The sequence below is a fragment of the Aplidium turbinatum genome, chromosome 2 (assembly GCF_918807975.1).
Source record: "Aplidium turbinatum chromosome 2, kaAplTurb1.1, whole genome shotgun sequence".
NCBI lineage: Eukaryota > Metazoa > Chordata > Ascidiacea > Aplousobranchia > Polyclinidae > Aplidium > Aplidium turbinatum.
In genome coordinates, this window is record NC_137473.1 from 9,743,676 (window position 1) to 9,815,764 (window position 72,089).

The following is a 72,089-nucleotide window of genomic DNA, read 5'->3' on the forward strand; positions in this document are numbered from 1 at the left end:
ATGTTTTATTCTGCAACATCTACTTTTTTGTCCTATTTAGGCTTACGCCTGATACTTGAAGATATAGATTAAGTGGACAGGAAGGCAATCTTCATGTCCCAGTTCAGTGATGCGTTTTTATGTCTTGCCAAAGACACAACCACCTGTTTTTGTGTTGAACTAGGGCTCTTGCCATTCAGCTATGCAGCTAGCTTACGCACCTAACAACACACTTTGAGTTGTTTTGTTATTTTGTACTAAAATGTTTATTTGTTACTAATAGGCTATATGTTGGTGTATGCAAATTTTTGTGTTTGTAATAATATTGATAATAATTGAACAAGTGTAGCCTAGATAAATGAATGTGTGAAGATTTTGAAAACTTTAACTAGGCCTACTTGATTTTAGAAATATTTTACACAGTTTTATTAATTTAATTTGTGGTTGCAACTTGGACTTCATTAAATACAACAATCTAAAATTAAGTTCACATTCTGTAGTGTTTGTTAAGAAGTTGTTATAGGCTACACTTCAACATGGCCAATGAAGTTGAAGATGGACCATTCTATCTTGAACGTATCCTTTGTTTTCTTTAGTATTTATTGAATCAAACAATTTTTTTATAACTAATCCAATTCGATTGATCACATTGTGTTTTTACATATATCATAGGTCTAATGATTGGCAAACAGAAGCGTTAACTATTGTTTATATAGGCTACTATTTGGTCACAACGGTAAACCATAATCTCTTTGTGGGAAAATTATAACATAAAGTTCCCGAATCCGTTCGTCTGTATATAATGACCGAAGAAACACACACTTGAACTTCTTTTCAAACAGTGTATTTCTGTAAAATTAGCCCGCGGCTATCGAAATGGGGTGCAACGCGATACACCTCTAAAACTGTCACTACGATACAGATTACTTGGATAAAAGACGGAGAATTTGTCCAGCTAGCAAGCACCAAATAAACCAGTTAAATGTGCGACCGACTTCCAACAAACAACTTCGAGAATGAATCAGAAAAATTTGTGATAACTCAAAGGCACGCCAGCAGTAGCGCGACGCAACATTTCATGTTTAAACCGGTTTCAACAGGTTTGACACAGGTCTTACGGACGATGGTGCAATTTTGGCTCATGTTTTAGGAATTTCCATGACGTAATATTCAGTAGACCCGAACGGTTTCTACATGACGTTTGACCAGGCGAACAACGGTCTGGAACACTATTATAGATTAGTTTGGTTGAATTTTTCACAGTCCATCATATTATAGTGGTGCATTACTTTTTTATTCAATAATTCTTTTATTTATTTATTTTTAAATTGTTAGCAATTTCAAGTAAACCCTTGATGAACGTATGACATTGCAGATTTTCTTGGCAAATAATTAAATTGAAAGATTAAAAGTGTTTTCTTATAAACTTTAGCCAGAAAGTGGTAATAAAAAATGATAGTTTGTTTATTTTGACATTTAGTCAATCAGACTTAACTGATTTTTTTCAGATTAGGTAACAACTACCTGGCCAGTATATGCACACCACAAATCATTTTTTGACTATTAAATTACTGTTTAGAAAGCTTTTAACATTATAATCTAATCACTTCAAGTTTAAGCATTTTAGCATTTCTGTACAATATTACATGATCTGAAGCTATGAAATATGGTATATATTTAGGTAGGGTAGATTGTTTCTTTGGACAAGTGGGGTTTGAAATGCTGTTGTTCATCATTTGAAGGTTTAAAATCTTGTTTAGCTTAGATGATATGAACTCAGTTACAATCATCACAAAAGATTGCATGTATACCTAAATCTGCTACTTTGTTTACTTTTGTAGGATATTTCAGACATGATATGAATTTACTCGTAACAGGGATTATAATGATTTTGATACCAATTTCACTTAACATACGTCAAATTTATTTAAAATTCCCTTTTACATAAGCAAAAGAGCAAAATATTTATACCGGGTATATGAAGCATTTAAACTGTTAGGTTCACCATTTACTGCATGTTGTTGTGATAGCTTCTTGTGTTATACCAAGGTGGCATACTATACATTTGAATTTTATATTCATATAATTATGTAAAACTATAATATGTTGATTTCCTTAAAGTTTTTATTACAGATGTAACTGTCACAGTAGATTCTGGAGATGAGTATGAATATGAAGAGGTACCATATTTATGCATACATGTTGTATGATATTCATATTTTGATTGAATGCAGTTATGTTGTATTGCTAAATAAAGAAATATTATTGTGCATGTTTTAGAATTTTCAATTTTCATTTCAGTGTAAGTGAAATCATCAGAAATATCTTTTCTAATTGGTTTAGCATCAACATTGTTACAAATTAATAGGAATTTTTAGTAAATTTCATTATTGTGGTATCAACTAAGATAGGCTATGTTAAAGTTATGATTGACTTAGTTAGTGTTTGATATATTAATTTAGTCTAGTCGTTGTATGAACAATTGAACATGGTTATTAACAACTGATAATTTTCTTGATTTCAACTTTTGGAAAGCCATTATAAAATATATATATGAAAATGTGGCACTGACTTTAAAATAAAATACTCTACTGTTTTTTATGTGAAGCATAGCACATGGTGAAATTTTGTTGTTTACCCACTTGTATTTCTTGGATCTATATGCACAAAGGTTAAAAATTGGTAGACCTAAAGATTGTAATATAATGTTGCAGACATGCGTCCATACTATCATGTAAAATGGTCATTGGTCAGGCCATGTCAAAATGTTTGCTGGGTTACACAATTAGAACGTCAAAAAGGCACAATAGTTTACTGATTAATTAATTTACTGCCTTTTTACATCAGGTACCAGTTGATGATGATGTCAGTGTATTGACCGGTGACATCACCGAGGATCTAGACAGAACAGTCAATGTGATTGAAGAAGCAAGAAAGGATGCCAATGCTGCTATTGTGAGTTTATTGGCCCGTACCATTGCTATAAATCAGTGCTCTTCTACAGGGGCTCCGCAGAACATGTAGGCCTACTGGGGTTATGTGAGATCAAATGGTTCCTCGTTTTTTAGTTTTCTTGCTTCATTATATTGATACAACGTACTGAATTTTTAGATCATCATGCCCCTTTCACACTCCAAGTATAGGCTAGTTTTGTGTGCAGTCAATAGCCAAAAAAATATTGATAGTTGTTGTGTCACTTGTTTATTCTTATGCCACTTCGTTCTACCCACAGCAATCTAATGGTGATGAGCATTGTTGTAATCCAGGTGTTACCACTATGTCATTGGTTTGTGACTTTTCAGTTAAAATCGGAAGGAGTGACGTCAGGATCGGTCATCCAGCATCCTGAAGTCGTGGACGACTTTGTTCGAAACTTTTTGCTGAAGATGCACTTGACAAAAACTCTTGATTGCTTTCAAACTGAGTGGTAGGCAACATTGAAATATAAAGTAAATGCATTTGACTGGCTTTTTCCTGTATGAGTATTGAGTAATGAAGTGATGCGAATGTCTTTAAGTTTCTATTCTGACTTCTCGATGTTAGGAGAATTGGAAGCCATAGATTATACTAGGCTTCATGTATTGTAGGAAGCAACCAAACGCATAATTAATGATCAAATTGATTCTATCAGAATAACATTACTGACGAAGCTGCTTCTACGGCGGTAAAATCTCTCTTAATTAATTTTACTAGTTGTAGGCTACTTCTTTGATTTGCTATCAATATTATTTTAAACAAGGTATGAACTCCAGCAAAAAGGCTTGCTAAGTGATGAAGATGTTGGAGTGGTACCTGACGCTTACAGCAGGTAATATCCACTTTAATCCAGTTTCAACTTAATTGAGTTCGTTACTACCTTTGGGTTTTATTTTTAGTCTAGTCCCACAAGCTAATATATTTTGTCCAGACGAAAAAAATCAAACCCCAGATGTAGGCTACTGCTTATCATTCGAAGGCACCGGGGTACTATTTCAATTTTGCATCTTTCTCCGAATTCAACGAACAAATCATATTTTTACATTAATTCAATGTCTACAGACGTGAAGTTAATATGAAAAAAGATTTGCTGGTTGTGTTTGAGGCCATGTCGTTTTCTCTTCCTGATAAGATTGTGAACAGGGCGAGTTAACACTTTTTAATTGGGTGTTCAGAGTAGGCCTAAAGTTTCACTCTCTTCTGACTGACCTGTCCAGCAAATATGTCCTTTTTTACAATGGTCCGATTTCTGCATACGTTGAATCGATGTAAAAATGACTGACTTTCTGTCTGAAAGTATATGATCATGACACTTGACGTTACTTGCAACAATATTTGAGTGATTTGTAGCATTTTTATTGTTGGGAACACAGAAATGAAGCCTTGAACGACGAAGTGAAGCGACTTAAAGGGGAAGTGGAAAAATTTCGAAAAGCTGCCAGGTACGACCATGCTACCATCATCACCATCACAACTATCATTTACTATTCTCAGTATGACCGGGAGTTGAGCAACTACGAAGTATTCAATGCATACAATGAGTAACTGAATTGATGACAGTTTTCGAAAAACTTCTAGCGGCTAGATACAACTGGAAAGAAATGTTACAAATTCGGAACAGGATTTTAATGACCATATCTCTCCTCCGGTTTTCAATTGCGATTGAATTCTACAAACTTGATGTACGTTTTGAGTTGATTTTCCGTTAATAAAAGTAAGTTTGTATCTACTTCAGCAACGCCAAAGACACTTACATTAAACTCCGAAAAGAACGAGATTTCCACCGCATCCACCACAAAAGAGTTGTACAAGAGAAAAACAGATTAATCACAGACATTAAAAGGTGAGTTTTTGTCATGTTTGAAGCACTGCAGACCTCTAATATTTAAAAGCCTATTCAAGCCACCATATTTTTTGGTTGCAAAATTTTTTTCAAGAATAGATCACTTAAAAAGTCACGTTACCCGGTTTTCGCTTGTCATCATTATGTTTCGTGTTCCTGACGAAAGACGGTTTTGCGCTTGATTGCTGGTACGTAAGGTATTACGTAATAACGTAGTTACGTGGAAATGTCACGCATTGATTACCATCAAAGCCTGCAAAGTATTTTTAAGATAATTGTTTGAAACAAATTGTTTTGTCATAGCCGAAGTTGGCGTATTACCGATTGCTTGTTTAATGACTTTGATAAACAAATTGACTTGAATTGTGTGCTTTTTAGGCTTAAAAATCACTACAGCTCATACGAACCAACATTAAGACAACTAAAAACTAAGTACGAATTAGCCATCAAAGAAAAGATGTTGACGAAATTGGAACGAGACAGAGCTGTGGGGCAGGTAATGGTTCCACTCATCTTACCATAGCAATAAAGTTACAAACGTTTATTAAAGTTACGTTTAAAGTTAACATGGTTACGTTTTTGTGTTTGAAAGTTAAGTTTGAAATTTCAAATGGATTTGTTTAGGACTTTGTTGAAAATTTACTGAAATTCAGTTTCATTTTGCTTATATTTGCCCGATAGCTCTGTCCAAAAATACCCTGCTCTCAAATCTCAGAGTTCAAGCAAGTTCAACAATCTATACAGTAGAAGCAAATGTCGTGAGAGCCTAGTTCTGCAATAAGCTACGGTGTGAATACGGCTCTCACACACTGTTCACTTAAGTGATGCCCATTACTGATTTTTCTAACTGAACTCAGTGTTGAAAAGTGTCTGAGAGACTTAGAAAACTGCAAATGCAATAGATTTCCACGCGGTGTAACTTAAGGTCACTAATAGTTGTTTGCTGGGAGATTCAAGTTCAGTAGGTTACTTGAGGTCAATCTCTCATTTACAGCAATTGTGTGTTACTTTAGGTCACTGGCCTTCAAGCAACCTTGCGTAACATAGAAACAGGAAAAGATGAAAAGATTCCTCCTCTGACTGGATACAGAGTGGAGCGTATCCTCCTTAGCGATGGACCCACCCAGTCCGCTCTCAAAGAGGCGAGAAAGGAAGCCGAAATTGAAGCTAAGAAGCACGTGGAAGAAATTGAAAAGCCGTCAACGGCCCGTTCAAGAAGAGAAAAAAGAGAATTTGTAAGTGCACGTTCCGAACTGTTTCAATTGTGTTTATATTATAAGCGACGTAATTATAACGTAAACTCATGTTTAAATGGTTGTCACTAAAATATTTACATAAATTTAACTTTATTGTAACAAAAGAGATCATCTTGAGCATCTTATGCAATCGCTTCATCACCTGACACTTAGTCACGACACTTAGTTCTCCATATGACAAAAGAAGTCTACATCGATACTTTATTGAACTTCATATGCATCATGTCAATACAAACTTTGAGATAAACAAAAGTGAGTAAATAAAACAATCAGATTTGGCAACCAAATAAAATTTATAAATAAATAACTAAATAAATTTTATCTAGTTGCCAAACAACCTGCTTGTTTTATTTTCTGACATTATTTGTTTGGCTACATCCTTGAACATGGATCCTAATAAACTTTACATCTGCGATTCTCCCAACAACGAGAAGCCAGAACGGAGGTTTAAGAGACGCCAGAAGCATTTTATTGCAAATAAAAGTGACATGGCAATTTTTCTAGAGTTATTCTGTCTAGTAATTAAATTTAACCTATTATTTGACAAATTTGTTGCATAATACATATCTTTTGACATTACTTTGACTGACATGTGTGGACTTTGCTTAGTTGTCATCTTGAATTGCAGGATAGCGTTTTCCCCGTGGATTCCCGAGTTAATCCTTATCTTAATCTGGTCAAAGGACCACCTGCTCACCTTACAAGAACAGGAGGATTCAGGAGCACAGGAACCATTCGAGCTCACGAACTTGCAATCAGCAAGTAATTACAACTAACGTATTTGTGTACCAGAAAATATGAAATTATTCATTATCTCCATCTCCTACTAGCTATACGATTTAACGTTCCCTGCATTGCAAGGGTTGGACGCCAACAAATGTCTGCTTCGTCTGATGGCATTTCTCCATGTCACCATTTTGTATGTTGATATATTTGAGTTTCGCTTTTAGAAGCATGATTGTAACTTTGTTAAGATTATAAGTTAAGATTTTCTTTGCAAGTGTGGATTGAACCTTTTTTGCAATTGATTGAGTTTCGCTTTTAGCAGCATGATCGTTGCTTACTTTACAGTGTAGGTTCTAACGATCTGTTTTAGCCTGATGCTGCGAGTCCGTTGTGGCAATATCGAATTGCACCAATTGCAAGCTGTGCAATTCTATATTGCCACAACGAACTCGCAGCATCAGGCTGAAACAAATCGTTAGAATCTACACTGTGAAGTGGACCTTCTTTGTTAGCCTCATGTTGCGGGTTCGCTGTAGTAATAGCGGGGTTTCAAGAGCTTTCGTAACACAGTTCCCTAGTCATGTGCTAATAACTACTCGTCATTTGCGTATGACTGGGAACTGTGTTCCGAAAGCTTGTGAAAAACCGCTATTGAAGCGAGATTTCTTTCAGTTAAAACTTTTATAAGATATTTCATTGGTTGTTTTATCTTCAGCATTGCTCTTCATCCACGAAAACAGATCGCTGTGACCACTTCCGATGATCACTTGTGGAAGATGTGGGCGATCCCCAGTGGGGATATCATCATGACCGGAGAAGGACACACAGACTGGATCTCTGACTGCGATTTTCATCCCAAGTGGGTACTTTTGCTGCCAATATCTTTTTTTACTTCTATGCCATGCAGTAGGGTAGTGGTTAGTGCCTTTTCTTTCTTTTTGGGAGTCCTGGGTTCGAAACTCGAGCACCACTTTGTCAGCCGTTTTTCAGCGACAGTAAAGGGGACGTGAAGAGAAGCCAACCACCTTAATAAAACTGAAGAATTCTTATTTTTGGATCATATCGAAGGAGACATCGCTTTCTTTAAAGCAACAATGCTTTAGCGTTAAAACACGTTATTGTAATATCAAGTGTTTGGCTTGAGTGTTGCAATTTAAAAAATTCATTGATTGTCGAATTAGTGATTGTCGAATTAGTGATTGTCAAGTGATTGTCGAATCAAGTGATTGTCGAATTAGGCGTCAAGTGATTGTCGAATCAAGTGATTGTCGAATTAGGACTTCTTTTTTTCAGGTTTTCAACATTTCATTCAGAAATTAAATATTTGAGAAATTATTCGAAGTAATTACGGTATAAATGTTGGTCCAACAGCGTAATCTTTTTGTTGTTAAAACGTTATTGTTGCGTTTTTCAGCGGAGCACAGCTTGCCACCTCGGCTGGGGATTCCACGGTCAAAGTTTGGGATTTTGCAAAAGCAAGTTGTGTTTTAACTTTGAGTGACCACACCCAGGTCGTGTGGGGGGTGTCATGGCATTCATGTGGTGATTTCCTAGCCTCCTGTTCCATGGACAACTCCTCCAAGATATGGGATATCCACAGGTTTGCAAGAGCTGTAGGGTTTGTGAGAAGTTGTGTGAGAACGAGCAGGGTCTTAACCCTCTAGTACAAACGAAATTTTTATGCGAAAGTACCAGGAATAACCTATCAAGGTTTTGTCAGTCCAAGGATACATCAAAAAACCAACCAGACCAGAGCACTATGCCAAACCACGGCGAGCTATAATAGAGGCCAGCGCATCGTGCACGCACGAGATCTGACTGACGGCCGATATGCTTTATGTAAAAAAACACAATTTTGTCACTTTCCTGAAACGTTATTAATAGTTAGGTGATGTTTCGTCAAAATTTATTGATTATTGTAATTAATATACAAACAATATCACATGGATATAACTTGATCATCATATGTTTTACTGTATTACAAATAGCATTTAGTAATAACAGCAGTTTTAGTAGTTTAGGTAAGCAAATGACAGTGGAATCGCTGCATAATGTTGATAGACCACAATTTCTACGAATCAGTTTTCTGCATTTCCCCTATTGACTTTAAACAGTACGTACTGTAATTCAAAAAATTCAAGTAGCCTACTGGATGCATAAAATATAAAACCATTAACAGTTTAAAAGCACAGAAAAACTTAAACATGGTAGAAATAAAGTACTGAGCATCATACATATCTGCAACTAATTTCCATGCAACATTAATAGCAATTTAAACAAAATCGTGCTGATCAATAGTTTTCAATTGAATCATGCCTTCACAGTATAATGCAGGTGAGCCGGACGTTGCTCAAACTATATCGTTCGTTAGATCGCGCTGCAAAAGATCTTATGTGTTGGCCTTCTAGACAGATATTACATCCAACTTTCCTATACAATCAGAAAATACAGTGAGATTAGAGCAGTAGAAACTAGTAAACAAAAATATGCCTGCTGGTAATTTTATCCAAGAATAGTTTTGAGTTTAGACAATAGACATATACACAAAACAATAAGCATGTAAGCAGTTCTGGCCACATCAAAATGAGTCAGTGTTCACCCTCTGAATCTGATATTGTATGGTTATCTCTGAGTCATCAGTTGATGGAGGGAGAGGCACCTGGTGTTGGTTGATCAGGATCAGCGTTGGTCTCTGTAGTTCATACCATTGATAGTGCGATGTTCTTCTGCCATATAGTCACTTATAAATGGTGAAATTCTGTTTTCATATTCATCTGACAGACAGAGCTATACTTCAAAACTTTAAGCTCAACTCTTCAAATATCAACAGTCAATAAATTAATCAATGAAGCCAGTCTGCCTAGCCCTAGAGTGACTGCCTAAAATGCAAAAACAATAAGGTTAAACAAAATATAAAGCTGTAATTTTACAAAATGAACGAGTAGAAGAGAAAGTCAAATGAGTCAAAATTATATTGTGATTTACTACAATAGAACTATAGAAGTGGTTAATTGTAGATGGTGAATGATTACTACTGATAAATGCAGCCATATAACGAAGTAGAAAATACTTACTAAATAAATACAGTAGAAATGTTGTTTAAAAACATTAAAAGTTGCATGGAAAGTAAAAGCTTACCTGGAAAAATATACAAATAAACTACCAAGCATTTTTATAACATCAGATCAGCTAAATAAAGATTCAAAGAAAGATTATGCCTTTAGCTATCAGCATGTATAGACTATATTCTACGAAAGTTTTAGCACTTTCAATGCACTTTCTTTTGAGCATCTGGGAGACTGCAACAGGGCATAGTTCTTTAAAAATACATTAGCCAATGTGCGACAATGAGACAATGTCATGAAAAAGCAATGTCGTTCAGATATGGATAGAAAGTTACAGGAAATAAATTTTCGACACATTTCGCCAACAACACTTGTAAAAAAGATGTAACAAAATACACACCACTGTACAACACTATCCTTAGGACGTGTCAGACCACCTCGATTTAATTTATCAACATATGAACCAAATCTTTCATAATAGAAGTATGTGTCTTCTGCAATAGCACATCCATTCTTCAACTCAACATACCCAGCAATATAAACCATTGCAATTAAAACCTCTTCTGAAACTTTCCCTTCCAAAGCACATAAGCTATGCAAAATTTCAAGCTCACTTTCTACAAGATCACGATTACAAGCGACACAAGCATGACCTTCGGCAACATCAAACTTTAAATCTAATTGCAGTGAGAGCTTCGCATGTTGAATTCTTACCTTTTCCAAAACTGACTGAGCAGTAATGAAATAGGTACCTCCAGACCCTTGTCGAAGTTTACTGAAGCACTTTTCTAATGGGTCTGTTGTAAACCAGCCAAAGATTACAAAATCATTTCCACATGAAAGTAAATAATTTGCTAGATCTACAAAACCATGGCATATATGATACAAGAAGTTGGCAGTATATGCCGTTAACTGACGAATTCTGACTGAGCCAGTTTTCTTCATTTTTTCTGCCATGCTTGCAACATCTAGCAAAAACTGTAGCCTTGGGTCATCGGGTGACCGAATCACTGCCCTAGTTGGATCGTTAAATCTCACATCAGTACCAAGTCTTCTGACATTAAGAATCTTCCATAATTTAATGAAAATTTTGATAAAATTTGCTGTACCTGCAACAGGAAGATGTTTCAGTTTCGGATGAGTTTGTAAAGCGGCGACAGTTTCATCACAAAACACCTTCAGACAGGTTGACACCTTTTGCCTCTCAATTGGTTTTGGAGAAACAGCCACATTTGTTAACTTCGAAAGCTTCAGTAGATGATTTGTTTCCATTTCATGTAACCGCTTTAGATCACTCCACTTTGCAACCTGACGCTTACCATCAAATTCAAATTCCAGCTCGCCACACTTTTCAGTGAGCCAGTTATTTCGAATACATTTCATAACATGAACATAATCATACAGCAAAAATGTTCCTTCATCTTTGAGCCATGGTTTCCCCTTAACCGTGTTAAGTTTCCTAAAACATTTTTGGTTGGTTTGATGCCCATCTGCAATAATTGCTAAAACGTTTCCACCAGACTGATTGATACATTGCAAAATAGGTTCACTTTGACTGATTAAAAAATCTGATGTCAAATTACTCACTGGTAGAACTTTTGCCAGGAACTCCGGACCACCAAACAAGCACTTTACCATCATCCCCAAAACAGATTTTGCTAAGCATTCTGGATGATCTGCAGCTTTGCCGAATAGTGTGCCACCATGGTATGTGATCATAGATTTAATATATACTTCATCCCACAACAAAACACAGTTACGTTGACGCGCAGGTAAACCATCTAAAACATTTTTTAAGAAAGCCAAATCAGTTATGTTATCCACTTTCGAAGTAATACCTTTCAGTGTACTAACACTCGGGAGCTTGTAATCTTCACGAAATCGGTTGTATAATGATCTTGACAATGCGAAATATTCAAATGCTCTAGTGACTGAATCTGGTGAATAAATAGCTTCCCCAACTTTCTCTTTTCCCATGGCACTCAGTTGCTCAAAAATGATTTGGGTTTTGTGGTTTTGCTCTTTATGTTTTAAAGATCGAATAATTTCATGAAGAGTAGACCAACGATTGCAATAAGTGACTCTGTTTGCTGAAAGTGTGTTAACTGTACATGAGGATCCACAGTGAAATGATTCATAGGTTAAATCACTTTTTATTTTGATTATGAAATGTGGTACACCTTGCGTCATTTTTTTTGACTGAATAATTTTACTTTCATCATCACTGTACACAAATAATTCTGAATCATGTAACTTCTTTTCAACCTCATTCAATGTAAGCATATCAGCCTTTTCAAACTCTGCGATCTCATCTGGCAAAACACTTCGAACACTGACAGAAGATTGTATTGTTTTTCTGCATTTGGGAGGAGGTGAGGACAAACAGCTTCTTGGAATATTGGGAAAGACACTTGGGGGTTCACTGGGGCGCAGTTTTCCACGACAAGCAACCATCTTGCAATCATCTGGCCAATGTTTACGACAAATCGCTGTGTGTTTCGTTACTACCAAATTTGAACGCGGTATCATGGCTATCCATTTCTTTCTGTCTTCCTCATCCTGTGGTAACTTATATATGGACACAACAATCCCATTAGACTTATAATTTGAATTGCAGTTTGGTACGCAACACTTTAAAGGCATTTTTTAAAACAGAGGAATTATCTTTCATGCAAATTAATCAGATTAGTAAATCTAAATAATATTAAACCATGCATGTTAACTACTTTCTACTGACATGCAGATCATGAATTCTCAAGATGTATGTATTGCAAAAATCAAAACATCTCGAGAAATAAATGAAAGCATAACAAATAAAGATCCCCCATCATGCATGTATTAAATGAAGATGCTACAAAACTAAACAGTTGTTGAAACTGGGCAGTCCATCTATTAAAAATTGTTGTACTACCAGTATAGCCTATTGAAAGTTACTATTTAAGTTAGTTAAGATTTGTTAGAACTCTATACAGTAAGTACGGTAATCCACACAAATTAATAACATTACATTCTACAAAGATTAGCTTTGGTACTGGTATTTAAGAAAATAAATGTAATATCAGTGAAATACTTTTTTGTGAATATTGATATGTTATCTATAAGAAAATGGTGAGTGGACAGAAGACATGTTGCTGGCAAGCAAAAAAATACGGTACATGAAGATTTGTAATATAAAGTACAGGTAAACATTTAGTATCAACATTCAAAATTGACTGAAGCTGTTAAACTAACTTACCAGTAGTGAGTAACATTGCATACAACTGAACATATAAATGGAGATTTATTAAATAGGCCTACTCTATTTGCTAACTTAAATAAACCTGGAAGAAATACAATTTTCTGCCTACTTTACCCACAACATGCTACAAGGAAACTGGGCAGAAACTTATTATTAAAGAAAACATAGATTGGTAATGGCAGTTTGTTGTGAATTTTCTGTGTAACCAATGACTTCATGAACAGATAAAAGCTCCTTGAAACAAAAACATTGTAGCTTATACCTAATTTTGTTAAACTAAGCTGCATAACTGTAACTGCTTCAGCTTTTCATAAAGTTTGTAACTAAACTTCTACTTTCTGGCAAAGATGCATAGTTAGTGAACAAGTTAAGGAAAGTATAAAAAATAAGTTCAGTAAAACTAGAACCTTAGCATAAAGTATAGACTATAGATGAAACATCTTCCTCACAACTGATTAAGTTAAGAATAGGCCGTCAGTCACGTTTGAAGTACGCGCGATGACCTGGCCTCTACTAGAGGGCGCCATGTGCCAAACATATAACACTATATTGCCAAAGTAAAAAGGGTTATAGGTTTAAATTGACGTCAAAAATCCTATTATTCTACATTAAATAACTGCAATTTAGGACACTTTAAAAAAAAATACACTATCTTGAACGAATACTAAGTGTTTTTTTTAGTTTCGGGGCCATTTAGAAAGGTACGGGCCCCTAAAATCATCCCGGGTCAAAACGTACCTCCTGTCAACCCTTCTGCTCATGTGGAATAACTTCGACTGCACAAAAACTATTATTTTTCAAACCTTTTATTTTGTCGTTGATAAAGGGCTATACTTGACGGTTACAAAATTAATTCGAGGCAAGTTTTCGAATTCAAATTTGGCTTTGAAGCAAAGCAGTTGATGAAAAGTTGCCTTTCACAGTCAAAGATGCCGGAACACACTACGTGGCCACGCCGACTCCGTCAACAGCATCCAGTTTCTTCCTTTTGGAAACACGTTGCTTACGTCATCAGCTGACAAGACGCTGTCACTATGGGACGCACGAACTGTGAGCTACATACCGTCATACACATTATTACTTCAACTTTAAACGAATTTAAACTACGTTTCAAATTCTAGCAATTTTGTTTACATGTGTAGACGAGAGTATTTAGACTACGCATGGCTACCTAAAGATGCGGCCTGATTTGTCACATTTTTCAGAAATTTCCAGATTTTGCCAATTTTGGGCGAATATTTAAATGAATTTTTCTAAAAATTATATTTTTACGCTTTCTTTGCTGTTTTCCCCAGATGACGCATTAGGTTTCAACATCTTCATATGTTGAAAAACAAAGACAATTTGATTTCGAAGATTTTAGTCAGACTGTTAATTTTTCAATAACAGTCTGATTGAGCGTTTTTTAACTTACTTTTTCTCATTTACTACTGCTTCCCAAGGCAACAAAAAGCTTTTATATCACTAGGAGACAGCAAAAAGTAAAAAAAATTCAAAACTTGTCAGTCAAGCACTAGCAGTAGCTGCAATCAAAATCTGCAAATTGTGACAAATCAGGCCGCATCTCCAGGTGGTCATGGACGACGTAAGAATATAGTTGGGATCTTTATGACGCAGAAAGTGTAAAAAATATTCAGCTTTTAACTGGCACAGACTTATAGTTGCTTTTTACTAAATGGTAGGTCTAAAATAGTCTACTCTTTTGCTGTTTAACCATAGTCTTAGATGGATAGCCCAAGTTTGCGAGAACTTTTGTCAATTTATTTTGCATGTTTTCCCAAATTTTTTTCAGGGCCTGTGCGCGCAAACCTTTTACGGGCACATGCATTCCGTCAACCACGCTATGTTTAACTTGAGGGTAAGTGAACTTTGCACAACAGTTATTTTTACTTGTTAGTAGCCTACTTAGAAAAAAAGTAGCCTGGACTGAACAAAAGTGACTTTTACTAGTGTGCTTTTAATATCAGGCTGGGCATGTTTTGGAAATTTCACTTATCACCAACTGATGCAATGTTGAAGCTACTATCGCATTAATTCTTTCCTAATTTTATAGCAGTCTACATGGCAGCGAATATCTAGTTTTCGGTGAAAGGGCCTGCGGTAAAGTAAGACCAAACATTAGGCCTACTTTTTTCAGTAGGCCTATTGTCGATTTGAAGCCTGGTGTTCATCCCGAAACATCAAGATCGACCAGTTGTCTGCAGGGACTCCTCTATTTCTCTTTGTCGTTGGCATCTCAACTTTCAAGTTCTTTTTTGTTTCAGCATGTCTTTTTTTTCTCACCATTGAACTATTCTAAACTCGCTTTATTAAATTATTCTTGTTCAAGATAAAAAATAATCACCTGAACTTGAATAATATTTAGCCTAACGTAATTTTATCATTACTTCAACCAACTGCATTCTTGCAGGGAAACACAATAGCCTCTTGTGACAGTTACGGGACTGTGAAGTTCTGGGACGTGCGGACGGTCAATCCCATGATGGATGTGGACGTGGGTCCTCACCCAGCCAATAGGGTTGCATTTGATCCCTCAGGTCGGTCCCAGTTATACCCTGTTGAAGGTTTTGCGACCGTACCAAATGTTTTAACTTTTGATCTCAAGCACGTCTTAATTTGTGCGTTTTGTCGCTTCTACCGTTTTCTAGAATTTTGGTATGTTGACATGTAGCTATTGATGATGTGATCGTCACAAACTAAAACAACTGAACTGAACATGTTGAAAAGATTTCAAAACGTTTATTAGTTCAATGTGTTCTTTGTGTAGAAAATAGTTTGGCTAAGAATAGTATAATCATAGAAAAAGGTAATAGTAATAATAGTAATATAGAAAAAGTAATAATAGTAAAAATAAAAAAGTAATAGAAAAAAAGTAATAAAAAAAATAAAAGTAATAAGTAATAATAAAGTAAAAGTAATAAAAAAAATAATAGAAAAAGTAATAATAGTAATAATAGAAAAAGGTAATAATAATAGAAAATAGTATAGCTTTGGCTATCGAGTAAAAAAAGATTTAAAGAAGGATTTCTAGATGTACAATATTAAGGACGTCGCTGCCCGACACTGTATTATCACGGTGAGGCTTCATAAAAAAGTTAATAACCAGATTTTTTCCACCAGGTCATCTTTTAGCTGTGGCCAGTAACGACAGCACGGTGAAGATGGTAGAGATATCAACCAATGACTTGACTTTGTTGGCCGGACACCAGGACGCAGTACAAGCTGTAGACTTTGACTTATGTGGGCAATACATGCTCTCTGGTGGTTCAGATGGCGCCCTATGCATTTGGTCGTAGGGTTATTTCTATATGTTTTTCTTGTTTCAACGTAAATAGATGATTTATAGCGATGTTTTATTCAACGTTTTTGTATAATTCGTGCTACCTTTTTGATGTTTTTCTTTGCTAAAGCAAGGAGCTACAGATTCAGATTAAATCGAGCGAAATAAAATCTCAATTTCACTTCTCTGAGCTGTAGCTTTCAGGCATACTTTCAACTTGTAGATAGACTTCTTAAGACTAACCTGCAACTTAGTCAGACCCAACAAGGTATAAATGAATCCGGAATCCGACATTGTATTTACCATGGAAATACATTTTTGAATCAGATAACAACACAATTTATAAGCAAACAACCTTAATTCTTCAAGTCTGTAGCCTACGCAATATTGAAGGCAAAAATACAATGAAAAACAGGTTAAGCCACGGAAGTGTAGCAAAAATTAAAGATTTGCTTATTTGTTGCGTGAAAACAGCCTAAGATTCCAGATATACAATAAACATTAATCATTCGGTGAAATATCTTTATGGTGTTTATTAGAAACACAACCATGTTGTTCTTTAAGACTAAATTAGCCTAACTCGCAGACGTCTCAGTGCGAGAAAATCAAATTTATTCCTTAAAGTCCTTTTAGGCTTTAAGGAAAACATTGAAAAATAAAACGTAATCACAAAATGCGTTGAGCATCAATAGACAACAGTATAAGTCTACTACAATATCACCACAGTTAGGGAACGTTTAAATATTACGTAACGCTTTTTTTCCGAATTTTTGACCCCCCCCTCTCCCATGTAACGCCAACGTAACGCTTTTTTCAATCCCTCCTCCCCCATGTAACGCTTTTTCACTACGAATTCAGCACAAAAAACTACCTTTCCGTACTCGAAAGCGTTACGTAACGTTTTGCTTGAACCCCCTCCCCCCAATGTGACGCTAACGTAACGCTTTGCATAAACCCCCCTCCCCCTCGAAGGCGTTACGTAATATTTGAACGTTCCCTTAGTGTAATCACCAACTGTGTATTTTAGTATTTCATTAGGCGATGGTTACCGACGCCTGGCAACACTTTTTATATCGTGGCATTTTGTTATGGTAGCCACTTTAACAAGTCGAAACTCTGCCACTGAAATTGACTACAATGCAACCGCCAACCAATCAGAACGTGTTATAAGAGGCTACTGTCCAATTGTGACCCTTCTAGCACTCATCCAGAGAGTTAATGCTTGTTTTGAAGTTTATTTGGTAATTACAGAAGAAAAAGAGCAATAGCAGTGGTGAGAATCGAACCCGCGTTAATGAAATGACTACTTTCTAACCCTAACCCCTAAGCCAACCAGCTGACAAAAAATCCATCACTTAATTTGCTTTCTATGATCTTCTTTGCGCCATTTTTTACGTCACTTAAACCGTAGCTTATGTTTGGTTGGCGGTTTCATTCTAGTCAATTTCAGTGGCAGAATTTCGACTTGTTAAAGTGGCTACCTTTTGTTATAAGTTAAGGCCTACTCTAAACTTAAGAAATCAAAATCTTTATCACCGGTATGAAAACATACATTACCAAGTTCAAAGAAATAATTCGGTAACAATCACAAAATTTATTTTTCATTAATTAAAAATAACCATAAGACAGTTCAAAATAGTCTTCATTTGCGCTAAAGGGCTGCTTAAATACCAAATTACGCTATTATCTTGCTATTCACCACCTCCTATTATCTATATCACCAACTCATGTAACGATCCCAAAAGTCCATCCGCCTTCACCCCAACTATATGATATAGCCCTCGCCCCCCAATATTGTCGTCTCTACACAAAACTGGGCTATATGTAGCCTGCTCATGTAGCCTATTTTTTTTATTGATTTGCACCCATGGTCTTGGGCTAACCTTTTTGAAACTACTTCACAATTTATAAATCAACAGACATCACAATTTATAAACATTCAAATGACATTGAAGAATAGCAACGATTCGATTCAAAGAAAACCATAAGCAACGCGCATATGAAAGTCGTAAGATTGTACCGGGTCCAATTCACAAGCCTGTAAAACAACAAGAACAGTTAGGATATTATTTATTTGCGCCAGACAAAGCTATCCATATTCAAAACAACGAAATAATACACAAACTGCAAATGCACAAAGGTCACAGAGAGCCACTGTTTGTGGTTGGGGTTTTGTTTGTTGGAACTTCTCTTGAGTTAACTGCAAACGGTTAGCTCCTTCAAGATTAAGGTATTAATCCGGACTTTTGGCAAAGGGAACAAATTCACTTTTAAGCCTCTCACGACAATCGATTCGTCATAACTGTTTATGTCAGATAAGCTAATGTCTTGATGAATTTACGTTTAACAGAAATAATGCACAAAACAGGCATTCGGAAGGGATTACAGAAAATGGCAAAACGGTGTTTTTTATACCAAAAACATACCCGAAGAAAATATTTTTTTGCTTCAGCTTCATCTTTTCTTAGACCATTGCCAACAGCCAAACAGCGCGACAAATAGAAGCAGGCGTAAGCAATGCCTTTGATTATGTAAGTCTCGATGCAACCTGTGTCTTTCGCAAGTTCGTGGGTGTCTGTGTAAGAAACAACTCTGCAAGAAATAAATGTAAATTCTCAGAGTTCACGGAGAGTTTTCTTGAAATAATTTTACTCTGCTGCCCAGGGGCGCCGGAACGGTTTTTGACTGGGGGGGCAGGATTATGAAAAAAGGGCATTTTTGTTGCTGAAAGGCCAATTTTTTTTTTAAATTTTAAGATAAGTTATAGCAATAATGCTCATCCATCAGCTCATCATCGAGTAATGATACAAGTGTCCGGTATAAAAGAACAATGGCACGGGACGGCATCATGCTATGTTACAATGATACACGCTAATTAGTAGGGCGATTTTTTGTCACTAAAGTTACTTTTTTTAGTTGTAGCCTACCAATTAACAAACGAAATGTAGAACCAAAATTTAATGGTTGTGGGATCAATATTTAAGAAGTTATAAAGTTACCAAAAGTCACTTTTTGTGCTTTTAGGTTACTTTTCATTTGTTAGGTCACTTAATCTTGCATACTTTTTTGCCTAATTCCCCTATTTATTTATCTTTCATTGCTACTGGAGAGATGAATTTACATTCTATGTAATGCCAAGACTTTTAATATATCTTCTACTATGGAACGGATTTTTGGTTTGCACGAGCCCACGTTTGTTGGTATTGCGTGTATTCCCAAAAACTCGTAAACGTGAAGTAATTTTTTTCGAAACAAATTGTGTTAACTACTGTATATTTAACCACTTGTTTTCCCTGCAACAGCTAAAGTGTTTGATTGACAGAAACTTCCTGCCAGAGAATGTAAAGCATTAAGGTGCGTCTACACGAGAAAGTGTTCTTGCTTAGAAATTCTTGCTTAAGCTAGTGATTAAGCTCGTTTCGTCTACACTGGCAACCTCGACGAAGATTTTGCTCGCTTGAGTCGCGGTCACGTGAGCAGGGCCTCCAAGAGCCCTGCCGGGCCCCGGTGCAGATGTTGCTGCCGGGCCCCCCAGCGCGACATGTCGCATGATATCTCACAAATCACAAGCAAAATTTGCGGTGCGCGTTAATCCACAAGGCCAATGCATAGGCCTACATGGTGTTTCGCACAGTGTTTTTATTTTAAAACCAGACCTGTTTAAAAAATAATACAAAGAATACATTAGGTTAAAGTATAAACACTCCACCATTTCACAAAGAATGCAGTATATATACATTGTACTGGTGTTTATGACTTTAAATTCAGAGATACACACTAGTTATACACAAAGATAAAAGGCTGTGGCTATAGTTACACTATGTAGTGTAAATATAGCCTCAATAGTGTTGCAAGATAAGGAATTCTGCCCAAATTTGAGAAAAAGTTTATAGCTGTTGAAAACAAAAAATTGTACAGTATCATATTTTGGAAATTTTTTTTGTCCCTGGCAAAGATCAAAACCCTAACCTTATTCCTAACTCTAGCCCTTACCCCTTCCTAACTTTAATCCTAACTCTGGCAACACCTGATTGTAACCATGGCAAAAAGTGGGTAAAAATATCCACTTTGAAGATAAAAATGGCAACACTATCCGGCATAGGTGACATACATATGTAGCATTGCATATGTGTGCATACAGCTTTACATTAACATACCGTACAATATCATTTCTGACCTTAAAATCAGCAGAGACTAGGAGACCAAACTTGGATGAATGCATTGCTATTGTTCATGACATTAAGAAATATATATATGATATATACCAACTTCATTTTAGGATCAATAGGATGCTTCTTATTTTTACTCCTTTAGTTTTCTTTGCTTGTTTAAGTGAAACTGCATTCAAGCAGGATTGAGGGTCACTTTCTCTTCATTTCTACAGCAAGCGGTCAGTAGAAAACAAAGTTGAATATATTTCTATTTTCAAGTCCTATCAATATAAATGTACCTACATCTATCGCTATACTATGTATCGATACCTTTACAAATACCCTGCATAACTACAGAATGCCTGTGTTGAGTCAATATTGACACTGTTCCTGAAATTCAAGAGTATGATTGGATTGGCCTGGCTGGAGAAGACTGCTAAGAAATACTTAGTGAAAACAAATAAAAAGGAAAACTTAAAATATATAAAAAAATATTTGTTTATATATTATACTAAGCATATTTTTGAAAATCAACACCTTTCTGCAGCGCTGGAAAAAGTAAGCTGCATTGCAATTATTAGGACACTTCTGATTCTGTCTAGAGTTAAAAAAACTGTACTTCAACAGAAGTAAAGATCTATGATTTTTTACTCAAAAAATTACACTTTCACTAATCTTCTAACTTTTTTTCGATTTTTGTTAAGACTGCTATAACATTTGGCCCTGCTACAAGGACAAAATTATTTTCCAGCACTGCCTCCACGAAACTTGATTGCATTCCAATATAGCAAAATCATTCAAGTCCTAAAAACTCAAAAATACTGTACTGTCTCAGGCTATATTAGAGAAGTTCCATGATTTCAGTATATATAATTAGTATCCAAAAAAAACACTTGAGCATTTTTGTACTGAAAAAGTGACAGTTAAAGACTTCTTGCTAAGCAATTCTAACAATATTTCAATACTGGTATTTTTTGCTATTTTCTGAACTCTTAAAATATCACACTAAACAAGATTATCTACAACTAAAATTGTACCAGTTCAACATGATTACACATAACTGTCACTGCTTGCTTGTGTCATAAATTGACAAGATGTTGGAAAAATGCATGGAATACTTTCTGTGTAAATGTGTAATGACTGTAACCTAACCTGATCAATCAATTGCTTATTAAAACATACCATACACACCCAAATATTCACATTAAAACAGCACTGAACTTAAAACACTAACACTGAAATTAAAACATTGAAATAAACTGAAATATTCATTCACACTGCAATATGTGTTTTCTGGAGTTTTTTAAAAAAGAATGCCCATGATGGGCCCAATCGAAATACGAAACTAACATAAAAAATAATATTTCATGCAAAATCGACCTTGGCACGCAAATTTAAACATTTTTTCAGGCCCCCCTGAAAGTAAAAAATTGAAAATTCTGTAGTCATAAAAAGAGCATACCCATGAGGGGGCCCAATCAAAATACGAAACTAATATAATACGAAGTAAAAAACAACATTTTATGCAAAATCGACCTGAGCACGCAAATTTAAACATTTTCTCGGGCCCCTTGAACTCAACAAATTGAAAATTCTGTAGTTTTGAAAAAGGGCATACCCATGAGGGGGGCCCAATTGAAATATGAAACTACCGTTAATTAATATAAAAAAAAATATTTTATGCAAAATCGACCTGAGCACGCAAATTCAAACATTTTGTCGGGCCCTTTGAATTTAAAAAATTGAAAACTCTGTAATTTTGAAAAAGGGCATACCCATGAGGGGGCGCAATTGAAACACAAAACTAATATAAAAAACAATATTTTATGCAAAATCGATTGAGCACGCAAATTTAAACATTTTGTCGGGCCCCATGAACTCAAAAAATTGAAAATTCTGTAGTTTTGAAAAAAGGCATCTTGGCTACCCATGAGGGGGCCCAATCGAAATACAAAACTAATATAAAAAACAATATTTTATGCAAAATCGACCTGAGCACGTAAATTTAAACATTTTGTCGGACCCCTTGAACTCAAAAAATTGAAAATTCTGTATTATAGTTTTAAAAAAGGGCATACCCATGAGGGGGTCCAATCGACATACGGAACTAATATAAAAAACAACATTTTATACAAATTCGTTGAAATCAACTTTAACGCGTGAATTTAGACATTTTGTCGGGCCCCCTTCAACTCACCGGGCCCCGGTGCAATGCACCGGTTGTCCCCCCCTCTTGTGGGCCCTGCACGTGAGTATCTAATCCCCAATGACGTCACGTTTTAAAAAGTTCGCGCCAAAGCATAGCAGTTCGCGCTAAAGTACAGCAGAGTAGACCAAGCAACTGACTGTTCTTTAACCATTTGAAGTTGTTGCAGTCTTTCAGTCATGGCTTCCCAGAAGTTGTGTAAAGAATGCTGCAAAAAGCGGAGGATGCAAACATGCAAACCCGCAATTTACTGCTTATTGAAGCATTCAGACACCTCAGTGAGGTTGAAATGTTGGAAACAGAATTTCGTGTCAGCGTGGGTGACTAGTAACAACCAGCAAGATCATTCCTCCGCTATTTTTATTACCCAGTGTACAATGGCAATGGTTTTCTGCTGAGATCCTGTTTTGGATTTGAAATTGGAAAATATTGTGCTTTCTATGGGCTATTTCGAGTACGGTCACCACCAGTTCAGCCCGCAACATTAATAAGAACTGGTTGGGATCAAAACTTAACGAAATCTTTTAACGATACCGCCCTGCCCTGTCTGGATACTGAGCTGAGAGGAGACCTGAGATTTTGGCGGGAAAAACATTTCTAAGCAAGAGAACTCACTTAAGCGCCCAGTTTTTCGCTCTGGAGCGTATTTTTTCTCGACGGCTCGCTTACTCGCCCATTTTCTTAAAAGTAAGCGGCACAAACTGCGATTAACTTAAAGAAACAAGAAGTTTGGCTAGCTTAAGCAAGAAAACAGTCGTCGTGTAGACGCACCTTTAGGCTGCATATGTGTAATTTGAATGTGTAATTATGATTTGAGTACAAATTGAAACTAATTGAGATGCTTTTTTATGTTGAATTGCTGCCATTTTTTCGCTTGCTTATTTGTTGTATAAAGTTACTTTTTGGTTACTTATTTGCAAAATAAAAGTCACTTTTTGAGTTTTTTAGGTCACAAAAAAATCGCCCTACTAATTAGTAAGCTAAAACCTCAATTGCTAAGGTAACAGGGATCAGTAGTCAGTAGATGTAACAGAAAATATATTTCGCACTAGCTAGTGCATCGTCAGTTCTGATCTCAGATCTAATGCATCGTCAGATCAGAACTGACGATGCACTAGCAAGTGCGAAATATATTTTCTGTTACATCTACTGACCACTGATCCCTGTTACCTTAGCAATTAAGGTTTTAGCTTTCGAGATATGGAACAGGGATCGTGTCAGAACAAGACTAGGTCAGAAAGCGAGGCAGACTCCGAGTCAGCTCAGCAGCAGCCTAGAGCAGTTAGCTACTAATTAGTAATTAGCCTACCTACTGTGATACAGATTTTTGTGTCGTGAATATTATTTTGAGGCGCAAATGAAAGATTATAATTAGGCTAAAAGCTAATAGCTGAAATTATTATATCGTATTGCAAAATGTGCAGTAGCTTACATGACCTTAAAAGGGCACCATTGCCCCCCCTGCCCCCCCATCCACAGAAAAATTGAGGGCAGGGGGGGCATCCGCCCCTGCCCCTCCGCCTGGGCCATCCGCCCCTGCCCCCTCCGCTTTCGGCGTCCCTGCTGCTGCCTTGCAGTGAAAGTTTGCATTAGAGTTTGCATACGCAAGTTGGAGAGAAGAGAAGATTTCTTGAAATTCGCTTTCAAGCCGATTTCCGCGACCTCCTTTAAGAATGTGATTAAGGATTTCAAAACATCATGTGACAAGCTGGTAAGAAGAAAGCGAGGAAGGCCAAAAGAAGATAGAGAGATTGTATGACAGAAGATATGGAAATAGTGGAAGTGAAGGAGGAAGATGCTGCTGATAGGACGATGTGGATTGCAGAGGACTGCAATCTGCACCAGCAACTTTACTTGAAGTGAGAATAAAGTCTGAAGATGTGACGATTATGTTGCTTTTTGACTTTCCCTATGATACCAAGTAAGCTATATGTTTTTATAATTAATTTTATACAGTGTTTCTACTTTTTCATGCATTTGACGTGTTTTTATTTAATTTTAATATATGTACCGGTAACATGTTTGTATATTATCTTTCATTATTTATATTAGCTTTTATTGTAGGCTACTTTGTATTGTTCTGGTTGTTGGCTAAGTTATTGTTTACCTTTGATTGTGACCACCCCTGACGATGGTAATTATAAACTGACAGAAAGTGAGATTTTCACGGTTTATCTAGCAAGAATGTAGCTTTAATTTCACATAAGCATACCTTCTAGCAAGATCACTTGCTTTCGTATATAATTTTTTATTATAATAAAGCTCAACCAATCTCCCTTGAGCATAAACGTTTCCTCTCTCTGCAGCCTCTTTCAAACATTCATAGGCATCTGCTTCATTCTTATGAATGCCCTTTCCTTCAAAATACATTACGCCAAGGATACCTGCAACAGCAGTAGACTACTTGTGAGTTTCAGAAAGTAAAACTTCAAGATAAAAAGATGCGGCCAAAGAGCATATTAAATCAGTACCTCCACATTTGGAAATGAGTACAAGGCCATATTACGTTTATTAAAAATTGAGTTCAAGATCGTTTTTATTTTATTTTCTATTCAACAGCACTGAAGATGAAAACAGTCTAGTTTTTGAAACGTTTCCTGAACATCAGTTTAATAGCTACATTTTAGACTCTTTATTTTTTGGTCATTTTATGATTTTTGACAAATTACAATTGAATTAACCTAACACAAAGCAGGTGATTACTGTCAATGGTAAATAAAAAAGAAAAGAGGAGCAAGCCTACCTTGTGATTCCAGACTTCCATTCCCGCACGCTTCTGAATGCCAAAAGAAGGCTCGTTTTAAGTTAAGAAAATCCGGACGAGAGTAGAGCATACCCAGCATTGTCTGAGCAAGTACGCTAGCTTTAGGGTTTCCATCGTTAGCTGCTAACAACCACCACCTGCAAGTCATCATGTGGAAGTATTGCAAGTTGTAACAATATCCAGCGATCTTTGTAGGCTGATTGACATGCAGTAGCCTATTTAGCTCTACTATGAATAGGTTTAGAGTAAATGTATGTAAAATTCCATATAAAAAATAACCATGTGGAAAATATATCGCATCCTTATGTTTGAGAGAGGGATATGTTCCTGGTGGATAATTTCCGAATAGGTATTTTCCAGTGTAGTAGGGATATTTTCCGTATGAATGTTTTCTGCATGGATTTTTACCCATTACAGTTTAGAGAGGCACTGGATAATAAACTAGGCTACAAGCCACAATTGCAGCTTATCATGACTGAAATGGACTAGTTACCTGTATGTATAAACAAAGCAATCAATTTAGCTAAACTGATATTAGCTGAAACGCTTGTTCTATATAATAATAAATAGTTTACAGTGCTTAAAACTTTGCATGATGACTGCATGCACAAAATTGAAAAAAATGTAAGGCTACCTTAAGTTACCAAAAGTTGTTGAACACTAAAAGACCAGAATGTTTCCGTGAGCCCGTTTCGGTGAGTCCGATCCCTATTCGGTGATTTTTTCAATTTTTTTCTTTTAAATTATCGGGTACCGTAGCCTAATTATCATTGCCGTTTTAGGGTTAGGGGTTAAAGTTAGAGGTTAGGAACTCACCGAATTGGACTCACCGAATAGTAGCAGACCCCTAAAAGACATACCCGATCTTATAATGTCTTATCATTTGATCAAATATTCTTAAGTTGTTTTTCTGTAAAATTGTTTCTTCAACAATATTGTGTTTCATTAATAAACCTGCTTAATGTTAACCAACACATATATACTCTACATACAACTCTTACCATAGTTTATTTTGTTTAAAAAGCTAAAAAACCTTATTAGCTAACAAGGAGAAAATAGATTAGTAACCTACTATGCCACTAACAATGAATGAATGATGGGAGTGTTGTTTTTGTAATCGTAACAATAGTTAATCTCTAGGAGAAACAATCTATCAAACTCGATAATTAATTAATTAAACATGAGTGATAATGTTTTTACTTCTCAGCTTCTTCATTGCTTTGCTTGGTGCCAAACCCTTCAAAATAAGCTCTTCCGATATTGTATTGCGCATGGTGCTTCAAATGAAGGGCACGCTTTGATGGAGACTGAGCAACTTCCATCATGAGATCAAAACCTTTTTTCTGCAGAAAAGTAAATACGAGTGTAATAGTAAAATAATTTAACAATTTATTTTCAGCATTCTTCCTTTCAATGGTACAAGACACCAATGCTACTGTGATATTTTTTAATTTAATAAATAGAAATATATTTTTTACAACGTACATAACCAAACTAACCTGAGATGCCCCGGTTGTTGCAATGCCAAAATAAACACAGAACATTGCTTACAGCATTTTTGACTGTTTACCTTGACATGTCAAAAAACTTTATCATGCTTTAAATGAGATGTTTGGTCAAAAATCTTATATAAATGTGAACAATGTTCTTATGCCCTCCCCATTTTTCGTTTATATAATATGTGGAATCTAATAGATGGAATAGTTCCGCGGCAACAAGGCTTCAACAATCGGAAACTTCACTCTGCCAATCTCGGTAACCGGGCCTATGTCAGTGATTCAAAGCCTCTACAAGTATGCGAAACTGCCAGGATTAAGCTCTGCAAGAAGCTTTCCCAGTCCGAGGATAAAGATTCAATCAATCAATCATATATATACAAATAGCAATAACCATGCTTTCTTTTTGCTTACCGTATATTAAATAATTATGAGACCATTTTAATAGTTTTACTTCAATCGTTTTTTTGACTTGACCATGTTCAAGTATTTTGTGACAACTGATACAGTAACCAAAAATAAGTCTAATTCTAAGAATTACAATGGTAATGAAGACGTAGCCCGCAGAGTTACAAGCAGAAAAGCAAGTTATTTTTATGACATTAGTCATGTCATCTGTAAGGTTTATCTAACCTTATCCATTGCAGTGCCAATGCCATCATAATACATTGTACCGAGTTGATATTTGGCTTGGTAATCCCAGTCTTTGATTCTTTCAAATTGAACTACAGCTTTCTCTAAAAAACCCTGAAGTATGTAAAATATATTTTAATAAAACTAAAAATATCAAAAAAAGCATGTCGCAGTCAAGACAATTTAATACCAGATTAATATTCATTTTAAGCTTCAAACTTAAAAATGCAGACAATGCAATATAAAATTAAAAATGTAACGATAATATACCGGTAATGTTGCGACAAGTTACCTCTTCGTAGTAAAACTGTCCCATCAAGAAAGGTGCAGTTTTATCACCAGCTTGGATCTTTTCTGCGAGATGACTTTCAATTTTTTCAAATAACTGATCATCTGTTACTCCACTCATTGTAAGTGTTTTGGTGTTGTCATCTGCAACTTCATCTTGTAAGGTGCTGATCACACTTCCAGCTCCTCCTCCTGCAGTTGAAGCAGGCTCTTGGAGTAATTTTTCCATTTTTTAATTTGTTGTATGTTGAGAGTTCTTACTTGCAATCCTAGTTCATACTTTTTTTTATTTTTATCCTATAAGTTTATATGAGCACATCAAATTATGGTAACATACTAAAGAGAGTTGACTGAAAAAACAAATTTGGTAATGGAAATTCAACGTTAAAATATGCCTCGATATTGACTGAGCAAGCTGGTGATTAAAAACTAAACTCTGAACTAATTTGTAGAAAAGATTTATTGTCATTGGCATACAAAGCCTTCTATGCTGGTGAAAACATCGTCAATCCAGCTAAAGTTCATATTGCACAGTACCGAATGCGAAAGAGTTGGCAAACAACTCCATAACATACAATTGCTGCAATGAATGGGTTCACAATAGATAGACAGGAATTAACCAAAACCTGGTAAAAATAAAAGACTTTGAATTCAAGGGAAGGTAAACGAAAGACATGAAGAGACAGTCACTTTACACGAAGATAAGCTGGAAGTGATTGAAATGTTTCGCTACCTAGGAGATATTCTGAGTAAGGACGAAAAAATGCAAGATTCTATAATATCAAGAATAAGAGCTGGTTGAAAAAAATTTATGGAAGTATCGGGGATTCTGTGTGGAAGAGTACTTTCCTAGAAATTGAAAGGCATTGCTTATAAAGCATGCGTGAGAAATAGAATGTGCTATGAGCTGAAGGATGGGCCATGAAGATTTAAACAGGTTAGAAACAACAGAAATGAGAATGCTTCAAATGATGTGTAAAAAAAACCTTGGGATAAAATTAAAATATTTGAGAGATTACAGAAGTAAAAAACATCAGTGAGTTTCTTAGAAACCACCATTTGCGATGGTATGGGCATGTGGAACGTATGTCTGATGACAAAGGGCGAGTGATGGCAAAGAAGATTTTTGTCCAGGGAAAGAAAGTGGGAAGACCAAAAAAGGGTGGCTAGAGTTGGTGAGAGACAACATCAGTGCAAGAAACCTGGACAGAATCAACCCTAACAACAGGGAAGAATGAAAAAAGGGCTGAAATATCTTTTATGCCTCACAAGTCAAAAAGAATGAGGATGATTATACGCCTCACAAGTCTTTAAAGAAGCAAAAGTGATGATGGAAAGCATTACGAAATTTGCTAGAAGTGTTTATGGTTAGTTAATTTTGGATACGAACTATCAAACACATGATCAAGAAGCCTAATCTAAATTCTGCCATAAGTTGCCCAGTATGTAAAACAGCATCATGTCAGAAAAAATAGCGCGGTTTCTTGTCTCTATAACAACTTTGTCAAGTAGCGCCACTTAGTGGTAACTTTAAACAACACAGTTGAAAATTTAATTAAACTGTGTCAAGTCATTCATATTTTTAGGAGGTGTGCGTATGTAGCCTAAAGGCTTTTATTTTTAGACAAAGTGCAAACTTTCAAAAGTTTAAAACGAATTTGTATTTTTTACGATGGGCCACTTTTAACTTCATATGTTAGATATAGTTCTTGCAAGAACTTAAAGAAGGGTCCATAAGTAAAACATGTTGGAAACTGCTGGAGGCCTACTGCTTCAGATTGAAATTTGACTGGCCATCAGTTGGAAAGAATGGTCCACGACAAGATTTATCAATTGAAACTCTATCCGTTGTTAGTGTTTGTCAATTTGAACAACATAATCTGTAGTTTAATCTTATTTTGTAGTTCAGGAAAACGGAAAAGTCAATGCATAACAGTGGTTTTTAAACTTTTAGTCGGCCTACCACAATTATTCAATCAATTGAAAACTAACACCTAAATGTGTTTATATGTCACAATATTTACTTTTATAAAGTACCGTAAACTAAGACTGGTTACTCCAGGGGTCTTATGCTTTCTGAAATATTTTTGTACACTATATTATAAAGATCATACTTTTTGTACCGTACGCTATATGCAACCGACTTAGGCTATAAGCTATTGAAAAGCTGTAGGAAAGTTTATTGAAAGAAGATGTATTTATTTCATCAAATTTAGCCACTTTCGCTACTTACAGTGTCTCTATAGTCAGAGATATCCTGCCTATGGGATTTGTTGTTAATTAGGCTAACGCTGCGGAACCCCTGTGGAAGAGCGGCTATAAGTGCCTTGTCTGGTGATTTAAAGATTTCTGCTTATATCGCGATAAAAACAAAAGATGAGTTCTGATGCGTAGCCCATGTCAAACGGACGTTGAAGTTTTAGATCAGCGGTAGGCCTACTCACCGGGGGTTTCCAGGGGCTCCTTAAAAACTTCAAGACTTTTCGGAATGATTGATAAATAACAGTTAAATATTGGTTGTGCGTTATTTGTGTAGGCTATTACGTACAAAAATTCTCAAATTGTGTGTCGTTTGAAATTTTAAGGGATATCGCACAAACAGTTGGTTTCCTAACTAAAAAATTCATACAAGAGTTAAATCTTTTTACAAGGCTATGTAATAGGCTACTGTCGGCTTTGCTCAACTTAATTATGAGAAAACAGATTGTTGATCAATGCTTAACTTAGAAATGCAAACGTTAATCAGTAGTCTATCAGGACTTAGGCCTACAGTTTTGCCTTGGCAGTGATTACAACGAGATATTGATTACGGTATATGAAAAAAGTGATAAATTGTTTGTAAAGGTTGCAAATAACTTATTTTATTAATTTTTGATAAAATAAGTAGAAAAACATTAAATCAGCATATAAATTATATTATAAATCATTGGTTTTTGATCTAGTGTGCCAACATATACCTGGTAGCATAGCCTACTGTAACTTCGTCAATGTCATTGATCGTCATAAGTGCGTCACGAGTTTCGCAACTTCTTCTCCGTGTATCGCTTCGAAATTATGAAACATTTGTTTCCGTTACGAGACGCGATATGCTAAAATTTCAGAAAAAACTTTTTTTGGGGATCTTCGACTGCTTTAATGGAACCAAAAAGGATCCGGTCAAGACAAAATGGTTGAGAACTACTGCTTTAGATTGCAGCCCGTCTAAACGACGAGAAGATGAGAAACTAGAATCAATTTGACAAAATCTTTTAAGCACTGCATAAAGAGTTCTTGGATTCAATACCTAAAGTAATAATCTTCTGAACGAATTTTCATCATCTGTCTGTTTTTGTATGGAAAATCCTCTGTGGGGTGTTACAAAGGTTTCTTATTTGGTCAAAGATTTTATTGTATAAAAAGCAGTGCAAAATGAAACAAATTCCTTCACTAAATGTGAAAAATAAAACGGGATCAAGACGAAGGAGATATGCGTCGAAACGAAGTTGCTTTTACTTCTTCCATTGTGTTTCAAGCATGAAATAGGTAATTCGTCAAACAAATACATTGTCGAATTTATGCGGTTTTCAGCTTCAGCAAATCTTTTGTGGTTCGTAATTGTTTCGAACCTATAACAACTAGCGAGACGAAATATTTGTCTATAGTTTTTAGTCAGTATTGCAATAAATATACACTCCTAGGCTAGATCACGAGTAAAGATTGTTCATTTTGCTGATCCAAGAATTAACTTGAATTAACTAAATCTTCACTTTAACACAACGCTGCTGTGACGTGTCCGGTCGGTGCGTTGAGAAGCCATAAGTAGCATTGATGATGCAAAATCACATAGGAGGAGAGATGAAGATGGAGGAGAGAAAATCACATAGGAGGAGAGACACAGTCCTTAAAAATCAAAAGTGATTCTGCAACCTGCTCTGAATAGTGACCAAAGCCGCCACCGTGAAGCAGATAAAAAGCATCAAAAACTCAGATATTGCGCTGCCTTCTTGGCGGTCTACCAGCATGTCTCAAATTACACAAACCATAAGCTTAAAAGTTAATCTCCTAACATAGTCTGTTGACTAAAGAGATTGACTGAAATGGCGCTTAGAAACATAGGAATGCTATTTTGATGATGCAAGTGCAAAGATATGAGCTCCTGTAGTGATCTAGAATATTCCGTCTCTAACAACTGCATTTCACCATCTGGTGTCATCTGAAAGAAAAAGTACAATACAATCAATTGAATGTACAATGTACATATAGTAGATACAACGAAATTGCAACCATATTAAGTAAATTAATAACCGACACTTTCTACTAAATAAAAAGGAGGCAGCAAATTCGTCTATCAAAAGTTTCAACGCTCTTTTCAGCGACAACTAGTGTATGGAATGGTTCGCAGACAACAACACTTCAACAAGCGCAAACTTCACTCTGTCAATCTCAGTAACCGAGCCTGCGTCAGTGGTTAAAATATCCAAAAGTATGCGAAGCTGCCAGAATTAAGCTTGCAAAAAGCTTTCTCAGTCCAAAAATAAAACATTTTTACAATCAATCATGGTTTTCATCAAATAACAATGTTGTTTGAGAGGATAGACTACATTTTATACTAATTACCTCGAATAAGAGATAATCCGACTGGCTATCTGCGTACATTGATACAAGCTTGAATTTTGAATCAGAGGATGCATCAATGCGAAAACCAGTCAAGGAATAACAAGCCTGGAAATTGTAAATGGTTAGCAGCAACAGATAATATGTTGTTAAACTTATGACAGTTCTATGTGGGTTTTTGTGTTTTTGCCATATGTGCCCAATATGGGCTTTCTTGCAGAATGTGTTGCTAAATGACAAGGTGGAATATAAAACTTCCAATCTTCAAATGCGTGATCATATAAAGGCATTTTAATAAATTTAGCCACATAAAATTATTGATCATGGGCTAAGCATGAAATATTGATGGGCTTCCCACTTTGTTTATGGGCAGACCATGGGCTGCCCACTTTGTTTATGGGCAGACCATGGGCTGCCCACATTTTTTATGGGCAGAACATGGGCTGCTCACATTTTTTATGGGCAGACCATGGGCTGCCCACATTTTTTATGGGCAGACCATGGGCTACCCACATTTTTCATGGGCAGACCATGGGCTGCACACATTTTTTATGGGCAGACCATGGGCTGCCCACATTTTTTATGGGCTACCCACATTTTTCATGGGCAGACCATGGGCTGCCCACATTTTTAATGGGCAGACCATGGACTGCCCACATTTTTTATGGGCAGACCATGGGCTACCCACATTTTTTATCGGCAGACCATGGGCTACCCACACAGTGATTCAAAGGTTTGTGGGCAACCCATACTAATATGATAAACACCTCGATCAGCATTTGTCTAGACTTTGAGATTTTTTAGTTGTCTCAAACGACTTTTATTGATCTTTTAAACAAACACAAAATGAAATTGAACAAGCAAAATTACTGGGGGCACCTTGCTATGCATTGCGCAAAGCTCACTGCTTGCAGTTGGAGCACTTTGGCAAGGTTGGCAGTAGTACTATTTTTGGTGCTTACGTACCACAAATAGGAAAATGTCACATGGAGGTATATACCTTCATGGCCATTCCACTGTATAACTAAACGGTGTGCACTGTCTGCAGTTGTTGACGCTCTTGGCTTACGCCGATTGAGCACTTTACTGGGGGCACCTTGCTATGCATTGCGCAAAGTTCACTGCTTGCAGTTTGAGCACTTTGGCATCTGTCTACAGTTATATATATACCTGATATACATATGGGCAGCCTGTATTAGATTTATGGGTTACATATGGGCAGCCCATATTAGATTTGTGGGTTGAGTGTGAGCAACCCACATGAAACCCATCAATGAATATGGGCAGCCTATATGGGGGCAATGTGATGCCCGCGGACACAATGTGTATGGGTCCCATATGGGCAGCTCACACGGGGCCCGTACATCAGCCCATATGGGTCCCCATGTGGGGCCCATATGGGCTTGCTGGCTGGGATATTACATGTCCAGTAGAATTCGTCAGTTCGCTTTATTTGTCAAATTTTTGTCGATTTCGGCAGAAATCGTTTTAGTTTTGATCTGTTTGCATAATTCGTCAGTTCGCCTAATTTGTCACTTCTTTAATTAGGCGAATTTTACTGTGGATCTATACTCTAAGGTTCTGGAGGGGTAGTACTCTTCAGCAGGTTATGCGCAAGTCTGTTCATTGGCCTCCCAATCCTAGGTTGTCTAACAACAAGATCGTCTCAGAGCCTACTCGTGGCAAGCCTAGATACAAACAAGTGGGCGCTCCAAGCAGTCTTTAGTCGGAAGAGTGTCTACAATTTCCAATGGCATGCTTGGTTGGCGCCAGGAAGGGCATCCGGCTATAAACTACTTGCACCTTAACCTTAAAGTTTTTTTGTCCACGCACGCCCGAGTGGATGAAGATGAAACCTCAAATACAGTGACTAAAGTCGAAAGACAAAAGTAGAGAAATAGCTGCACACAGTCCTTGATGTTTTTGAATGAGGAACAGTTTTTTTTTAACTAGAGTGAGAAAGAGGAAAAAGATCTTTACCTGGCGAAACTCTTGAATTTTTTTGCTGAAGATTTCCTTCAGCCTTTGGTTACGTAATTCCGCCATGGACAGCTGATCTTTAATGTTTTGTGGGACTTCAACTGAAAATAAACTTTTCATTAGCTTCCACATAAAGAAGGCATGAGATCGAACTAAAAAATGCTCTGGATATGTTCAAACTATATTTGCACTAAACACAAAGTTTTCAAATTGTCAAAGTAAAAAGGGACGGTTCATCCAGACTCCAAAGTAAACGAAAACGGAATTGTGTTCACAATTTTTTGAAAGTTTATGCTTTAATAACGTACTAAAGAAATGTTATAATCAGTGGTGGAAATCAATGTAGTTAGCAACCGGTTAGCTTTAACTAAAATTAGCCTATGTGGCAATCTTCGATAAGGTGATAAAATTAGGTCCACTACAAAAAGTTGGCCAGGAACCGCTTTTGTGAACTTCTTAGAAAGAGGTTTGAGCGAAATGATTAAATCCCACCACTGGTTATAATTATTGCAAGGAATTTTACTTTCTGAAATCGACACTTCGTGGCCTTCTTGTAATTCCACTATTTTTTTCTTCAACTTGGCATTTTCTTCTTTCAAATTATCCAAATCTTGCTTGGACTTCTGATGTGCTAAATCAGCTGGATTCATCGCAAAGTGGATTACCTGGCGAGTTTAAGATAGCAAAACAATAACAAAAACATCACTGTTGACGTATAGCTAGTAGCTACACAAAGATATTGTTAATCTATCAGCAAATGGCTATTGGTCTTTCTATAAACGTAGTTTGTTCATTCACACAAGTCAGAGTTCTTGTAGCAAAATACTGCGTTTGAATGCGATTGCTGTTGATTATTGAGCAGGGATGCCAGGTTGGCATTTTTTTACGTTTCTTTTTTCTGAAGAATACGGTACTCTCAAGAATGAAGATAGCTAGGTTGTGCAATAGCAGCAAGTGTAGGCTGAGCTTTGTTGCAGTTTTTCCATTTTTTACCGAATCCATTGCTTATTAATGAAGAAACCTTCCATTTTGCAGCGTTTTGCCTACTTGGCATTTTTTGACCAGTGGTTTGGCATTTTTCCATAAATGGACCTGGCAACCCTGCTATTGAGTGCAGAAACAAGTGGGTGATACAATATTCACCTTTGTATTCTCCGGGTTATAATCTCCTTTGATTTTTCTTTGCTCAATCCAGGCTTCTAAGTTGCCAATCTTATCAAGCAGTTCTGTTCGCTCTTTTTCATAGCTTGCGACCTGCGACATGAAAGTAAAACAACTTTTGGAAAAGAAAAGCTTTGCAATAAAAATATGGAGTAACGTGAAAAAGCAAGTGGCTGATATGGCAGACAAGGTCGAACTGAAGGAGGAAGTTGTGATAGGCAGAATGAGATGGAGAAAAGTGGCAAAAGACAATCGCTGTAAGGAAAGAACCAGCCCCCTCTAATAGATAAAAGCTGCACTTAGATGATGATAAAATAGAGCTGGCAAAGATGCGCTGCTTTGCGTAAAAACGTCATTTCTTCGTATAAACGTCAAACGTCATTTCTTTGTATAAACGTAAAACGTCATTTCGTTCTAAAACTTATTGCGTTTGACAAAATTAACAATAAGACAAAAAAGTGATAATACATGAAACATTATCGAGACTCAATTTGAAATTATAAAACTGTTTTACCTTATCTTTCAAGTTGTTGACCTCTGTCGAAGCAGGAACAGTCAATGACTGATAGAAAGAGCCAGTAGTTTCACCTCTGACCTTGCCTTCCAGTTGCTTGGCAACCAGTCGTAGACGCATGCATTCCTCGGTGTTCTTCTGCAAATGAAGTTTGGTCAGCAGAGCCAAACAACAGCACACAACATTCACAATTTTGAGATGACTGGCAAAAAACCTTCAAAAACAGGACCTCCGCACTGAATAAAGCACTGATGATTTTAATTGATAATTTTAGTTCTTCAATCATTCGACGGTATCCTAGTTTATGTGTTCTTATAATGATTCAAACCAACCAACTTATAATTCTCCGCAACACCGGGAAGCTGAAACAAGTAAGAAATTAGCTTCAATCGTATTCTACCATTAAATGTCCATGCGAACCTGAAGTTCGTTTTCGAGTTGCTCGATGCGGTTGTGAAGTTTCGCGTTCGCTTCTTCCTCGTTCGCCAATCTCTTGCTGAGCTGGGTCGTGTGTGACGTCATCGTTAGTTCGGCGTCATATGACTGAAAGAATAACGCGCAAGGTGAGTTATGTTTTTATTTATCAAAGTTTTTTTCTTTATTATTTTGAAGCAACCACACCGTGAAAGCGGATTGCATTTGATTAATACTTTGTGGATGAGTCAACTATTGTTAAGCCTTGTGCTGTCACCTAGTTTTATATAGTCTACTTGTGATACATAAAAAAACTCTTCTTAAAACAAGAAGTTGTAATTGGCTCACTTGTAAAATTTCCCGGATGGAGTCGCGTTCACGAGACAATAGGGAAGCTCGCTTTTTCAAGCGCAATAACTGAGCGTTCGCAAACGCAGCGATTTCTTGCTGCTTTGCTATCTGTTAAATAAAAAGAAGTTACAGTGTGAAACTGCGGTGTAAAAGTAATGTATATAAACAACTACGCATCAAATAAAGTTACTGTCTCTAAATAGGGGATCATCAGAAGGTCCTTATTCAAATAGAATTTGATAGATTTTTAATTCTATTTGAATAAGGACCTTCTGATGATCCCCCTTTTAGGGTGAAACAGGCTGTAGAGGTTTTTAGAGAGTAGTAACTATATTTGATTTAATTCGCTCTGCTTGTTTTTTTGCTTGGCATTGAGCACTTTTTGTAGTATTAAAAGTATTTATTCTTTCAACCACTACGCATAGAGTATATGATAAGGTAATTACTGTTTTTATGTTTGTCCTAAACTCAAAACTACTGCAAAAAAAACAGAGTATCAAAAAGTGTTAGCAAGAGAGAAAAAAATGATATACCATCAGCTTGATTCAACAAGTCCGGATTAGGACCGACCGTTCAAACACAAATTTTCAAAAAAAAGAGAAGTAAAAGTGTATAAATTTACACTGTGCAGTATGCATACATTGCATAGCGTACGGTACGTAGTGTTAACCCGTTGCATTTGCGTCAAAACTAATGTTGATTGTTGAGCCATGGAAAAAAAACGTAGAAAAACCAAAAGTCTTTGCAAACTGGATTACCGAATCCTGTAAAAGCGGGTAGTGGGCAGTCAGACCGTAGGGTTGGACTGAGGTCTCATATGAGAGAAACTTAAATCAAAATGACGTTTCAGCGTAGTGTCACAACAGATGTTCAATCTTTCCACTCTCATGTGCTTCTTGCTGACTTAAGATTAATTTACCCCTAACAGCTTTTTGAAATCAAAGTTTAAACATGTATATTATGTAGTTATTACTATCTAAACCCTTGACAGCCTGTTTCACCTAAAAGATAAAAAATAAAAGGGTTTAGATAGTAATAACTATATTTCATTTAATTCGCCCTGCTTTGCTTTTTGCTTGGCATTGAGCACTTTTTGTAGTATTAATAGTTTTCATTGTATATTATGTATGTATATTGTATAATAATTATAGTCTATCATATCTAAGTGTACAACTGCATAAGCATCTACAGATTAAGACCTACCTTAAGCCGCAGTTGCGCAACCACTTCTTTCTCTGCCATATACTTTTCGTGTGTGACGCTGTTGTCGGATTCCAGGCTGGAGTTTTTCTCTTGGATAAGCTTGATGAGGTTGTTCAGCTCACACACCTAGCCAGAACAAAATTCATACAAATTGAAATCCTGCTATGATAGATAGAAAGATCATTGTAGAAACAACTTTGAACAGCTTGAGAAAAGCTTTTTGGGTAGAAGCAAAGATATTTTACATGTGCAGACGATTCAAACGTACGGCACTGAAATAGCTGACAAAAACACTCTTAACAAAGTCTAGTGGCCCAATCCCATTGGCAAAACATAGCCCTAGATAGCCTCCAATATGGAAAGACTTTTAGTCTCACGCGCAACGTTGGAAGATTTTTTCTAGAACTACTGTCACTAGACAGCAAAATCTATCATTTTTTCATTGATTCAAGGTCAGCTCAGACGTTAGCTCTGCAGACGTTGAATCAAGGATCTGCTACTATTCGGTGAGTTTCTAACCTCTAACCCTAAAACGGCAATGATAATTAGGTTACGGTACCCGATAATTTAAAAAAAAATCACCGAACAGGGATCGGACTCACCGAAACGGACCATTCCGTTGAATCAATGTAAGAATGATAGATTTTGTTGTCTGTGGTGTTACTGTTCGCCCATCACAAGCTTTTTTGTGAGCTCTTTGAGAAATGGTTTAAACGAAATCGAAAAAGCTCTCACTTGTTGGAGGTTCTTTGCATCGGAAGGGTTTGCCTGTTGGCTCTCAACGTGCTTGAGCTTTGAGGAAAGTGATTCGTTGATGGCTTCCAACCTATACACTTGCGAGCAGTTTTCTTCTGCCCTGCTTAACCTTGCTTCGGCAGATTTGAGTTTTTCACCAAGCAACATGCTGTTGTCCTGCTTTTCTCTGAAAACAGTTTCAAGGACTTACTGTAGCAAGTAGCAAAAATGTTACAAAACAATCAATGAACTTATGACAGGAAATAAAACAAGTTAATATTGAAATTCAAAATAGACAGAAGTTGATGTGGATTTTTCAACTAAAAAGACGTTTTTTAGACTTAAAGCAACATAAAATAAATTGCACTCCCTTGAATGAGTTGCAATGCATACCGTATAGAAACTTGATGAATATCGCTTATGTCAAGTGTTGTGTGAGTGACTCATGACAAGATGCTTTCTCTCTTTCTTAAACTTAGTTAACAGCGGTCACGTCATATTGAACATACCGTAGGTATAATGTCAGTGACAAAAAAAAAGAACAAAAAAAAACTTCAACCAACGTTCTTGGCATTACGTTAATTTGCAGTCTGAAGGTTTAGGGAGAATCGTTGAACACAACTTTTCAAATCTATATCATTTTTATGTCAAAATTTAGTGCTCACTTAAGGATTGCGTTCATTTCTGACAATTTCAGGTACTCCTTCTTCAGTACTCTGTAATCATTCATGTCTTCCTTAAAACACTAGAAAAAGAGAAATTATACTGTAAAACGTACACACAACAAGTATTATTTTTGACACGACCTTGTTCTCAGATGTAGCAAAGAAAAAAGTGCTAATTACCTTCATAGTTCTTTCAGCTTCTTCTGCTTGGTCAACCCTCTCAGACAGTTCGTGGACTTGCTGTTTTGCTCTCATCAATTCTGACTCTGTGAGTGACAATTCTTGCATTGCTGCGTGCGACGCATCGGCTCTGAAACAAAACTTCTTTTCAAACAAAACTTTCATCGAAATGAAACGAAACTACTTTTGATCGGACGTAAAATCTTGTTTTAGAAGGTTTTGCTTCTCTTCACAGCTCTGCGGTTTAATGATTAGCAAACCTTCACATAACATGCGAGTTGTGCCATTCTATGTACTTTTAAATTAAGAATGTTTCAAACAGATTCTATTTGAAATAAACAAAGTGCATTAATTACAAAGCTGAAATCGAAATAAAACCAAAAGAGCATTTTGTGGATCAAAATAACTTTATTTTCGATAGACACTTTTAACAGCCCAAAGCCCCAATGCTGAGTAAATTTTCGAAGAACAAAGTCATGTACGTTGAGTTTGATAGCATTTTCTGCGTAATAAGATTTGGAATATTTTGCTTTTGTTTCAAGCACAAAATGAGACAAAAGTATTTGGGTGTTAAAATTAAAACAGAAAAATTTCCAATGAATTTGAAATTGCATTTTAAAAACAGGTCAAGTAAATCGACTAGTATCTTCAACAGCCTAATCTATTTCATAACTAAAAACCTTATGAAATCACAATCTTTTGCTGAAAAGTTAACTGTAATTCAGCGAAGATTTACCTTTCTTTAAAAAGGTGCATATTGGCATAGGCTTCCTCTAGCTGGGATGACACATCACTAAGTTGTAACTTCAAGGAATCGTTTTCTTCTTTCAAGCTTTGGTTTATTGATCGCTGATTAGAGAATTCATTGTAAATTCCTGCAAAATTTACTATTTTCAAAAAGTTGATGAAATAGCGTTTTAATTTTCTTCCTTTTATGAACAATTCTTTGGCAAATTGAAATCAAATCACACAAAAGAACAAGAAAAGCATAAGAGAACAAACAATAAACGTATGCAGATTAAAAATATCATATCGCTGTACAATACTTCAGCATATCACGGACCACCATAGTATTTACATATGCATCTATTACTTTTATCTAATTCAAACCAACTTTCTTCAACTTCTTGCTTTAACTTTTCTAATTCTTGGTAATTAGATTCCCATTTCATGACGTCTTCATCCCGTTGCTTTTCTGCCATTTTCACTTGATCAATCATGTCTATGTTTTGTTCAGTCAGTTGTTTGTTCTTCAAACCGATCAACTCACATCTAAATTTGAAGCAAAGCATATATACATGAAGACATTTTCTAGAACTCATGTTTGTGCATTAGCATTATGCTACAAAGTACAGTATATACGGTATTCTACTAAGTACCAATGAAGATAAAGTACACAACAGTGCAGTTTCTTTAAGCAGAGGTATAAGATTATTGAACAATCTTTCATAAACCAATTTACAAACCTTTCTTTTAGTTTAAGCATCTCGACATTGCGTTCTTCGTACAAAGATTGCAATTTAATATTTTCTTGAAGAAGGGCTTTTTTCTCTGAGGCATGATCCAGTTCCATACGTTTCATTTTAACCTGAAATGCAAATAACATGCAATTTGTCTTCGCAAGAAGTAGATACTGTTATTTACCAAAAACTTATTGTATGTAAAATCAAAATGTTGGCAAAAATATAGGTAAGAACTTGTGTGTGGCAATAGCTAAACAGAAGTTTAAGAACTGTGTGCCATGAATACACAGACAAACATAATAACACACAGTAAAATGCAACATTATAAAATGAATTATTAGGATCAACACCCCCCGGCCCCGTCCTTGATGTCCCAAAGTTATAATGAATAAATTTTGATTATAATGAATTATATAATATGTACTCTTCTTGAAAAAGTTCTTGAATTCTCAACATACGATAGGAATGTAGCATGTATTGTATAGATACTGTAAAATCTTTTGGCCTTCATACACATTGTGTCAATTGTGTATATATTGCTGCAATATTTGAATACCTTTCAATGTATCAAACTTTGCATATATATAGTGATACCGTACAGCACAAACCAAATATTCTTAGTTCCTACAGGGCAAATGTAGCTATAGCACATCCTGCAGCCTTACTTACTTATGTACACCTTCAAGTCACTACATCAAGTTATTATTGGTAGTAAAAACGTTTTTAGAATTCAAATATAAGTTATATACATCTTAAGGTGCTTGTAGGTTTTAAGCCGCCAGAACCCGATGGTCGGCGACGTCTCTTCTTTATTTCTCTCGTCATAAAATCACGGGCGGCTTAAAACCTACAAGACCCCAATAAAATAACTTTGTATGTATTAATTTAACAGTAGCATTCATGAGACAGTATACATGACACTTTTTGCAAACTTCACAGTTCCTTTCCTACAGTATAGCACCTGTAAATCAATATTTAACAGTTTTTGTGTTGTGGCATCTTTGGTGTAGCTTGTAATTGCTTTGGCATCCACTTCATCACCACTACAATGAAAGGGTATGTTGCTTAAACGCTGTAAAATACAAATGCAATAACATGAAAATGTAATCATTATAAAAATACAATATACTATTATGAAAAATTTACCTCTAACAGTACAAAACAATGTTCACCATAAATAATTACTAGTGCATCTAGAAATTACCGTCCTAAAATATGGTACACTAGGCTTATGGTTTTGCTAACAAATAATTTTGGCTGTGGCTTTATTTACACTATATAGTGTAATAATAGCCTCAATAGTGTTGCCAGATAAGGAATTCTGCCCTAATTTGAGAAACATTTAAAGCTGTTGAAAACAAAAACTTGTATTTTGAAATTTTTTTTTTTAGTCCTGGGAAGATCAAAACCTCAATCTTATTCTTAACTCTAATCCTTACCTTAACCCTTCCTAACTTTAATCCTAACTCTGGCAACACCTGATTATGGAAAAATAGCCACTTCCAATAATTTTTACATGAATCAAAGATTTTATAAACTAACTTCATAATAGAGGCATTATACACCTACTCAAATCTATGTATAATATAATATATGAACAGTCGACACTTTAATAACATCAAAACTATGCTTAGTACCGTATGCTACTTACTGGTTCGCATAAACTTTGTGATGATGATGGTGCATTTTTCTGTTTAGACATAAAGTCTTGAAAACCACTCATAATCCGCATAACTTTTGTATTATCTTGAGTTTTATCATAACTATCATCATACTCCATTATTTTACATGTATAGAAGGAATACACATACTATTTCTGCAAATCAATGATTATATGCATTGAAAAAATTCAATCAATAATTACCAAGTTTTTGTCATTTAGCAGGCCTCGAAACAACTTTTTTTTTTCCGGCGGCCAAACGTGTCCGACTGAAGCAAGCTGTTCGGCGGCCAATCACAAGCACATGGCGGCCATCGAAACTTCGACACGAATCAACATACAGTCTTCGAAATTAGCACATTTTTACTTCGGCAGAAGCGAAAAATATACTAGAGTACTCTATCATGGCCGCACTGTTTGATTTGTTGTGATGTAATAATGCCATAAACGTAATAAAATCACATGGAGCCCTGTCAAGTAACCCATGTTGATGCGCAATCTGCTGCAAGCGGAGATAGCGAATGATCATTAATAATACCAAAAGTAGCGTTAAAGCGAGCTACAAGATACGCACGTCGCACGCGGTTATAGTAATTCACGTTAAATAACCCACGGGGGAAAATAAGTTAATTTTGAGTTGATTCAACGTTCGAGTCAGCACAAATCGATTTAATTTTCCCGGCGAGTTATATTGCGTAACAACAATGCCCATTGCCCAATAAGAAAGTTACATTTGTTTTGCATTAATTCGACATCTAGCAACGTTGAATTATCATAAAATAACATCAATTGCTCAACCAGGTATCAGTAACAAATTAAATAGCTCCCTGCGAAAAGATTGCCTCGATTTACGTATACACAAACATAATTTCGGCACAATTGGGATACTGCGAATAACACAAAGTCTGTTTGATAAAGAACTAGCTGTCAGAATCGGAATCATCAGATGCTGTATCGGAGAACGAGGTTGTCGCGTCATCACGTTTTTGCCGTTCGCAGTGAAGCGTCCACGTTTTGCGGCTTTTGGGCTTTGATACCAATCCACACGCCTCTTTCTTTTTCATAGAGAATGGATCCATCAGGGTGTTGACTAAGGAACAAATTCATGGCTGTGTCATAACGACTGGGAGGAATGTCTAACCCTAACCTTACAAGCGCTTGTGTAGCCTCGGCATTTTTATAGCCGACGCTAATGCGCCATTTGCCGACGCTAATTTCGAAGACTGAATATATCGCATCAATAAAGTGTATGGTGATGTCACTTGCATCCTGCGGATGTCAGACATCAGCTGCTTGGTCAATCAATAATGTTAACAATTCAAGCATAGACAGGGTGTATTGTGATTTATCGGATACTTTGACTGCTTTCTAATCCTTTGTGATTGTAAGTGGCAAAGTACTTTATTCACAAAGCCGCTTGCACAAATTTTCTCGGAACGTCATGGCGGACAAATGCGGCCGAAAGAAGGGCGAGACCAGGCGGACAAAATGTCGGTTTTTGTAGGTTAATCGCAGCCATGGCCGCGATGGCCGCCTTCAGTTTTGAGGCCTGTTTAGGTTTTTAAAGTACACGCGGTAAAAGATTTATCTTATTAGGTGGACGAGAAAGCAATGAAACTGATTGTTGAATGCCTAAGGGGCCTTGGCCCGATGACCTTGTATTTTTTCGAGGCTTTCTGGTGCACTGTATTGTATGAGTGTATGTTTTGCTTGTCTGTTGTTTCGTCTGCATCGTTTTGCCCAGTTAGCTTAGTGGTTAAGCGCTTGAATCAAAATCAAGCGACGGTAGTTCGGCTCTTGGGATATGCACTTGAGCAATGCATTTCAGGACTGCTCTCCGTTTAGTGGCACCTAGTGGATGGAATAACTCGTTGGCAATTACACTTTTATAACAATTAGGAAATTTCACTCTGTCAATCTCGGTAACCAGCCCTGCGTCAAAACCCTCTCCAAGTACGGTATGTGAAACTGGATGCAACCTAGTTCGTACCCTCAGTTTGTACCCTGAAAAGATCGAGAGAAAAAATTAAAAAAAAGTGGAAGTCGCTGATCGCAGTTTCCGCAAACATTTTAAACTTTTCCCCCTGAAAAGATCGAGAGAAAGAAAGCCGAAGTCGCTGATTGCAGTTTCCGCTAACCCTAACCATAGACTAATCTATACTCTAAGACTAACCCTGGCTGATCGCAGTTTCCGCAAACATTTTTCTGCACTTTCCGCTAACCCTAACTCTAACCATAGACTAATCTATGCTCTAACCCTAACCCTCGCTGATGGCAGTTTCCGCAAACATTTTTCTGTAGTTTCCGTTAATCGCAGCTTCCGTTAACCCTTACCTTAGAGTAATCTATGCTCTAACCCTCGCTGATAGCAGTTTCCGCAAACATTTTTCCGCTAACCTTTACCCTAACTCTAACCATAGAGTAATCTATGCTCTAACCCTAACCCTCGCTGATTGCAGTTTCCGCAAACATGTTTCCGCAGCTTCCGCTTACCCTAACCATTGAGTAATCTATGCTCTAACCCTAACCCTCGTTGATCGCAGTTTTCGCAAATATTTTTCTGCAGTTTTTGCTAACCCTAACCCTCAAGTTGTTTGCGGAAACTCCGATCAGCGACTTCGGCTTTGTGCTATTAAACTGCGATCAGCGACTTCGGCTTTTTTAATTTTTTCTCTCGATCTTTTCAGGGTACGAACTAGGTTGCACCCTGTGAAACTAGCCTACCAAGAATAACCTATTAAGGCTTTGTCAGTCCAAGGATAAAGAGTCAAAACCAACCAATCAAGTATTGCTGTTTTTGCACACCAAAAACAAACTTTCTACCTTTCAAGAGTCGTTCCAATACTCTCATCCTGTTGGATGCAATTGCATGGCTGAGTAGTGAGGTCCTGCTGTAGTTATACCACAATTCAATTCCGGTTCTATTATTTCTAACCATGCCAGCAGGGATAAAAGCCACATTTTGACATGGATGGAAAATGTCAAGGACTGATCTTTCATCATTAAGTTTGCACCGCCATATCAAGACATACAAAAGTTGTAAAATATATTGAGTAGAAGTTTCCATTTGATTATGTTTTTTAAACAAAAATATGTCGTTTTTTTTTCTCGATTGAACCAGCATGGCTGTTGGCAGACGATAGTTCAAAGAAGTGAAGTCAACAATATTCACAGTTGTGAGTATGGCAATGACATACTTTCACTTAAGTTTAGACATTTAAATGTACTATATACATTGAGAAACCACACTCTTGAATATTCTATTTCTGTGGATACTTGAACAATTTACCAAATTATGAGAAACATTGACATTATATATATGACAGCATAAAAAGTGGGTGCAAGTATAGAATCCGCCACCCTAGTCAACATGACGTCACAAAACGGACGCAACTACTACATAAGGGGTGAAAAAAAGGATGCTGAAAAGCGGCGGAATGAAGGTGATAAAGCGGAATGGATATGGACTTTTTGACAATTTTACTGTGTTTTTACAATAAAAACATTAAACCAACGTCGAGTGTTGAATATAACTACCTAGAATGACATAAAATTTACCAAATTGCATGAATTCAACTAAACATTTACCCAATTAAACTTTAAAAATAAAAATATGAAACGTTTGCAACTAAATGTGTTGTAGCTATCTAATTTCAGCTCGCATTATAATTTTTACAATAAAAGTACCAATCTAACGCAACTGCAAAGAGTATGTCTTGCTTTATGCACCTGGAAAGTTTCAGGTTTATATCTTATCTACAAAACGTGCAATCGTCGTTCAAACGTAGCCGCTCGGCGACACTTTTTTCCAATGCATTGTAAAGGCGAATCGATCCTTATTCAGTATAAGCCACCCCCTGTTTGCAGTGATCGATAAATAGTGCTTCCACTAAACTTGCTGTAGTTTTCTCGTTTCTGCTCGGATTTTAACAATTCTGCCATCGTTGGAAAGCACGATCATACATCTACACGAATCAATTAAACAGTAGCACAAAATAGGTAGGCTACTAGCTTTATCTTGTGATAACTTAAACTTCACCAAATTGTAACGATTCTCAGCAATTTAATTTTTGCAATAAAATCATTAATCTTTGCAAACTAAAAGAATATGTTTTGCTTTATGCACATGAAAAGTGTCAGGTTTATATCTTATCCACAAAACTGGCAATCGTCGTTCAAACGTAGCCGCTCGGCGACACTTTTATCCAATGCATTGTAAAGGCAAATCGATCCTTATTCAGTATACGCCACCCCCTGTTTGCTGTGATCGGTAAATAGTGCTTCCACTAAACTTGCTGTAGTTTTCTCGTTTCTGCTCGGATTTTAACAATTTTGCCATCTTTGGAAAGCACAATCATACATCTACCCGAATCAGTTGGCTACAAATCCAAAACAAGTAGCCTACTATCTTTATCTTGTAATAACTTAAACTTCACCAACTTGTACCGATTCTCAGCAATTTAATTTTTACAAGAAAATCATTAATATTTTACAAATTGAAAGAGTATGTCTTGCTTTATGCACCTGAAAAGTTTCAGGTTCATATCTCATCTACCAAACGAGCAATCGTCGTTCAAACTTAACCGCCCAGCAAAGCTTTTTTTCAATGCATTGTAAAGGCGAATCGATCCTTATTCAGTATACGCCACCCCCTGTTTGCAGTGATCGATAAATAGTGCTTCCACTAAACTCGCTGTAGTTTTCTCGTTTCTGCTCGGATTTTAACAATTTTACCACCGTTGGAAAGTACAATTATATATCTACCCGAATCAATTAAACACAAGCACAAAGTAAGTACTAATTTTATCTTGTAATAACTTAAACTTCACCAACTTGTACCGATTTTCAGCAATTTAATTTTTACAATAAAATCATTAATATTTATAAATTGAAAGAGTATGTCTTGCTTTATGCATCTGAAAAGTTTCAGATTGATATCTCATCTACCAAACGAGCAATCGTCGTTCAAACTTAACCGCCCAGCAAAGCTTTTTTTCAATGCATTGTAAAGGCGAATCGATCCTTATTCAGTATACGCCACCCCCTGTTTGCAGTGATCGGTAAATAGTGCTTCCACTAATCTTGCTGTAGTTTTCTCATTTCTGCTCGGATTTTAACAATTTTGCCATCGTTGGAAAGTACAATTATATATATACCCGAATCAATTAAACACAAGCACAAAGTAAGTACTAATTTTATCTTGTGATAACTTAAACTTCACCAACTTGTACCGATTCTCAGCAATTTAATTTTTACAATAAAATTATTAATTTTTTGCAAATGGAAAGAGTATGTCTTGCTTTATTCACCTGAAAAGTTTCAGGTTTATATCTCATCTACCAAACGAGCAATCGTCGTTCAAACTTAACCGCCCAGCAAAGCTTTTTTTCAATGCATTGTAAAGGCGAATCGATCCTTATTCAGTATACGCCACCCCCTGTTTGCAGTGATCGATAAATAGTGCTTCCACTAAACTTGCTGTAGTTTTCTCATTTCTGCTCGGATTTTAACAATTTTGCCATCGTTGGAAAGTACAATTATATATCTACCTGAATCAATTAAACACAAGCACAAAGTACGTACTAATTTTACCTTGTGATAACTTAAACTTCACCAACTTGTACCGATTCTCAGCAGTTTAATTTTTACAATAAAATTATTAATTTTTTGCAAATGGAAAGAGTATGTCTTGCTTTATGCACCTGAAAAGTTTCAGGTTTATATCTCATCTACCAAACGAGCAATCGTCGTTCAAACTTAACCGCCCAGCAAAGCTTTTTTTCAATGCATTGTAAAGGCGAATCAATTCTTATTCAGTATACGCCACCCCCTGTTTGCAGTGATCGGTAAATAGTGCTTCCACTAAACTCGCTGTAGTTTTCTCGTTTCTGCTCGGATTTTAACAATTTTGCCACCGTTGGAAAGTACAATTATATATCTACCCGAATAAATTAAACACAAGCACAAACTAAGTATTAACTTTATCTTGTAATAACTTAAACTTCACCAACTTGTACCGATTTTCAGCAATTTAATTTTTACAATAAAATCATTAATACTTTGCAAATTGAAAGAGTATGTCTTGCTGTATGCACCTGAAAAGTTTCAGATTGATATCTCATCTACCAAACGAGCAATCGTCGTTCAAACTTAACCGCCCAGCGAACCTTTTTTTCAATGCATTGTAAAGGCGAATCGATCCTTATTCAGTATACGCCACCCCCTGTTTGCAGTGATCGATAAATAGTGCTTCCACTAAACTTGCTGTAGTTTTCTCGTTTCTGCTCGGATTTTAACAATTTTGCCATCGTTAGAAAGCACAATCATACATCTACCCGAATCAATTGGCTACAAATCCAAAACAAATACTATCTTTATCTTGTAATAACTTAAACTTCACTAACTTGTACCGATTCTCAGCAATTTAATTTTTACAATAAAATCATTAATATTTTACAAATTGAAAGGGTATGTCTTGCTTTATGCACCTAGAAAGTTTCAAGTTTATATCTTATCTACAAAACTGGCAATCGTCGTTCAAACATAACCGCTCGGCGACACTTTTTTCCAATGCATTGTAAAGGCAAATCGATCCTTATTCAGTATACGCCACCCTCTGTTTGCTGTGATCGGTAAATAGTGCTTCTACTAAACTTGCTGTAGTTTTCTCGTTTCTGCTCGGATTTTAACAATTTTGCCATCGTTGGAAAGTACAATTATATATATACCCGAATCAATTAAATGCAATCACAAATTAAGTACCAGATTAATCTTGTGATAACTTAAACCTCACCAATTTGTACCGATTCTCAGCAATGTAATTTTTACAAGAAAATCATTAATATTTTACAAATTGAAAGAATATGTCTTGCTTTATGCACCTGAAAAGTTTCAGGTTTATATCTCATCTACCAAACGAGCAATCGTTGTTCAAACTTAACCGCCCAGCGAAACTTTTTTCAATGCATTGTAAAGGCGAATCGATCCTTATTCAGTATACGCCACCCCCTGTTTGCTGTGATCGATAAATAGTGCTTCAACTAAACTTGCTGTAGTTTTCTTGTTTCTGCTCAGATTTTAACAATTTTGCCATCGTTGGAAAGCACAATCATATATCTATCCGAATCAATTAGCTACAAATCCAAAACATGTACTATCATTATCTTGTAATAACTTAAAATTCACCAAATTGTACCGATTCTCAGCAATTTAATTTTTACAAAAAAATCATTAATTTTTTGCAAATGGAAAGAGTATGTCTTGCTTTATGCACCTGAAAAGTTTCAGGTTTATATCTCATCTACCAAACGAGCAATCGTTGTTCAAACTTAACCGCCCAGAGAACCTTTTTTTCAATGCATTGTAAAGGCGAATCGATCCTTATTCGCCACCCCCTGTTTGCACTGATTGGTAAATAGTGCTTCCACTAAACTTGCTATAGTTTTCTCGTTTCTGCTCGGATTTTAACAATTTTGCCATCGTTAGAAAGCACAATCATACATCTACCCGAATCAATTGGCTACAAATCCAAAACAAGTACTATCTTTATCTTGTAATAACTTAAACTTCACCAACTTTTCCCGATTCTCAGCAATTTAATTTTTACAATAAATCATTAATTTTTCACAAATTGAAAGAGTATGTCTTGCTTTATGCACCTAAAAAGTTTCAGGTTTATATCTTATCTACAAAACTTGCAATCGTCGTTCAAACTTTACCACTCAGCAAAGCTTTTTTTCAATGCATTATAAAGGCGAATCGATCCTTATTCTGTATACGCCACCCCCTGTTTGCAGTGATCGGTAAGTAGTGCTTCCACTAAACTTGCTGTAGTTTTCTCGTTTCTGCTCGGATTTTAACAATTTTGCCATCGTTGGAAAGTACAATTATATATCTACCTGAATCAATTAAACACAAGCACAAAGTACGTACTAATTTTACCTTGTGATAACTTAAACTTCACCAACTTGTACCGATTCTCAGCAGTTTAATTTTTACAATAAAATTATTAATTTTTTGCAAATGGAAAGAGTATGTCTTGCTTTATGCACCTGAAAAGTTTCAGGTTTATATCTCATCTACCAAACGAGCAATCGTCGTTCAAACTTAACCGCCCAGCAAAGCTTTTTTTCAATGCATTGTAAAGGCGAATCAATTCTTATTCAGTATACGCCACCCCCTGTTTGCAGTGATCGGTAAATAGTGCTTCCACTAAACTCGCTGTAGTTTTCTCGTTTCTGCTCGGATTTTAACAATTTTGCCACCGTTGGAAAGTACAATTATATATCTACCCGAATAAATTAAACACAAGCACAAACTAAGTATTAACTTTATCTTGTAATAACTTAAACTTCACCAACTTGTACCGATTTTCAGCAATTTAATTTTTACAATAAAATCATTAATACTTTGCAAATTGAAAGAGTATGTCTTGCTGTATGCACCTGAAAAGTTTCAGATTGATATCTCATCTACCAAACGAGCAATCGTCGTTCAAACTTAACCGCCCAGCGAACCTTTTTTTCAATGCATTGTAAAGGCGAATCGATCCTTATTCAGTATACGCCACCCCCTGTTTGCAGTGATCGATAAATAGTGCTTCCACTAAACTTGCTGTAGTTTTCTCGTTTCTGCTCGGATTTTAACAATTTTGCCATCGTTAGAAAGCACAATCATACATCTACCCGAATCAATTGGCTACAAATCCAAAACAAATACTATCTTTATCTTGTAATAACTTAAACTTCACTAACTTGTACCGATTCTCAGCAATTTAATTTTTACAATAAAATCATTAACATTTTACAAATTGAAAGGGTATGTCTTGCTTTATGCACCTAGAAAGTTTCAAGTTTATATCTTATCTACAAAACTGGCAATCGTCGTTCAAACATAACCGCTCGGCGACACTTTTTTCCAATGCATTGTAAAGGCAAATCGATCCTTATTCAGTATACGCCACCCTCTGTTTGCTGTGATCGGTAAATAGTGCTTCTACTAAACTTGCTGTAGTTTTCTCGTTTCTGCTCGGATTTTAACAATTTTGCCATCGTTGGAAAGTACAATTATATATATACCCGAATCAATTAAATGCAATCACAAATTAAGTACCAGATTAATCTTGTGATAACTTAAACCTCACCAATTTGTACCGATTCTCAGCAATGTAATTTTTACAAGAAAATCATTAATATTTTACAAATTGAAAGAATATGTCTTGCTTTATGCACCTGAAAAGTTTCAGGTTTATATCTCATCTACCAAACGAGCAATCGTTGTTCAAACTTAACCGCCCAGCGAAACTTTTTTCAATGCATTGTAAAGGCGAATCGATCCTTATTCAGTATACGCCACCCCCTGTTTGCTGTGATCGATAAATAGTGCTTCAACTAAACTTGCTGTAGTTTTCTTGTTTCTGCTCAGATTTTAACAATTTTGCCATCGTTGGAAAGCACAATCATATATCTATCCGAATCAATTGGCTACAAATCCAAAACATGTACTATCATTATCTTGTAATAACTTAAAATTCACCAAATTGTACCGATTCTCAGCAATTTAATTTTTACAAAAAAATCATTAATTTTTTGCAAATGGAAAGAGTATGTCTTGCTTTATGCACCTGAAAAGTTTCAGGTTTATATCTCATCTACCAAACGAGCAATCGTTGTTCAAACTTAACCGCCCAGAGAACCTTTTTTTCAATGCATTGTAAAGGCGAATCGATCCTTATTCGCCACCCCCTGTTTGCACTGATCGGTAAATAGTGCTTCCACTAAACTTGCTATAGTTTTCTCGTTTCTGCTCGGATTTTAACAATTTTGCCATCGTTAGAAAGCACAATCATACATATACCCGAATCAATTGGCTACAAATCCAAAACAAGTACTATCTTTATCTTGTAATAACTTAAACTTCACCAACTTTTCCCGATTCTCAGCAATTTAATTTTTACAATAAATCATTAATTTTTCACAAATTGAAAGAGTATGTCTTGCTTTATGCACCTAAAAAGTTTCAGGTTTATATCTTATCTACAAAACTGGCAATCGTCGTTCAAACTTTACCACTCAGCAAAGCTTTTTTTCAATGCATTATAAAGGCGAATCGATCCTTATTCTGTATACGCCACCCCCTGTTTGCAGTGATCGGTAAGTAGTGCTTCCACTAAACTTGCTGTAGTTTTCTCGTTTCTGCTCGGATTTTAACAATTTTGCCATCGTTGGAAAGTACAATTATATATCTACCCGTTACCAATTAAACACAAGCACAAAGTACGTACTAACTTTATCTTGTGATAACTTAAACTTCACCAACTTGTACTAATTCTCAGCAATTTAATTTTTACAATAAAATCATCAATATTCTGCAAATGGAAAAAGTATGTCTTGCTTTATTCACCTGAAAAGTTTCAGGTTTATATCTCATCCACCAAACGAGCAATCGTCGTTCAAACTTAACCGCCCAGCAAAGCTTTTTTTCAATGCATTGTAAAGGCGAATCGATCCTTATTCAGTATACGCCACCCCCTGTTTGCTGTGATCGGTAAATAGTCCTTCCACTGAAAGTGCTGTAGTTTTCTCATTTCTGCTCGGATTTCAACAATTTTGCCATCGTTGGAAAGTACAATTATATATCTACCCGAATCAATTAAACACAAGCACAAAGTAAGTATTAACTTTATCTTGTGATAACTTAAACTTTACCAAATTGTACCAATTCTCAGCAATTTACTTTATACAATAAAATTATTAATCCTTTGCAAATTGAGAGGGTATGTCTTGCTTTATGCACCTAGAAAGTTTCAGGTTTATATCTTATCTACAAAACTGGCAATCGTCGTTCAAACGTAGCCGCTCGGCGACACTTTTTTCCAATGCATTGTAAAGGCAAATCGATCCTTATTCAGTATACGCCACCCCCTGTTTGCAGTGATCGATAAATAGTGCTTCTACTAAACTTGCTGTAGTTTTCTCGTTTCTGCTCGGATTTTAACAATTTTGCCATCGTTGGAAAGTAAAATTATATATATACCCGAATCAGTTAAATGCAATCACAAATTAAGTACCAGATTAATCTTGTGATAACTTAAACCTCACCAATTTGTACCGATTCTCAGCAATTTAATTTTTACAATAAAATCATTAATATTTTACAAATTGAAAGAATATGTCTTGCTTTATGCACCTGAAAAGTTTAAGGTTTATATCTCATCTACAAAACTGGCAATCGTCGTTCAAACTTTACCACTCAGCAAAGCTTTTTTTCAATGCATTATAAAGGCGAATCGATCCTTATTCAGTATACGCCACCCCCTGTTTGCAGTGATCGGTAAGTAGTGCTTCCACTAAACTTGCTGTAGTTTTCTCGTTTCTGCTCGGATTTTAACAATTTTGCCATCATTGGAAAGTACAATTATATATCTACCCGAATCAATTAAACACAAGCACAAAGTACGTACTAACTTTATCTTGTGATAACTTAAACTTCACCAACTTGTACTAATTCTCAGCAATTTAATTTTTACAATAAAATCATCAATATTCTGCAAATGGAAAAAGTATGTCTTGCTTTATTCACCTGAAAAGTTTCAGGTTTATATCTCATCTACCAAACGAGCAATCGTCGTTCAAACTTAACCGCCCAGCAAAGCTTTTTTTCAATGCATTGTAAAGGCGAATCGATCCTTATTCAGTATACGCCACCCCCTGTTTGCTGTGATCGGTAAATAGTCCTTCCACTGAAAGTGCTGTAGTTTTCTCATTTCTGCTCGGATTTCAACAATTTTGCCATCGTTGGAAAGTACAATTATATATCTACCCGAATCAATTAAACACAAGCACAAAGTAAGTATTAACTTTATCTTGTGATAACTTAAACTTTACCAAATTGTACCAATTCTCAGCAATTTACTTTATACAATAAAATTATTAATCCTTTGCAAATTGAGAGGGTATGTCTTGCTTTATGCACCTAGAAAGTTTCAGGTTTATATCTTATCTACAAAACTGGCAATCGTCGTTCAAACGTAGCCGCTCGGCGACACTTTTTTCCAATGCATTGTAAAGGCAAATCGATCCTTATTCAGTATACGCCACCCCCTGTTTGCAGTGATCGATAAATAGTGCTTCTACTAAACTTGCTGTAGTTTTCTCGTTTCTGCTCGGATTTTAACAATTTTGCCATCGTTGGAAAGTAAAATTATATATATACCCGAATCAGTTAAATGCAATCACAAATTAAGTACCAGATTAATCTTGTGATAACTTAAACCTCACCAATTTGTACCGATTCTCAGCAATTTAATTTTTACAATAAAATCATTAATATTTTACAAATTGAAAGAATATGTCTTGCTTTATGCACCTGAAAAGTTTAAGGTTTATATCTCATCTACAAAACTGGCAATCGTCGTTCAAACTTTACCACTCAGCAAAGCTTTTTTTCAATGCATTATAAAGGCGAATCGATCCTTATTCAGTATACGCCACCCCCTGTTTGCAGTGATCGGTAAGTAGTGCTTCCACTAAACTTGCTGTAGTTTTCTCGTTTCTGCTCGGATTTTAACAATTTTGCCATCATTGGAAAGTACAATTATATATCTACCCGAATCAATTAAACACAAGCACAAAGTACGTACTAACTTTATCTTGTGATAACTTAAACTTCACCAACTTGTACTAATTCTCAGCAATTTAATTTTTACAATAAAATCATCAATATTCTGCAAATGGAAAAAGTATGTCTTGCTTTATTCACCTGAAAAGTTTCAGGTTGATATCTCATCTACCAAACGAGCAATCGTCGTTCAAACTTAACCGCCCAGCAAAGCTTTTTTTCAATGCATTGTAAAGGCGAATCGATCCTTATTCAGTATACGCCACCCCCTGTTTGCTGTGATCGGTAAATAGTCCTTCCACTGAAAGTGCTGTAGTTTTCTCATTTCTGCTCGGATTTCAACAATTTTGCCATCGTTGGAAAGTACAATTATATATCTACCCGAATCAATTAAACACAAGCACAAAGTAAGTATTAACTTTATCTTGTGATAACTTAAACTTTACCAAATTGTACCAATTCTCAGCAATTTACTTTATACAATAAAATTATTAATCCTTTGCAAATTGAGAGGGTTTGTCTTGCTTTATGCACCTAGAAAGTTTCAGGTTTATATCTTATCTACAAAACTGGCAATCGTCGTTCAAACGTAGCCGCTCGGCGACACTTTTTTCCAATGCATTGTAAAGGCAAATCGATCCTTATTCAGTATACGCCACTCCCTGTTTGCAGTGATCGATAAATAGTGCTTCTACTAAACTTGCTGTAGTTTTCTCGTTTCTGCTCGGATTTTAACAATTTTGCCATCGTTGGAAAGTAAAATTATATATATACCCGAATCAGTTAAATGCAATCACAAATTAAGTACCAGATTAATCTTGTGATAACTTAAACCTCACCAATTTGTACCGATTCTCAGCAATTTAATTTTTACAATAAAATCATTAATATTTTACAAATTGAAAGAATATGTCTTGCTTTATGCACCTGAAAAGTTTAAGGTTTATATCTCATCTACCAAACGAGCAATCGTTGTTCAAACTTAACCGCCCAGCGAAACTTTTTTCAATGCATTGTAAAGGCGAATCGATCCTTATTCAGTATACGCCACCCCCTGTTTGCAGTGATCGGTAAATAGTGCTTCAATTAAACTTGCTGTAGTTTTCTTGTTTCTGCTCGGATTTTAACAATTTTGCCACCGTTGGAAAGCACAATCATACATCTACCCGAATCAATTGGCTACAAATCCAAAACATGTACTATCATTATCTTGTAATAACTTAAACTTCACCAACTTGTACCGATTCTCAGCAATTTAATTTTTACAATAAAATCATTAAACCTTAGCAAATTGAAAGGGTATGTCTTGCTTCATGCAACTGAAAAGTTCAGGTTTATGTCTTATCTATAAAGCGAGCAATCGTCCTTCGTATTTGGACAACACTGATACATCTCACATCTAGGAAAAGTGCAAGATGCTAGCCGTTTTTGTCATTCGTCCAGTTCAAAGAACACGCAACACAATTTAAACCCTTTGAATTGGGATTGTTTGGAGGGTAGCTCATAGCCTTCCTACCAGTTCTGTAGCCAAGGGAGGGGGTGGGAGTTGGGGGTTACAACCCCCCTTTAGCACGCGTGTGACGTCACGATATTGAAAATGATGCTTTCAGTCTTTACGTCTCTAAAACAAAGTTTGCCTAATTTTAAACGAAACTGCATTAAAAGATCGAGTTTTGCCAATACCAAACATTCAAATATCTCAACCAGGAATACGCAACAAGAAAACATAGCGACTTAGCTCTATTACCAAAAAATGTTGCGTTTGAACGACGATTGCCAGTTTTGTAGATAAGATATAAACTTGAAACGTTTCATGTGAATAAAGTAAGACATACTCTTTCAATTTGCAAAAGTTTAATAATTTTATTGTATAAAGTAAATTGCTGAGAATCGGTACAAGTTGGTGAAGTTTAAGTTATCACAAGAAAAAGATGGTACTTGTTTTGGATTTGTAGCCAATTGATTCGTGTAGATCAGGGGTGCACAACCTTTTTGTTATTGCCGGCCGCATTCCGATTAATTCTATAAAGCACGGCCGCCAGTAAGTTTTAAATGATTTTTTTTTTCAATTTGCGTTATCTAAGAGAAGAACTTATTCGTTAATATTTACTAAACTTATCATACTTAGGCTATACCTAATAGTACCATGAAATATCAAACATTTTGAAAACATTTTTATTCAATAAAAGTCTGCGACATTGCAACTCCCTTGATTTTGCATACGAGCACCGGTTAAGACACCAGTCTCAGTTAGCCTGATTTGTTCGGTACTCGTTTTTGTAGGTACTTCAATCGTGAAAAGGCAGACTCACACTTTTCTTCAAATTTTAGACACAGATTTTCCTCGACTCGCCTTCCAATTTTGCATAATGGTGTGACATATGACGACAAAAATGCTGTTTTGCATTATTTCCTTTAACAGTTTTAACCACTTAACTGCATATTAGACACATCATAGTATGCGCTGCCGTCTCCACCATGAAATAACCCAACTCCCATTTGGAATTGAATATCCTTTTCTCCTCTGCTAGTGTTCTTTTTCTTTTTAAGGACATAATGCAATGTAGGCAGTGCCGGTCTTAGGGTATTTCGGGCCCTGTGCGGAATATGCTTTGCGGGCCCTAATGACAATGATCCAATTCAGTAGCGTAGATAGGTATTTGAAAGGGGAGGGGGTTTTGACGGCGTGTTCGCCGAAGGCGACACCCAGCGTCTGGACTGGAATGCCTCAGAAATTTTTGAAAAATTACTTTGAGTTTAGTGCATTCTGAGAGCATGTTCAACAAAAATTTGGGTATGAATATTACTGTAAAATGGTGCTTGCCTCACCCTCACCACTTGCCTCACCCTAAAGCCGCAGCTATGACTTCAAGGAATGGGCTACCGGTACTTGCTTGTGAATCGAATTGAATTTTTTTCCATTGGAAATGACAAAATTACTGCATTTTTTGAGTAGACTAAATTGCGGGGCCCCCTAATTTTCAGGCACTGTGCGATCGCACGATTTGCACACCCCAAAGACCGGCACTGAATGTAGGCTACCGTTACAATGAAATTAGGTTGAGAAAAAAGTTTTGTCTCAAAACGATTTTAACAATATAGCCTAGCCTACAAAAACTTATGATGACAATGTTTTTCAAGTTTTAAAATTTGAAATATTATATATAATTACAAGCTACAAGGGTATCCAGTGGTTCTAGACATCCCTGTATAATATTTAAAATACATTTCATTTTTATTAATGAAATAATTTTTTTATTTCAAAAACAGGGCACGGCCACCAACACATGCTTATTAAATTACGTGTTAACGTCCGCAGGTTGAACACCGTTGGTGTAGATGTATGCTCTTGCTTTCCAACGATGGCAAAATTGTTAAAATCCGAGCAGAAACGAGAAAACTACCGCACGTTCAGTGGAAGCACTATTTACCGATCACTGCAAACAGGGGGTGGCGTAGGCCTATACTGAATAAGGATCGATTCGCCTTTACAATGCATTAAAAAAGCTTCGCTGGGCGGTTAAGTTTGAACGACGATTGCTCGTTTGGTAGATGAGATATAAACCTGAAACTTTTCATGTGAATAAAGTAAGACATACTCTTTCCATTTGCAAAAGTTTAATAATTTTATTGTATAAAGTAAATTGCTGAGAATTAGTACAAGTTGGTGAGGTTTAAAATATTACAAGAAAAAGATGGTACTTGTTTTGGATTTGTAGCCAATTGATTCGTGTAAATGTATGAACGTGCTTTCCAACGATGGTCAAATTGTTAAAATCCGAGCAGAAACGAGAAAACTACAGCAAGTTTAGTGGAAGCACTATTTATCGATCACAGCAAACAGGGGGTGGCGTATACTGAACAAGGATCGATTCGCCTTTACAATGCATTAAAAAAAGCTTCGCTGGGCGGTTAAGTTTAAACAACGATTGCTCGTTTGGTAGATGAGATATAAATCTGAAACTTTTCAGGTGCATAAAACAACACATATTCTTTCTATTTGCGAAAAATTAATGATTTTCTTGTAAAAATGAAACTGCTGAGAATTGGTACAAGTTGGTGAAGTTTAAGTTATCACAAAATAAAATTAGTACGTACTTTGTGCTTGTGTTTAATTGATTCAAGTAGATATATAATTGTGCTTTCCAACGATGGCAAAATTGTTTAAATCCGAGCAGAAACGAGAAAACTACAGCAAGGTTAGTGGAAGCACTATTTATCGATCACAGCAAACAGGGGGTGGCGTATACTGAATAAGGATCGATTCGCCTTTACAATGCATTGAAAAAAAGCTTTGCTGTGCTGTTAAGTTTGAACGACGATTGCCCGTTTTGTAGATAAGATATAAATCTGAAACTTTTCAGGTGCATAAAGCAAGACATACTCTTTCCATTTGCAAAATATTAATGATTTTATTGTAAAAATTAAACTGCTGAGAATCGGTAAAAGTTGGTGAAGTTTAAGTTATCACAAGATAAAATTAGTACATACTTTGTGCTTGTGTTTAATTGATTCAAGTAGATATATAATTGTACTTTCCAACGATGGCAAAATTGTTAAAATCCGAGCAAAAATGAGAAAACTACAGCAAGTTTAGTGGAAGCACTATTTACCGATCACAGCAAACAGGGGGTGGCGTATACTGAATAAGGATCGATTCGCCTTTACAATGCATTGGAAAAAAGTGTCGCCGAGCGGCTACGTTTAAACAACGATTGCCAGTTTTGTAGATAAGATATAAACTTGAAACTTTCTAGGTGCATAAAGCAAGACATATCCTTTCAATATGCTAAAGTTTAATGATTTTATTGAATAAAGTAAATTACTGAAAATCGGTACAATTTGGTGAAGTTTAAGTTATCACAAGATGAAGCTAATACTTAGTTTGTGCTTTTGTTTAATTGATTCGTGTAGATGTATGATCGTGCTTTCCAACGATGGCAAAATTGTTAAAATCCGAGCAGAAACGAGAAAACTACAGCAAGTTTAGTGGAAGCACTATTTACCGATCACTGCAAACAGGGGGTGGCGTATACTGAATAAGGATCGATTCGCCTTTACAATGCATTGAAAAAAAGCTTTGCTGGGTGGTTAAGTTTGAACGACGATTGCCAATTTTATAGATGAGATATAAACCTGAAACTTTTCAGGTAAATAAAGCAAGACATACTCTTTCAATTTGCAAAATATTAATGATTTTATTGTAAAAATTAAATTGCTGAGAATCGGTACAAGTTGGTGAAGTTTAAGTTATTACAAGATAAAGTTAGTACTTACTTTGTGCTTGTGTTTAATTGATTCAAGTAGATATATAATTGTACTTTCCAACGATGGCAAAATTGTTAAAATCTGAGCAGAAATGAGAAAACTACAGCAAGTTTAGTGGAAGCACTATTTACCGATCACTGCAAACAGGGAGTGGCGTAGGCTATACTGAATAAGGATCGATTCGCCTTTACAATGCATTGAAAAAAAGCTTTGCTGGGCGGTTAAGTTTGAACGACGATTGCTCGTTTGGTAGATGAGATATCAATCTGAAACTTTTCAGATGCATAAAGCAAGACATACTCTTTCAATTTGCAAAATATTAATGATTTTATTGTAAAAATTAAATTGCTGAGAATCGGTACATGTTGGTGAAGTTTAAGTTATTACAAGATAAAGTTAATACTTACTTTGTGCTTGTGTTTAATTGATTCGGGTAGATATATAATTGTACTTTCCAACGGTGGTAAAATTGTTAAAATCCGAGCAGAAACGAGAAAACTACAGCAAGTTTAGTGGAAGCACTATTTACCGATCACTGCAAACAGGGAGTGGCGTATACTGAATAAGGATCGATTCGCCTTTACAATGCATTGGTAAAAAGTGTCGCCGAGCGGCTATGTTTGAACGACGATTGCCCGTTTTGTAGATAAGATATAAACCTGAAACTTTCCAGGTGCATAAAGCAAGACATACTCTTTCCATTTGCCGAATATTGATGATTTTATTGTAAAAATGAAACTGCTGAAAATCGGTAAAAGTTGGTGAAGTTTAAGTTATTACAAGATAAAGTTAGTACTTACTTTGTGCTTGTGTTTAATTGATTCGGGTAGATATATAATTGTACTTTCCAACGATGCTAAAATTGTTGAAGTCCGAGCAGAAACGAGAAAACTACAGCAAGTTTAGTGGAAGCACTATTTACCGATCACTGCAAACAGGGGGTGGCGTATACTGAATAAGGATCGATTCGCCTTTACAATGCATTGGTAAAAAGTGTCGCCGAGCGGCTACGTTTGAACGACGATTGCCAGTTTTGTGGATAAGATATAAACCTGAAAGTTTTCATGTGCATAAAGCAAGACATATTTTTTTAGTTTGCAAAGATTTAATGATTTTATTGCGAAAATTAAGCTGCTGAGAATTGTTACAAGTTGGTGAAGTTTAAGTTATCACAAGATAAAGCTAGTACTTATTTTGTGCTACTGTTTAATTGATTCGTGTAGATGTATGATCGTGCTTTCCAACGATGGCAAAATTGTTCAAATCCGAGAAAACTACAGCAAGTTTAGTGGAAGCACTATTTATCGATCACAGCAAACAGGGGGTGGCTTATACTGAATAAGGATCGATTCGCCTTTACAATGCATTGGTAAAAAGTGTCGCCGAGCGGCTATGTTTGAACGACGATTGCCCGTTTTGTAGATAAGATATAAACCTGAAACTTTCCAGGTGCATAAAGCAAGACATACTCTTTCCATTTGCCGAATATTGATGATTTTATTGTAAAAATTAAACTGCTGAAAATCGGTAAAAGTTGGTGAAGTTTAAGTTATTACAAGATAAAATTAGTACTTACTTTGTGCTTGTGTTTAATTGATTCGGGTAGATATATAATTGTACTTTCCAACGATGCTAAAATTGTTAAAATCCGAGCAGAAACGAGAAAACTACAGCAAGTTTAGTGGAAGCACTATTTACCGATCACTGCAAACAGGGGGTGGCGTATAATGAATAAGGATCGATTCGCCTTTACAATGCATTGAAAAAAAGCTTTGCTGGGGTGGTTAAGTTTGAACGACGATTGCCAGTTTTGTAGATGAGATATCAACCTGAAACTTTTCAGGTAAATAAAGCAAGACATACTCTTTCAATTTGCAAAATATTAATGATTTTATTGTAAAAATTAAACTGCTGAGAATCGGTACAAGTTGGTGAAGTTTAAGTTATTACAAGATAAAGATAGTACTTGTTTTGGATTTGTAGCCAATTGATTCGGGTAGATGTATGATTGTGCTTTCCAACGATGGCAAAATTGTTCAAATCCGAGCAGAAACGAGAAAACTACAGCAAGTTTAGTTGAAGCACTATTTATCGATCACAGCAAATAGGGGGTGGCGTATACTGAATAAGGATCGATTCGCCTTTACAATGCATTGAAAAAAAGGTTCGCTGGGCGGTTAAGTTTGAACGACGATTGCTCGTTTGGTAGATGAGATATAAATCTGAAACTTTTCAGGTGCATAAAGCAAGACATACTCTTTCCATTTGCAAAATATTAATGATTTTATTGTAAAAATTAAACTGCTGAGAATCGGTAAAAGTTGGTGAAGTTTAAGTTATCACAAGATAAAAATAGTACGTACTTTGTGCTTGTGTTTAATGGATTCAAGTAGATATATAATTTTACTTTCCAACGATGGCAAATTTGTTAAAATCCGAGCAGAAATGAGAAAACTACAGCAAGTTTAGTGGAAGCACTATTTACCGATCACTGCAAACAGGGGGTGGCGTATACTGAATAAGGATCGATTCGCCTTTACAACGCATTGTAAAAAAGTGTCGCCGAGCGGCTACGTTTGAACGACGATTGCCAGTTTTGTAGATAAGATATAAACTTGAAACTTTCTAGGTGCATCAAGTAAGACATATCCTTTCAATATGCTAAAGTTTAATGATTTTATTGAATAAAGTAATTTACTGAGAATCGTTACAAGTTGGTGATGTTTAAGTTATCACAAGATGAAGCTAATACTTAGTTTGTGCTACTGTTTAATTGATTCGGGTAGATGTATGATCGTGCTTTCCAACGATGGCAAAATTGTTAAAATCCGAGCAGAAACGAGAAAACTACAGCAAGTTTAGTGGAAGCACTATTTACCGATCACAGCAAACAGGGGGTGGTGTATACTGAATAAGGATCGATTCGCCTTTACAATGCATTGAAAAAAGCTTTGCTGGGCGGTTAAGTTTGAACGACGATTGCTGGTTTGGTAGATGAGATATGAACCTGAAACTTTTCAGGTAAATAAAGCAAGACATACTCTTTCAATTTGTAAAATATTAATGACTTATTGTAAAAATTAAATTGCTGAGAATCGGTACAAATTGGTGAAGTTTAAGTTATTACAAGATAAAGATAGTACTTGTTTTGGTTTTGTAACCAATTGATTCGGATAGATGTATGATTGTGCTTTCCAACGATGGCAAAATTGTTAAAATCCGAGCAGAAATGAGAAAACTACAGCAAGTTTAGTGGAAGCACTATGTACCGATCACAGCAAACAGGGGGTGGCGTATACTGAATAAGGATCGATTTGCCTTTACAATGCATTGGAAAAAAGTGTCGCCGAGCGGCTACGTTTGAACGACGATTGCCAGTTTTGTGGATAAGATATAAACCTGAAAGTTTTTATGTGCATAAAGCAAGACATATTCTTTTAAATGCAAAAATAATGAAAAAGGCAATATAACGCAAGAGAACAACTGCACGCCCAGCAAGCTGATGCAAGAGAGAGGCCCAATTACGGATCCATAGGATGCACTGCCAAATAATTATAAATTCAAGACAAATGTACGACTAGTCCAATTGATGTCAAGTTATCTTGTTGTGTATCGCGATTTCGAATAATAAATTCTCTTCAGCACAACTTTAAAGTTGTGCTGAAGAGAATTTATTATTCGAAATCGCGATACATATTCTTTTAGTTTGCAAAGATTTAATGATTTTATTGCAAAAATTAAACTGCTGAGAATCGTTATAAATTGGTGATGTTTAAGTTATCACAAGATTAAGCTAATACTTATTCTGTGCTACTGTTTAATTGATTCGTGTAGATGTATGATCGTGCTTTCCAACGATGGCAAAATTGTTAAAATCCGAGCAGAAACGAGAAAACTACAGCAAGTTTAGTGGAAGCACTATTTATCGATCACAGCAAACAGGGGGTGGCTTATACTGAATAAGGATCGATTCGCCTTTACAATGCATTGGTAAAAAGTGTCGCCGAGCGGCTACGTTTGAACGACGATTGCCAGTTTTGTAGATAAGATATAAACTTGAAACTTTCTAGGTGCATCAAGTAAGACATATCCTTTCAATATGCTAAAGTTTAATGATTTTATTGAATAAAGTAATTTACTGAGAATCGTTACAAGTTGGTGATGTTTAAGTTATCACAAGATGAAGCTAATACTTAGTTTGTGCTACTGTTTAATTGATTCGGGTAGATGTATGATCGTGCTTTCCAACGATGGCAAAATTGTTAAAATCCGAGCAGAAACGAGAAAACTACAGCAAGTTTAGTGGAAGCACTATTTACCGATCACAGCAAACAGGGGGTGGTGTATACTGAATAAGGATCGATTCGCCTTTACAATGCATTGAAAAAAGCTTTGCTGGGCGGTTAAGTTTGAACGACGATTGCTCGTTTGGTAGATGAGATATGAACCTGAAACTTTTCAGGTAAATAAAGCAAGACATACTCTTTCAATTTATAAAATATTAATGACTTATTGTAAAAATTAAATTGCTGAGAATCGGTACAAATTGGTGAAGTTTAAGTTATTACAAGATAAAAATAGTACTTGTTTTGGTTTTGTAACCAATTGATTCGGATAGATGTATGATTGTGCTTTCCAACGATGGCAAAATTGTTAAAATCCGAGCAGAAATGAGAAAACTACAGCAAGTTTAGTGGAAGCACTATTTACCGATCACAGCAAACAGGGGGTGGCTTATACTGAATAAGGATCGATTCGCCTTTACAATGCATTGGTAAAAAGTGTCGCCGAGCGGCTACGTTTGAACGACGATTGCCAGTTTTGTGGATAAGATATAAACCTGAAAGTTTTCATGTGCATAAAGCAAGACATATTCTTTTAGTTTGCAAAGATTTAATGATTTTATTGTAAAAATTAAATTGCTGAGAATCGTTACAAGTTGGTGAAGTTTAAGTTATCACAAGATAAAGCTAGTACTTATTTTGTGCTATTGTTTAATTGATTCGTGTAGATGTATGATCGTGCTTTCCAACGATGGCAAAATTGTTAAAATCCGAGCAGAAACGAGAAAACTACAGCAAGTTTAGTGGAAGCACTATTTACCGATCACAGCAAGCAGGGGGTGGCTTATACTGAATAAGGATCGATTCGCCTTTACAATGCATTGGTAAAAAGTGTCGCCGACCGGCTACGTTTGAACAACGATTGCCCGTTTTGTGGATAAGATATAAACCTAAAAGTTTTCATGTGCATAAAGCAAGACATATTTTTTTAGTTTGCAAAGATTTAATGATTTTATTGTAAAAATTAAATTGCTGAGAATCGTTACAAGTTGGTGAAGTTTAAGTTATCACAAGATAAAGCTAGTACTTATTTTGTGCTACTGTTTAATTGATTCGTGTAGATGTATGATCGTGCTTTCCAACGATGGCAAAATTGTTAAAATCCGAGCAGAAACGAGAAAACTACAGCAAGTTTAGTGGAAGCACTATTTACCGATCACAGCAAACAGGGTGTGGCTTATACTGAATAAGGATCGATTCGCCTTTACAATGCATTGGTAAAAAGTGTCGCCGAGCGGCTACGTTTGAACGACGATTGCCCGTTTTGTAGATAAGATATAAACCTGAAACTTTCCAGGTGCATAAAGCAAGACATACTCTTTGCAGTTGCGTTAGATTAGTACTTTTATTGTAAAAATTAAAATGCGAGCTGAAATTAGATAGCTACAACACATTTAGTTGCAAACGTTTCATATTTTTATTTTTAAAGTTTAATTGGGTAAATTTTTAGCTGAATTGAAGCAATTTGGTAAATTTTATGTCATTCTAGGTAGTTATATTCAACACTCGACTTTGGTTTAATGTTTTTATTGTGAAAACACAGTAAAATTGTCAAAAAATCCATATCCATTCCGCTTTATCACCTTCATTCCGCCGCTTTTCAGGATCCTTTTTTTCACCCCTTATGTAGTAGTTGCGTCCGTTTTGTGACGTCATGTTGACTAGGGTGGCGGATTCTATACTTGCACCAAAACTTGTCCTCAGAAAATATTGCTATAAAATTTAAGCGACAAAATTTGCAGATGGAAAAAATTTTGAGATGGAAAGAAAATCTCAATATGTATTTGTTTTATTTTTTGCTATTTGTTTTTTTTTGGGTTTTGTGGCCGTGCTAACTACTGATGTATAGCCTACTACATAATTTTTCATTTAGGCACGTTTTAAACCTTTCAAGGTTTTGCCACCTTTTCCCGTTCGTTAACGTGCTGGTAGGTTTATATCGATTTTTGTAGTTAGCATCTTTTTCGTCCCGGACGCGTTAATGACGAAAAATAAAATGATTGATCGATTGAGATGGAAAAAACGTCTCCCATTCCATCCCAAATCCTGCATGCCATGGGAAAAACAACACAACATGAGAAAAATCCAAGATTGCCAGATGTTTCTAAATTTCCCAGACAAATTGCTACTGAAAAGTAGCTCAACAGCAGCCCAGTAGTCACAAGCGATGAAAAAAAATATGAAAAATTTTAGAAAAATAGTAGGCTATTGTCAAAGTCGAAAAAAATTTTCATGAAAATAGAACGAAAATGTAGTGGACGTGGCGTGATATGATGAAGAGACGCCCATTCATACACAGCCGTCGTTAAGACGACAACACCTTTGGGCACGATGGTGGTGACTGGTGATCAGGACACAATGGTCTTCAATGTTACTTTTATTCTATCAGATGAACGTTGCAAACAGTGCTAGAAACGTTATCCCGGTTTTGTAAGTCCGAGAATGCAGATTCAAATCCAGACCAACCATAACTAGATCATTTCTGCGGAAAAACTGCTGAACTGGCAACTTTTGAAACATTGCTAAAGCCAATGTTGCCAACCTTGCGGCTACAAAACTTGCAACTTTGGCTTTGTATTTTTGTGAGTTTGCTTATTTTTTCAGATTTGCCAACGGCTTGATTTTGGGTTGTTTTTTAAAACTGATGTTTTTGTTTATAGGCTTAGTGTGATCAATATTCCGTCATTTTGCAATTGTTTTCTTGTTACAGTATTGCTGTTGCAGTGCAGAGAAGTATATGCTTCCACTGTTTTTGGAGTTTTTGGTCTTTTGAAACTAACCAACCCTGACTAATAACGCAGCCAGAAAGATTAAGAAAAAGCAACTGTTGGTGGAGAATATCTTTTTATATTAGAAATTTAAAAATATATTTTTTTGGAAGAAAAAATTTGGGATCGATTGCTCCCCAACTTCTCCCCCACCCTCTCGTAACTAAGTCTCTGCCCTGGTGGAAAAAATCTGCAGCTCTTTTAATTGTTTGTTTTTTTCATATCCTTATCCTGCATTACGGGAAAGCGGACTTGAGCGCTATGCATCGGTGTACGCCTTCCGACGTACACCTGACCCACGCTGCAGCCGATGGCAATGTCTGTTTCCGGTTGTCTGCTCTACTTATGACTTAAATTTGGTACTACCCATTACTCGAAATCGATCACTGGGTAGAGGCAATTATCGTAAAGTTTCTTGCCCAGAGAAACAACAGCAAGTGCGGGTGGCTGGAGTCGAACATGCAGGCTCTTGACTGTGAGCCCAACTCGCTAACTATTCAATCAATCAATCAATCAATGTTTTATTTGTCAGTAACAGGAACATAGGTACATGTTTGAAATATGCCATATACACAGTACAAAAGTTACACAAGTTCCCATACCAACAGGGAGACAACGAGACGACCATACGGTCTACTAGTCAATTGCCACCCTACGGAAATTACGATTTTACCATTTAAAATAAGCTTACAAGAGAAAAATAATAATTGAAACGTTCCCGCGCTTCAACAACAGCATACGCATAAAAAAAAAAAAACATATTGATGATAACGTGGGCCAAAACACAAAATTCCATGAAGCAAGCAGAGAATAATAAAGTTTCCGAAGCAACTGACAAGTTGGTTTCCATAACATATCACTTACGATGCACTGTAGCTTTGTAAAATTAACGTTTTGATCTCTTTTTTGAAACAATGAAATGATAAGTTTTTTAGCCTACTTGGAATCTCTGACCAGGGCATTGGTCCCAATACCTGCATGGACTTCTTGCCAAATTCTGTGTTTGATCTGTTTATAAAATAATTGTTGCCTGTTTGATATCTTGTGTTATGCTGATGAATAGATGAAACATTTGTAAATAAATCACAATACGTAGACGGATACTCATTCATATGAACTTTGTACATATGTTTTTTTATTTCAATGTTATGTATGTCTTTTAGTTTCAAGATGTTCATTTTGAAAAATAAAAAATTAGTGTGAGCATAGTAATTTTGTTTCGTAATTATTCTTATAACCTTTTTTTGTAATTTTATTAATGGATCCAGTGCACTGTCACAGGCCTTTCCCCAGCTTGAAATACAATATTGCAAATGACAGTAAATCAAAGCGTGATACACATCTTTTAAAGTGTCTGTGTTGACATAATTTCTGAGTTTAAGCAACGCCCATGAACCTTTTGCTACTTTTCCGCAAATTTTATCTATGTGATATTTCCATGTTAATTTGTTATCTATGTAAACGCCAAGGTATTTTATTTGATCTTTTTGTTGAATGCTTGTGTTACCAATGTTAATGTTAAAATTTTTTATGTGTTTTTTATTTGTTATTAGCATGTATTCAGTTTTTGAGAAATTTAATGATAATCTATTAAGCTTCAACCAGTTGTAAACTTTTTGCATTTCGGCATTCACATTGTTCTGCAAATTTATTTCACATTTGTCGCTCATCGTAAGATTGGTGTCGTCAGCAAATAGTTTAACATTCATGTTTGTTGAATTTGGTAAGTCATTTATATACAGTAAGAAAAGAAGGGGTCCCAATGTCGATCCTTGGGGCACACCGCAAGTAACCTGTCTTGAGTTTGAAGCGATTCCATTGACGACCGTGTGCTGTAGACGATTGCTGATATAGCTTTTTAACAATTGTAATGGAAGGCCCCGAAAACCATATGTTTGCAGTTTCTGTATGAGAATAGTGTGATCAACTGTATCGAAGGCTTTAGCTAAATCAAGAAATACAGAGCAAGTTGTATCTTTATTATCTAGGTTAGTTAAGATGTTATCACAAACGTTTGACACAGCTAACGAAGTGGAATATTGTGGTCTAAATCCATACTGATGTGGTGTGATCAGGTCTTTTTTTGTTAGATAATTGTACATTTGTTCATACAGGCATTTTTCGAATATTTTGGTGAAGGGGGACAAAAGTGATATGGGCCTATAGTTGGAACAATTTTTCCTGGAGCCACTTTTGAAGATTGGGGTAACTTGAGCGACCTTTAGTACATCAGGATATACACCTTTATCGATACACTCATTGAATAAGTTGGTGAGGAAAGGGGCGATTATTGGTGAGGATAGTTTGACAAATCTTATAGGTATTCCATCATGTCCTGTACTTTTAGAGACAGAAAGATTATTAAGATGTTTTAAAACTTCTTCTTGATTGACGGGTTTTAGGAAAAAGGAGAATGGGACACTTTGCAATTTTAATAATGAGCCAGGAGACGGTAGAGGGATTTTAGATGCCATGGAAGGACCAATTTCTGTGAAATAATCATTAAAACAGTTACTTATTTGTGCAGGGTCAGATATTTTTTCATTGTCAGTGCTAATTATTTCTTCTGGTATGTGAGCTGTGTGCTTATGTTTGTACTTGATGATGTCATTTATGGTTTTCCATATTTTTCCAGTGTTGTGCTTGCTTTGCGTAATAAGAAAACTGTAATGCATTTTTTTTGCTTGCTCTTTGGTATGAGGAAGTACATTTCTGTACTTTTTGTATGTTGCTTGTGCAGAAGTGTTTGTTGGGTCTTTTATTTTTAAGTGATATAGTCTGTTTTTAGTTTTGATGGAGTTCAAAATTCCTTTTGTTAGCCATGGTTTGGTCTTGAGTTTTCTTTCTCTTCGAGACAACAATCGTAAAGGTGCATGCTTGTTTAAAGTGTCATTAAAAGTGTCGATGAAATGATTAAATTTGCTATGAACTGAATCATTCCTTTCTGTGCATTGGTTGGTCAAGCTATTTTCCAGATCACAAACGAATTCATCAGCAACAAAGTTTTTCATGTTCCTTACTTTTTGTGTATATTTTTCTTGTTTTGGTTTTACAGAGTTTATCACAACTACAATAGGAAAGTGGTCAGAAACATCGTGAATAAGAACATGGCATTGAATTTTATTTGATTGGTCGTTGCTGTATACATGATCGATTAAAGTTGAACTTGTGGAAGTTACACGGGTTGGGGATTGTACTAATTGATTGCAGCCTAAAGAGAGAAACGCATCACAGTAATTTTTTACGGCAGAATTTTTTGTCTTTGCTAACATATCAATATTAAAATCACCACAAATGTAATATTGTTTTTTGAAATTATTTAACGAATCAATGCACTCACAGAATTTGGTTTGAAACTCAATTAACTTATTTTTGGGATGCCTGTAATGTAGAATGCACCACCAACCAATCATAAGCTAAGTTTTCTATGACGTAAAAAAGAGCGAAAAGAAGATGATACAAAGCAAATCAAGTGATGGATTTTCTGTCAGCTGGTTGGCTTAGGGGTTAGGGCTAGAAAGTAGTTATTTCATTGACGCGGTTCGATTCCCACCATTGCTATTGCCTTTTTTTCTTCTGTAATTACCAAATAAAGTTCAAAACAAGCATTAACTCTCTGGCTGAGTGCTAGAAAGGTCACAATTGGACGGTAGCCTCTTATAACATGTTCTGATTGGTTGGCGGTTGCATTGTAGTCATTCGCAGTGGCAGAATTTCGACTTGTTAAAGTGGCTACCTTTCAATCCATCAGTGATTCAGTGCAGCGTTGCCAGATGGAGAAATAGGATACAAAATTAAAAAATTCTGGTGAAATTTAGAGGTCTTTGGGGGCAAGTTTTTTGACCTTGGAAGCAGACAAATTTTTGGTGAAATCTGGTGAAATTTTTCCCACTCAATTTTTTTCAAAAATTGTTTTTCAATTTGTTAAAACTTTTTAGCGAAAAATTCCCGCTTGTATAGAAAACATTTTGCAAGAGGTTTACGCATGCGTGATGGCAGTGTCTTATGTCTCAAAAAACATTTGTATTTTTATGCGACATTGCTTTATTTAGGGTGTTTTAAATATCTGGTGAAATTGTATGCAATCTGGTGAAATCTTAGTTACTTTTGGTGCCAGGCAGCTTCCAGCATCTGGCAATACTGATTCAGTGTAAACCTGAAACTGAAATGAACCGTACTAGTCCGTAACATCTGACATCCAACACGGTCATACGTTTGACGATGAAAGGTATTGGAGAGACTGTAAAGAAATGAAGAGTATGGTTTACAAAA

At 36.0% G+C, this 72,089-nt stretch overlaps 3 protein-coding genes across 3 annotated transcripts; 1 reads left to right on the top strand and 2 right to left on the bottom strand.

Annotated features, from left to right (window-relative positions):
* Window positions 1–392: 392 nt before the first annotated feature.
* LOC145764837 (sperm-associated antigen 16 protein-like) lies at window positions 393–16,553 on the top strand. The gene is made up of 16 exons (XM_082576522.1): window positions 393–555; window positions 2,113–2,159; window positions 2,827–2,934; window positions 3,282–3,406; window positions 3,719–3,787; window positions 4,329–4,397; window positions 4,691–4,798; window positions 5,177–5,294; window positions 5,812–6,033; window positions 6,683–6,816; window positions 7,496–7,639; window positions 8,195–8,380; window positions 14,007–14,133; window positions 14,876–14,941; window positions 15,494–15,620; window positions 16,204–16,553. The coding sequence occupies exons 1-16, from the start codon at window positions 516–518 to the stop codon at window positions 16,377–16,379; spliced, it is 1,866 nt and encodes a 621-aa protein (XP_082432648.1). The 5' UTR covers window positions 393–515; the 3' UTR covers window positions 16,380–16,553.
* Window positions 16,554–17,325: 772 nt separating this feature from the next.
* On the bottom strand, window positions 17,326–28,247 carry LOC145788267 (LRP2-binding protein-like). Its single transcript, XM_082600049.1, has 7 exons — window positions 27,906–28,247; window positions 27,614–27,727; window positions 26,685–26,827; window positions 25,464–25,621; window positions 24,933–25,104; window positions 18,790–18,955; window positions 17,326–18,401 (listed from the first exon to the last, which is right to left on the bottom strand). The coding sequence occupies exons 1-7, from the start codon at window positions 28,128–28,130 to the stop codon at window positions 18,336–18,338; spliced, it is 1,044 nt and encodes a 347-aa protein (XP_082456175.1). The 5' UTR covers window positions 28,131–28,247; the 3' UTR covers window positions 17,326–18,335.
* Window positions 28,248–31,272: 3,025 nt separating this feature from the next.
* LOC145765168 (mitotic spindle assembly checkpoint protein MAD1-like) lies at window positions 31,273–42,968 on the bottom strand. The gene is made up of 17 exons (XM_082576943.1): window positions 42,812–42,968; window positions 42,122–42,232; window positions 41,164–41,285; window positions 40,812–40,969; window positions 40,434–40,572; window positions 39,698–39,827; window positions 39,518–39,597; window positions 38,853–39,039; window positions 38,118–38,243; window positions 36,912–37,022; window positions 36,570–36,692; window positions 36,150–36,287; window positions 35,618–35,728; window positions 34,998–35,139; window positions 34,475–34,575; window positions 32,498–32,602; window positions 31,273–32,093 (listed from the first exon to the last, which is right to left on the bottom strand). Exons 1-17 carry the CDS (start codon window positions 42,938–42,940, stop codon window positions 31,935–31,937), a joined length of 2,172 nt encoding a protein of 723 aa, XP_082433069.1. The 5' UTR covers window positions 42,941–42,968; the 3' UTR covers window positions 31,273–31,934.
* Window positions 42,969–72,089: the final 29,121 nt, after the last annotated feature.

Coding starts and splice junctions, on each gene's coding strand:
- LOC145788267 (XM_082600049.1), bottom strand. CDS start 28,130: ATGGAAAAATTACTCCAAGAGCCTGCTTCAACTGCAGGAGGAGGAGCT. Junction 25,622..26,684: donor AGCAATGAAGAAGCTGAGAA/GTAAAAACATTA, acceptor GATGACTTGCAG/GTGGTGGTTGTTAGCAGCTA. Junction 18,956..24,932: donor GCAAGTGATCTTGCTAGAAG/GTATGCTTATGT, acceptor TATTTCTTGCAG/AGTTGTTTCTTACACAGACA.
- LOC145765168 (XM_082576943.1), bottom strand. CDS start 42,940: ATGGAGTATGATGATAGTTATGATAAAACTCAAGATAATACAAAAGTT. Junction 39,828..40,433: donor ATGCACCTTTTTAAAGAAAG/GTAAATCTTCGC, acceptor GTTTTGTTTCAG/AGCCGATGCGTCGCACGCAG. Junction 32,603..34,474: donor AAATTCAAGAGTTTCGCCAG/GTAAAGATCTTT, acceptor TACAATTTCCAG/GCTTGTTATTCCTTGACTGG.
- LOC145764837 (XM_082576522.1), top strand. CDS start 516: ATGGCCAATGAAGTTGAAGATGGACCATTCTATCTTGAAC. Junction 4,398..4,690: donor AAATTTCGAAAAGCTGCCAG/GTACGACCATGC, acceptor TATCTACTTCAG/CAACGCCAAAGACACTTACA. Junction 5,295..5,811: donor GAGACAGAGCTGTGGGGCAG/GTAATGGTTCCA, acceptor GTGTTACTTTAG/GTCACTGGCCTTCAAGCAAC.